Below are 72,089 nucleotides of genomic sequence, written 5' to 3' on the forward strand. Positions count from 1 at the left end.
AGCCCTCTATGTATAAAAGTACTGTAACTCTGCATGTCCTTTTTAATATTCAACATAAGGGTGGGTGGGAGGGCCCAAGGACAATTCCATCTTGAACTACCTTTCATTTCTGCCACTGCTGTGTGGCAATGTGTCATAGATGTGGTTTATACCGTGGTGTCTGTGCCACTGCGTCACTGTTCTGTCGCTTAGTAACCAGTCAGCTCACTGCAACCTTTGGCCAATAATGGTGAAAACTATAATTTAAGCTGTGAGGTGGTCTAAATTGACTGTAAATGACTGGAAATTAATGTTACTGAGGTTAATAACACTCTAGGAGGAAAAAAAAGCCCAATTTATGTCATTTTAGATTTTTTTTGTGAATTTTGTCAAAAAATGCAAATCCAAATCCAAAGCCAGTCACCGCAGTTTGGCAAATCCAAATCCAAAGCCGCATGATGAATTAGAACCAAATCCAAATCCGGCAAAAATGGTCCGGCGCACATCCCTACTGTCAACACAGTTCATTGGGAATGTTGTAGTCACTTAAAAAAAAAATCACAATATGTTCAATGTGCACGCTGGCTGGAGGCAAGCACTAACCTCTATGCGGCATAATTTCCGGGCCATCATGTGTACTGTATCCCCTAATTTCCAGAGTGCACAGTATCAGTGTAAATGGCCACGGTGCACCTTCCGATCTGGCTATATGATATTCTAAAAAATTTTTTGCACTTTAAAACTTGGTGTGCAGGTCTCTATCTAACTCCTGCATGGGTTGGTGTAAGAATGGCGACACTCATCGGCTTCAGAAATACTCTAATTTATTCTGACGTTTCAGATGTGTCGCCATTCTTTCTTGCTGTATGTTGGAGTTGCTATCTTCCAGCACAATTAATGAACTTGTATAAAGTAAGTGCCGTCAATCTGGCATATATGAAGCGCTATTTATAGCCATTTACAGTATTATGTTTGTGATCTCAGCCTTCTGCTGGATCTGGTCACACATTGCAGGCACATGGAAAATAAATGAGATGTATAACAAAAGTAATGTCGTATTTTGTACTCCTTTATATGCATTTTGGAAGAGCATTTGGTGCTATGATGTTCTTGTAAGAACATTTCTTTCTGGAAACCATTGGGTTTGGGACTTTTTGTTTGGGTAGCGGATTACATTGGGACTATATGGAGAGGATGTTTTGTAGTGGTAAAGCTGTATTATCTTATAATTTATTTTTGTGTAAACAATGCTAATGTGTGTGTGGTGTGTGCCTGTGCATATGTATGTATTATATATATATATATATATATATATATATATATACACACACACACACACAATATATATATAAATAATTATAAAAAAAATGCCATTATAATAACATACGTGGCCAGAGAGAAACCCTTTTCTACACTTCAGCAGAACTACCTAACGAGGAGGACTTGGAGTATATTGTGGGGGGAGGGATCTGGGGTGCCACAAGGGGGGGGTCATGGGTGCCGCAGGGGGAGGGGAGAGGGGTATCTGGGGTGCCGCAAGAGAGAGGGGGGGGAGTGGCAGACTGTCAGACATACAAGGGGCAACAAGCTGAAGGGAGAGGAGAGGAACATAAAGCAGGAGGGGTGAGAACGGATTATACATGTAAGAAAAATATACTTACCCCAAAACTGTCTCTGATGCAGTGCGTAACTAGGGTATTTGGAGCCCAGGGCAAATTTGAAAAAGGAGCCCCCCCCCCATGTGCGCAAAAAAATGGGCGTGGTCACTTAAAAATGGGGCGTGTCAACATGACACACCCCTTTATTTTCAAACTGAACATTCCTATCCATATGCACCTTAACCCCAGTAGTACCCCCAGTATGCTGTTGTGGTCCCTCTCATGCAGGCCCATAGTAGTGCCCCTTATACAGTATCCCCAGTAGTGGTCCCTCTTATACAGCCCCCAATTAGTTCCCCTTACTCAGTACCCCCAGTAGTGGCCCCCCCAAATGCAGTGCCCCACGTAGTGTTCCCCCTTATGCAGTGCCCCAGTAGCAGTCCCCACAATGCAGTGCACCCAGTAGCGGTATCCCCTTATGCAGTGCCCTTTTATATAGTGCCCCCAACAGTAGTCCCCCCCCATGCAGTTTTCCCAGTAGTGGTCCCCTTTTGCAGGCCCCCTGTAGTGATCCCCCCTATCTAGTGCCCCCTGTAGTGGTCCCCACAGTGCCCCTAGCAGTAAGCCCCTTATATAGTGCCCCCAGCAGTAGTGTCCCCCCCTCCCATGCAGTGCCCCCAGTAGTGGTCCCCCTGATGCAGGCTCCCAGTAGTGACCCCCCCCTATCCAGTGGTCCCTGTAGTGGCCCTTCCTATTATTGCCCCCATTAGTGGTCCCCCGAGTGCAGTGCCTCTAGTAATACTAGGCCCCTTTTAGAATGCCCCCAGTGGTAGTCCCCCCCCCAAGTAGTAGTCCCCAGTAGAGTAGTCCCCAGTAGAGTAGCCCCCCCAGTAGAGGTCCTCCCAATGGCACCCCCAGTAGATGTCCCCCCCAGTAGATGTCCCCCCCAGTAGTAGCCAACCCCTCCCCCGTTGTGCATATAGGTTTAAAAATAAATAAATATATATATAAAAATATACTTACCTGATTCCACGTTGCTCCTGTCCGCGATGCCGATGCCGCTCCCGCCCTCCAGTCCTCCCGGGCTGGCGCGCTCAGCATTATGGGACTGACGTCATGACGTCAGTCCCATTACCCACTGCAGGAGTCGGACGGAAGTCCGGCTCTTGCAGTGGGTGCTGCAGCAGTCAATGAGAGTCTATCTGACTCTCATTGGCTGCTGTTTAACACACGCATCGCCACCAGCGCTGGCGGCGATGCATGTGTTATGCACAGCCTGAGCCCGCCTCCTGGCGCTATTGGGCAAGCGCTCAGGGGGAGGGAACGGGCTCAGGCGTGCAGCACAGGACCTAGCTGGAAGCCTAGCGCCGGTCCTGTGCAAATGTGTAGCGCTGACTGCACTCATTGCGGTCGGCACTATACTGGCTAACTAGGGCGGGCGGGCCGGTACCGTGGCCGGCGGCGCCCCCCCCGCGCCGCCGGTCCAACGGCGCCCAGGGCACGAACCCCGCTCGCCCTGCCCTAGTTACGCCACTGCTCTGATCCATGCTGACAGTCAGTGTGTAGAACCGTTCGGCGTCTCTTGAAGTTCTTGGTGATTGACTGTGCTGCGGCTGCCTCTGGGCTGGGGAGGGCGTCTGCAGTCATCGGAGCAGGGCGGGCGCCTGCAGACATCGGAGCGGGGAGTGCTTCTTCTTCTAGTGCCGCTTGCCTCCTCCTGCTCTTCCTTGGAAGCCACGGCGGCAGCAAGGGAGGCAGAGATAGAAGGGCCGGCGCGGGCGGAGCATCATACGTAATGACGCTGCGTACGCCAGTCAGGAAAAGGGGTCACCGGGGAAGACTACACTGACGACTTCATTGCTAATGGGCAGCTTAGTCTTTATGTGCTTTAAGTAAAATTTAGCTGCTGCGGCCCCTCCCCGGTTGTCACTGGTATATGCATAGAGCACAGCGGCGGCCCTAGTGTTGTACAATTGTAACGGCCCGGGGGGCAGATGGCACCCTGCCCCCCGGCCCAGCCCGCCACTGCTCTAACCACTATACTTAAGCTGGCCACACAACTAGTTGATTGGTTGGAATGAAAACCTGGTAAGGTATGAAAGCAAACGATGATCAGCAATTTGCTCCCAAACACCGGAAAATGAACAAAAACTGTTGTTTGAAAAAATTGTTTAGATCAAACATTTAACAAACTTGTCTGACGACCATTTTCATCTGTTTCTGGCATTTAGGAGCAAATTGCTGATCATCATTTACTCCCATACGATACCAGATTTTCATTCCAACCAATCAACTAGTTGGCTGGTTGGACAGATAATCTTTAGATGTGTGGCTAGCTTAAGACAGTGTACATCTGCATTCCCTCCAGGAGACGTGCCCAATCATGTTTTATCCTTTACCATGCAGTGCTGCCCTGGCTTGGCTCTCTCAATACAATGTATATTTTGTGTAGGCCCCAGTGCGACCTCCCCGGTAGCCTAGACCATTATTCAGCTCTGTGTATAAAATGGTCATAAAAATAATGTGCAACAGCCTGTTTGGAAATAAGGCAGTCTTTCCTTTAACCTCTTAATGGTCAGAGGGGTTCCAATTTCAAAGAACAGAACAGTGGAAGCATTTTCAGTACCAATAGACCTTTTCTGTGACTGCATTCATAGAGGGCCACTGACAGAGGCTTGATATAAAGCTGTGAATGTTATCATAAACGTCCACCCAGTCATCTCGTTGCAGGTCCTAATCAGCTACTTTTAGCCACCTGTGGCAGAAAATGGCCAACAACAGAAAACAAACACTCAGGGGCAGTTTAGGAGAAGAGGTGGCCCGTGTGGTGACTCCATTCAGGCCTCCTAATCTCAGTGGTGTAGTAGACTCTGGCATTATGCACTTGTGCAGGTCTTCGGTAACATGGCGCCATGGTCCTGGAGATGCATATGGAAATCTCTGGGAAAATGGCTGCAGCACCATTTTCCCAGTGATTTGTGCTGCAACAACTGATGAGGGACTCCAGAGAGGTAAGTATTAAACAGGAGTGCAAGGTGTACGGTGGGGCTCCCTGGACCCATGGGCCCGTGTGCACCGCACACCTTGCGCCCATTATAGGTACACCAATCCTTACACTGTATAATTACCACTAATGCTACCCACTTGTGCTAAACTGAGCAATTGGCACAATATTACCATGTGTGTTGCCACCAAAACCACTGTCGCAACCAATATTGATTCTATTGAATCAGTAGGATAATTATTTAATATGTAATTGGAGTCAGGAGATTACCTTGATTGGTTTGTGTATGCAGTTAACCCCAGTAACAATGGAAGTGATGCTACTGGTTGGACCAAATACAGAACATTCAGATTTTATACTATTTGTCCAACCCTTTGAGTAGCCTAATTGATCAATAAGCCTGATGCTTGGTTTCTGGGCTAAGCAGCAGGAGCAGAAGGGGGTAAGTGAATTGGTTCTATTTTAAGAAAAAAATGTGCATTAATCACGTTAAACCAGCAAATTAGACTTCTCTGTGACTGGTTATCATCACTACCAATAATGGTGCTGCTTTTGCTAAATCTGCTGGCCTCTGCATTCCATGGATAACAGATTGTTCTTGATCTGAGGTGACATAGGCCCTCATTCAGAGCCGTACGCTCTGAGCAGAGCGCACGCTCTGAATGAGGGCCGGGCTCCATTTTCATGGAGCGTCCTCCTGGACGCTCGTATAGCTGTGGGTCACCACCCACAGGCTATACGAGCGTGCATTTTGATGGCCGCGATGGTCGTGACCATCGCGACCATCGAAATTGCGAGCCGGAGCCTGCGGTTGAGGTTTTCAACCGCAAGCTCCGGAGTGATTTTGGCTCTAACAGAGCCAAAATCACTCCCACTGACATCACTAGTGATGTCAGTGGGCCGGCTTCTGACGGGAGGCGTTCCCGTGGGAACGCCCCCGTCAGGGAGGCACGCCCCCGGCACGCCCACCAAAGGGGGCGTGCTGTCAAACAACATTGACAGCACGCCCCCTTTGATCGGACACAACGAGCGAAGGACTTTCCTTCGCTCGTCGCGTCTGGCGCATGCGCACGACGGAGCTCCCTCCGTCGTGCGCATGCTCAGTGCCTAACATCGACCCACTTGCGAGCGGACAGCCGCTCGCGAGTGGGTCTGAATCAGGCCCATAGTTCAGTAAAATTGAAATAATTGATGGCACTATGATAAAGATACAGTGTATCTGTCTTTAGCTAATTACACTTTTTTCTTAATATGACAGAGGAACAGAAAAACAATTTGTGGGATGACAATATCAGATTATATCGCTGTGTAATAAAAAGTACAGGCATGCACAAAACAGGCAAATGAGGCATGTTAGAGTCCAAGAAAAAGACCCCATAAACAAACAATTATTACTAGTTTATAAGTACAGCAGCTATATATACAGAGAGAGAGAAGAGTCTTTTTGATATTTTTTTATAAATTCTTTATTTTCAAAGTTATTTTTGCATGTTTTTCAATAAACATATACAATAGCAGAACAGAGAAAAATAAATATTGAACAAACAAGGTCATTCAATATAATAAACAAAATACACAAAAAGACACCAGCGCGACATCAAATTTGTATATATCCATAAAACTGCAAAAAATAATAATAATACGATCAAAAACATATAAACATAATAGAAGACAAACAACAGGGATACACATGGGAAAAAGGAGGGAGGGGGGCATAAGGAATGATCTAGAGCAGAACACAGATATCTAATATATAATAAAATTAAAAGTAAGTGGCCATTCAAGATCTAGTTGGCAAATATATAACCAAAGCTACATATTATAGCCCAGGCAATCAGTTACTTATACTTTATCTCGGGGTATAAAATCCTTATAGGAAGAAGAAGATTTGAAGTCCATCCAACCAAACCACAGTGTCACATAATCAGAATGCTTTTCAGGGGTCGAATAAAAATTTGTGTCCATTGACACAAATAAATCTATGCATTGGAACCATTTCCAGGGTGAGGGAGGTACAGAAGAACGCCAACGGATCTTTTATAGTCAGTGAAAACTTTCGCACTTTTTCAAAAAAAATAATTTTGTCATTATTGGCACCATTAATATAAAATTTTTACATGTGTTTGGTACATGAATAGTGCCACCTAATGGCAACTTTTTAATAAAAAAAATAATGTAAACCCTTTTAAATACATTTCCTTTCAAACAAGATGGATTAATTTTATTTGACCTCATTTATTTTTAAAATACCAGTCACACATGTTTAAGAAATCCTTTAAATGTGTATGGCCTATGGTTATGTATACATATTTAAGTTCATATCTTCACACTTTAATACTTTTGTCCTATTCATTTGTAAACTCTCCAGGATCTGGGGTCAGTGCTGGCTGTTCTGTCTATAGTCAATGCTCATACTGTATTTTTGGTTTCAGCTGCCATGCATACAGATGTGTCCTGCTACATCTTTGCTCAAAACACGGCATTCTGGATTCCCTGCTGTGGCATGTCGATTTGCGTTATGGCATGGCATACTGTATGCCGCAAAAGACTACATGTCATGCAGTACACAGTTCAACCAGTGGGTGGCGAATGCCAGCGGATGAAAACTACAGTACTGAATACAATACTGTAGCAGTGGACGGTGATATGTGAGAGGCTGTTAACTAAAGGGGGATTGAAGTTTTTTTTTTAGAAACTTGCTATTAACCTACTCTGTCTTTATTTAATACTGGGTGTGTGTCTTCTGGCCATTGCAGATACAATATGTATTTTTATAAATGACAAAATTCACACACCAAATGATTTAATTCTTTCTTTAATCCTGTATTGAAGAATGACCAGTGGTGGGAAGTTGGGAGCAATGTATTGAGTTACAGTAGGCTGAGTTCCTTAAGAATACTGAATTTGCAAAAATCAATGTATTGAACAGTATATTGTCACTTATGAATATTAAAATCCTAAATAGTTAAAAAAAATGTGTATAGTAAAAAAACAAATAAAATCCTGTATTGAAGATTAAAAAAAACCCAAAACCTGATATAGAAAACGACATTGTCTCTCTACGGGCTTCGAACCCAAGGCGCTGGCTCTGTAAGGTGCACACCTTATCCACTCACCCACACATGCCAGCCATATCAGCGGTCACACCTGTTGTGTGTGTGATGTTAAGTGTGCAACTTTACACCAGGTAAAGTGTACAATACAATGTCAAAAGTGGTTTAGAGTGTATTGCAGCTGGGTGACATACAGCAGAGAGTGTTTTAAGAGTATTGAACCTGAAATGATCTGTTTTTATGATAAACTTCCTGTGTAGTTTTTATTCCACATTAAAGGACAGTTTACTGTGCAGTACAGATGGTCCTGTAATGTGTACAATATAATGTCTATTGTAGTTTTCCATAAAATGCAGCTGGGTGGCATACTGTAGCATAAAAATGACCGTTGGTGGAAGTTGGGAACAATGTATTGAATTTGACAGAGTTCCTTAAGAATATTGAACCTGAAATGCTCTGTCTTCATTTAATATTGGGCATGCGTCTTCTGGCCAATGCTGATATGTAACTCACACACCAAATGATTTAATTCTTTATTCATGACAAAACGCAGTTCAGTACTACTGTATAGTGTAGTGAATGACTGATCCCGTCAGCCAATCAGCAGATGGTTCTACAAAAGCTTAGTTGGTTATTTGATGCATGCGCTGTGCAGTTCAGGAAAGGTGACATCTGGTGGACAGAAAGTTGTATTACATGCTCCGGCTTTTCCAATGCTTCAGTGCGTTACGTTGCCCTTTACTGCAGCATGATGCACCAAGCAGTGGCACAGCAGGGCGCGACTAGCATGGCGCGCTACATGGTGTATGGAGCAAAGATGTAGCAGGACACATCTGTATTTCTTCTGCTATTTAAATACTGGCTTTAGGCCTGGTTCAGGGATGTACTCTAATGCTGCCACTGCTGCGCCTGTTTACGCAGCTGCTGAGCGAATATATGCAACTGTCGCAGATGCTGAGAAATCTATTGAAACTCCCACTGGTGGCTTTGCACATCCAGGCATCTGCGTACAAAGAAGCAGCATCGGTCGCAGATCCTTCCATTATCGGCTTTCTGAGTAACCCTATGGTCTTGTAAAATGGCTGCGGCAACTGAGACGATGTAGTCATTATTCTTGTGTGGGAGACAGATGGGACGCGCCCTCGAAACGGTCGTGACACTCCTTCGTTACCTCCCCCAAACTCTTCCTGACTGTCAATCGCACTGTGAGTAAATAGACCCTGCGAGCGACTACGGTAATCTACCTTGACGCCTGCTCAGTGCTACTTATTTTACCAATAATGGTTCAACTGCAAAAATATCGACATTGCGCATATCTCTGAATCAGGGTCTATGTAAACCAGAAGAGCTGACAGGATGAAAATGTTGGATATTCCTGCTGGTAGGTGCTTAATCGATAATAATTAAATAATAGATAGAATGATTTAAAAAAACATGTGCGTCCATCACTGTTAATGGCTAGCCACTGAATTTCCAAAGGGAGTTGTTATAGCTTTTGTGCTTAAGGCATGTAATTGGATGTTCTGTGGCTCGTTATATGCCCAAGACACATCATCACGCTATCAGCTAGAAATGTGCAACTTTTCCTATTTCTACAATTAATTATATTTTGTTCTCGACCATTTTTAAAACTACGTTTAAATGAATTGGGATCTACAACATGGTTTTATGATATTTTTATTATTTTTTTTTTACATATGTTACAAAATGGCAAATATTGCTAACTACATAATTAATTGTTCTTGTAATCTAAAAAAATAAAAAGGTATGTACAGTACTTCTATATTTACAGGAGCAAGATGTGACTGTCACGTCTGTCAGCTCTAATATCTGTAATTCACATATACTTAAAGATATAGCAAAAAGCCCCCATCAAATGTATTGATTGAACACATTCAAGGCTTTAATTCCCCTCGGCTCCTGTCACTCGTCAAAGACGGTTTGGATTCTGCCTAGAATATATTGCAAATAAAATGTAGTTACGCTTCGGGATTTCTGTGAACCCCAATGTAAGAAATTACAAATCGTATCCATAAATAGGCTGACACAAAGGATAACACAAAGATTGATTATTTAATAATTTATAGCTAGGAGAAAATGATTCTCCCAAAGGCAAGGCTAGACCAACATTTCTGTTATCTCGCAGCTGAGCAATCGGTCTTGTGAATCTATGTTGTCAGTTGCAGCAAACTAACAGAAGCGCATAAAGAGACATCTCTCACTGTCACGTCCCCAGCAGCAGCAAACCTCCAGCAACATACATGGATGAGAAGGTATATATGTTAAAAAAAGGTTTTCCACTTTCAGATTACTTTAGAGTAATGGATTTATTTGTCTTCATGCAACGTTTAAATTTGTTTGCAAATGACCAATGTTTGTTGTCTGCGGATGAGCCACATTGCGCGTGTGACGCGATGGTCTTGCGATGGCAGTCTCAGTGTGGATTATGAATACACAAGGAATGGGCGCTAGCATCGCTAATAATCTTGAACATACAAACTATTCACAGACTGCGGCTACCTAAGGAATGAGGAGCTGACCCTCATAGAAAACAATCTAACAAATAAAAACAGGGAAGAAGTGCTGTCCAGGAACAGTCAATATAAAAATGTATTTACAACCAATAATATATAAAAAATATTTATTCATAAAAAACAGTTAGTTGAATCTGCATACATCAAACAGATAAACACTTACTGATTCACATAGATCTGCAGGATAAGGACTTCAGAACAAATATTGTATTATACTAATGGATATTAAATAGCCTTTAAAATGATCAGAAACAATATACAGGTGCTCTTAGCAATCATGGCTGGTTCGAGTCATCATATCTACGGTCAACATATAATAGCTGCCTTCGACACTGTTGACCACCCTCTACTGCTGCAAATCCTTCACTCCCTTGGTCTATGTGACACTGCCCTCTCCTGGCTGTCCTCCTACCTCTTAGACCGGTCCATCTCTGTCTCTTCTCATGACTCCTCTTCCCCACCACAGCCTCTTACAGTAGGTGTTCCCCAAGGTTCCGTTCTTGGACCTCTACTATTCTCCATCTATACGTGCTCTCTAGGTGAACTCATCAGCTCTTTTGACCTCCATTATCATCTCTATGCTGATGATACTCAGATCTACCTTTTCTCTCCTGACCTCCCCCCCCTCTCTCCTCACTCGTATCTCCAAATGTCTCTCTGCTATTTCTTCCTGGATGTCCCAGCGATTTCTTAAACTTAATATGTCTAAGACTGAGCTGATCATTTTCCCACCCTCCAACATAACCTCACTTCCCACTACTTCTTTAACAATTGATGGCACAACTATCTCTTCTAGCCCCAAAGTGCGCTGTCTTGGAGTTATCCTGGACTCCTCCCTCTCCTACAAACCACAAATCCAGAGCCTCTCAGTCCTGCCGTTTCCATAAAAAAAAAAGATTAGACCCTTTCTCACCCAGGATGCCACCAAAACCCTCATACACTCACTGTTCATATCCAGATTAGACTACTGTATCCTCCTCCTATCTGGCCTTCCCAACTCCAATCTCTCTCCTCTCCAGTCTGTCCTCAGTGCTGCTGCTCGACTCATCTTCCTCTCCAAATGCTCTACATCTGCCTCCCCTCTCCTACAAGCCCTCCACTGGCTCCCCTTCCCTTTTAGAACCCATATCAAGGTTCTCACACTTGCTTACAAAGCCCTCACCCACTCCTCTCGCATTTACATCTCTGACCTCATCTCCCTCCACTCTCCTCTCCACCCCCTTCGCTCAACTAATGCACGCCGCCTCTCATGCCAACTGATTACTTCCTCCCACTCCCGCCTCCAAGATTTTGCCCGAGCTGCTCCCCACCTTTGGAACTCTCTCCCTCTCCCTATCAGACTCTCCACCTCTTTACAATCCTTCAAATGGGCTCTCAACACCCACTATTTCATCAAAGCCTTCCAGCTCCCATCCTAACTTACTGCAACATGCTCCTTCCTACCTGTTTACCCCATCTGTGTCACACCTGTTTGTCTGCCCCTCCCCTTTAGAATGTAAGCTCTTACTAGCAGGGCCTCCACCCTCTTGTGCTTCTCCTTACTTTACTTTCATCTACTTCTTACCCCCCACTGGTCACTAATGTAGCAATGTATATTATCCATGTCCTTGTCCTATATTGTACTGTAAGTCACTTGTCAAATAATTTGTTTATGTACTTTGTAAGGCACTGCAGAACACTTGTGGCACCATATAAATAAAGGATAATAATAATAATAATAATAGCTGTATATCCGTGGTTTGTGCTGAAGTCAACTTATCTGCAGTCTCATTATGTAGGTTCAAAAGGCAAGTCACTATACAGTATCAGAGGTGTCATCTGGTGACACCCGGTGCGCACTTTAATTCCCCCCTGCGCAGCGGAGCTAGAGATGACCATTGACCATCAATGCTTCATAATCATTGATGGTTTATGGCTGATGTCAAATGTTTTTCCCATGAATGGGGGAGAACCAGATGGTTGCCCTCCATCGATGGAAAAGCGTAACCGAATAGTTTTTTTTTTACATGGTGTCGAGTTATGGAGCATAGCTCCGCCCCTTGACACCCTCGAAGCCATGCACCCCGGTTCTGATTGGTCCACGGGCCAATCAGTCATAGAACAGGGATGACCATTGGTTGATGGTCATCCATTGCATAGTTGGTTACCATCGATGGCCACTTGCTATTTAGCCATCGTTGGTAACCATACCTGCCGAAAAAGGTGGAGTGTCCGAAGATAAAGGTGTGTGGCCTCATGGAAATTCCGATTGCATCACCCCAGGGGGCATGACCATCAACCCCAGGGATGCTGAGCTGCCCCCAGAGACTAGTGCCTGCACTGTCTGCTCCTCCTCTGTGACAGGAACCGAGTGCTGCAGGAGAATGTCACACACTGCAGGACCCATCTCCTGTCACTGAGGATGAGCCTGCACCCCCCACACTGCCATAGTGACACCACTGGACAGTATAGGTTAATTCCTGCAGAAAAGAGACTATCTCCATATAAGTAAGAGTCAGTCTCCAGGAAATGGGATTAATTGCATGCAAAAGTCCCCAGCCGTGTTAGTATAAGCAGTGTCTGTTTAGTATAAGTCAGCAGCTACTTGGTCTTAAGAGCAGTCACATCCCTCACTGTTATAATCAGTATAATTAGTGCCATGCACGCTGTTAAGGAAATTCCTGGTATCTTTGACTGCTACTGTTGGTAAGGGATGTCAGGTGCCGGAAAAATTACCTCTTACTGTACCACTGTTGTGTCTGGGATCCCAGGACTAGCTGAAATAAGTCCCCTCTATTACCGCTATCACTGGAGCCCAGCAGGGGCTTGAATCGGCAGCCTTACTGCGCTGCTGATGCCGGCTTGTCTGCACGCCGGGCAGGAAGTCCATTGCTGGGTATGCTGGGAAGGGTACGCTTCCTAGAATCGTCACTCAGGAAGGCGGAGCTTGACACATTTCACAGCCTCAGGAGAGAAGTATAGTATATGTGCCTTGTACCTCAGACAGCTGCTCACAGATGCATCTCTCAGTGTGGATTAGGACGCAGGATGATTGACAGACAGTGACTATTTGGGGGAGTGGCAACAAGAGCACAGGTATATCGCAACTGTTTTATGAGCATGTTTCAGCCAGCGACTGCGTCTTTGGATGTAGCATCACTGGCTCTGGCGTCTTACTTGCGACGGGCAATCTGTGCAACCATAGGGTAGCTTAGAGTCCAATGGTGCGACCGATGTTTCTGATGTTCGTCCGATGCTCCTTCTTCAAACACAAGCGGTGGATCGAAGAAGCTTGTGGTGTGCGTCTTTATACAAAAGACGGTGGCTGCCACAGTTTCATAATTTATCAGATCTGCTACATAAGAAAAAGCACAGTAGCATCGATGGACCTTGCATCCACCACTGAAACGGGCGTTTACTTCCTTCAGTCCTGGGGACTTCAATACCGGGCATAAACTGGTTACCTGGGCACAGCAGCCTGCTGGCTTATGGAGCAATCTATTTTTCTTTACTCTACCCAAACAAATGTTATTGTGTTTTTCAGGACAAATACATTTTCTCTTCTGGAACCATGGTCAAGTAAATGATGACTGTAGTACTCCTGCGTGGCACAGGTGAGCCGTAGAAAGCAGCAATGATAGAACCACAGCAGAGGATCCAATTGAGGTATAAGTATTGGCAATACATGATACAAGCAGAGAGACAAACGCACAGTCTGGAGATAGACCAGGTAGCAGGCCAGTTCAGGCCAGGCAGCCTAAACTTCAGGCCAGGCAGCAGGCCAGTTCAGGCCAGGCAGCAAATAATAGCAGAGATGGGTCACAAGCAATGGTCAGGACAATAGACACAACAACGGCATAATGTTTGCTACGTTTTGGAAGGGGAATCCTGTGTACTATAAAACAGTAAAATGTTATATTATTTGCATCTTGTTCAATTTTAATTCAACAGGCTCCAAGCAACTTGGGTACTTATTGTTTAAACTTTACTGCAATGTACTGTATATGAATTGTATACTTTGTTTTTCAGCATCCTTAGTGCTCACAGTGAAGCCACACCTCCTGTCATTATCCCGCCGTATCTGCTTCTGCTCCTTGAATTGGGGAGGGAAGAGCTTTTGCTACCTATGCAAGTCTGGAGGAGGCATGTCTAGTTCAAATACAGCAATGCATTCCTTATCCATAGCAAAAACAACGTTCCATGGACACACGGGATGCAGTCAGGAAGCCGATGGTCGAAATGCCGACTGCTGGCTTCCCGACTGTGCAATCCTGACAGGGGTCTAATGATAGGTGTCGAAATCCCAATGCCTATCATTATCCCTAAGCCGGGAGCCCGACGCCCGCCATACCGAACGAAGGTAAGCCGGGAGGCGGGCGCGGTCAGCTGCGGGGGGGAGAGGGATAGGTTAGGGGCTCCCGGGGGGGACTTAGGGTTAGGCACCCCCCGGGGCAGTTAGGGTTAGGCTAGGGGGAGGGGGGGGTTAAGGTTAGGCACCCCTGGGGGAAGTTAGGGTTAGGTTTAGGCTGTGGGGACTGGGGGGATTGGGTTCAGGCACTTACAGGGGGAGGTTAGGGTTAGGCACCCCTAAGGGAGGGTTAGGGGGGGGAGACGGTTAGGTATACTTACTTTACTTCCCAAACGGGATCTTTACTGGTGCCGGTTTTCCGGCGTCGGGATTTGAACCGCCGGATGTAGGTCCGGCAGTAATTCATACCGATCCCGGATGCACTGATCTAGCCCCTGATCCCTACAATACTATCAGTTAGTTCTGCACATTGCATTAAGGCATTCTGGGTGGCATATTTGCTGCCAAGCTGGTCCTATAGTGGATGGGCCAAGGAACAAGTAGCTTTACACTTGCAAACAGGTGAAGTAAAGCGCAATGAGCATATTAGGTTAAATATAAAAACTTCAGCTATTGGATATGTTATTCAGCTCTGTAATGCACATCCTTTGACATAATGGATATTAATTGTCAAACATTGGAGTTTTATACCTATTATATTTATGCTGTTCGAAATATGTACTGAGAAACACTGACAACTAAAGCCTAATCTGTCTCTTCTAAAACAATCTGCTTGTGTTTCCTTATTTGTTCTTAGTTATCAAAGCAATTATTGTTTATTTCATGTTACAGTGGATATAGTTTCAAAATTGCTGTCAAGTCATTTTAAAATGTGCTGAGATCAGTGGTAAAATATAAATAAATAATATAGCTTGCAGCAGCTGATTTTTACTAAGCACAGATATTTCTCTCTGCTTGGCTGCCTTTCAGATTGTGACCTGTGCGTTCTTGGTATATTTCCAGTCTTGAAAGAAGAATACTGTCTACACAGTATTGTGATAGGTTATTAAATAATAATGCTGCTTTTCACAGGAGACCCATTCTGATCACATAATAAAAATAATAATAATAATAAACCAAATTGCCTACTGTCCCAGAACGGCCAGGAGGTTCCCAAAAATCGTGAGGCAATCTCGGCCGCCTGGAAGAGTATGCAAGTCTCCAGGAGCTGCCTGCATCTTCCCGGTGCCTACGTGAAATTGGAGGTCCGGTCAACCGATGGCTCGATTCTCATTATTGTAGCCCTACTCTTACTTTACAGTGCCGGTAATCTCAGGCCTCCCCTCCCTGCTTACGCCACTGTTCACATTACATCACAGGATAGTATCCCTTATTCACGTTACATCACACAGTACTGTCCCTCATTCACATTCCATGTCATGTAGTGTCCCTCATTCACATAACACCACACAGTAGTACCCCTTTACCTTATACACGTTACACCTCACAGTAGTGCCCCTTTTTGTTACTTCACACACTAGTATCCGTTATTCACACTACACCACAAAGCATTGCTCCTTATTCACATTACACCATGCAGTAGTGCCCTTTATACACATTACCCCACACAGTAGTGCACCTTGTACACATAATGCCACACATTAGTAATGCCCTCATACACATAATGCCACACAGTAATCCCCATTACACATTATGCCACACATTATTACACCCCAACGTCTCTGCACAGCACTCACCCGGCCAAAACAACTGCAATGCTTGTGCTCCTCACTCAGCTCGGCACTGTGTGTCTCCTTGCAGATAGGCTCAGCCTGCTGGACTCCGCAAAGGCCCATGGGAGGAGGAACTGTTGTGGTTGGGAATGTGCAGCAGCCCTCCTTCAGCGGCCATTTTTGTCACTGCCCGCTGCCCCCAATGTCTCTGCTTCCCACTCCCGCTGCTGCCGGTTGTTTGAGCTGACGCTGGCCCAAGACTTGGGGTGCATGTACCTAGGCATTTGATAATGCCTAGTTTGACTATGCCTAGGGCCAGCTCTGTGGTGGCTTATCACTACAATTGACAATGTATTATTATGATCACAAACATATAATATACTGTATATAATTGAATGTATTGGTATATAGTGAAATCACTCTATTAAAATTTAAATACATACACCTATAAACCTACAATTTACTGTGCATATAGCTGAAACAGCCAAGGCAATTCTCAATTAAGAAAATCAATTGGATGTCTGTGTTCTCAAAGGACGCCAATTGTGTGTTGTCAATTAGTGAAGGTTATTGGACTTATTACACATAAATAGATATTTGCATAGTAAGTTGTGTTTATAACTTAAAATTGTTAAATATAGTAACAATTTTAGCTTGTTTGTACTGGAAAAAGGTAATTTTTTGTGCTGCAGAGCAAATGGTTGTATTCAACTCTTTTCTTGTCTCATCATCTAAACATAAACATATGTATTGGAATTATAGTAAATGTGTTACTTCATTCACATGAGTGAGCTTTGTTATATATAGCACATACCTTCCATAAGGCAGGCAAATAGTAAAAGTGTTTATTGTGCAAACAGCAACGTTTCCAATTAGTGTCATTCTTTTTCAAGCTCAACAAACGATGAGCTTGAAAAAAAATCACACCGATTCGAAACCATTGATGTTTGCACAATAAACACATTGGTTTATTGCATCTAATCCTGACAGCCGTTTTTTCATTCCGTACTAACAATACTGGACTTTATTTATTTATTTATTTATTTCCTGGACATTAGATATATTGGTCTCCACTTGCAGTTCTAAAACTGTTATGTTCATCAGGCTAACTGTATTTTCTTTAAAGTAAAGTTTTGGAATCTCACATAAGCCTTGTTTCTGATTTCAGTTAGTCCAATTATTGGAAACATTTTGATTTCTGAGATGGGGGTCATATGTTTTTTTTTTATGATTCCAATCTGTTTAAATCATATAGAAGATGCACCAGCAATCACTGATTGTGTAACTGTTACGAGCTGCCATCGTGGCTCTCCTCCATCGCTAGTCCCGATCATTGCTAGGTGACTGGGACTTCGCGTCATGTAAGCTGCATTATCTGGTGGTCCCAGGGGTTGCTAGGCTACCAGGACTCTTTGCAGTCACAGTACCTTCTGGTCCTGGCTTTTTTTACTGCTACATGCAGCAAAGCAGCTGCATTTCATATGTTTAATTAAAGTGCTGATTGGCTTTCATTGCTGTTAAAAGGCAGTCAGTTCCACACTTCCATGCTGGTGATAGTTCTTCTTGGACACTTGTCATTCGGTCCCTGTTCTTGGTTGCTGTTCCTGATATTCTAGCTGTCCTCCTAAAGTATTTCCTCAGCTAAGTGTTTCACTACTGTGCATTACCTCTGCTGCTATATACTCCTTAGTATACTGCTGTGTGACCGGTGCATTCATTATCTTCTGAGCAATCCATCTGTGCCTTGCTGGAATCACTGTTTAATAACACTTCTTTTCTATATTGGGTTGCTGTTCTACACTGCTGCTGCAATAATAGTGGCTGTGTTTAACCATTGCTACAGCATTAAGAACTGTGGTGCAGATCTGTGTGTACTATTACTTGCATTCGACCTGTGGCTAAGTACTGTGCTGCATTTCTCTAATTGCATTATTCTATATGACAGTAGCGCACGCAGGGGGGGTTTCTGAGTACCTAGAAACCCCCCCTGCCAGGCCAATCCATCCCCGCAGTGCACAAATATTACTTGTTTTTTAAAGTGAGACAGAGAGCTTTGACTCTCTCATCAGGCTGGTGAGGTCTGTGAGCTCCGAATGGGCAGCTTCCGCATAACTATGGAGATGACTGAACAGTACAGGGGAGCTGCTGCGGTTGCAGCTCCTCCCTGACAGCTCCCATGTGCCTTTGAGTGCCAGTGATGTCACTCACTGCACTCCTCCCCATCTGCTCAAGTCCGGACAGCATGCCATGTAATTTAGCATTGCCACAAACAACATCACAGGTACCTGCAAGTTCTATTTATACCATGGGTGTGGGGGGAGATCGTCTGTAGTCAGAGTGTGTGTAAGTTCCAGTGCTAGGTGTCAGTGTGTAATCTGCTCTGAGTGTCTGTGTGTATGTAATGTGCAGTGTAAGTGTCTGTGTGTAATGTGCAGTGTAAGTATCTTTGTGTAATGTGCAGTGTAAGTGTCTAATCTGCTCTGAGTGTCAGTGTGCAGGAGGGGAGGGGAGGGCAGGCGGGGGGGGGGGGGGGGAGTCCAAATTGGGAATACAACTATACTTACACAATACATTGTGAAAATGTAACTATCCATGTGTGAGAGACATGTGGGTGGCCATGGTAAATATATATATTATATTATATATATATATATATATATATAAAAATGGTATACACATACATACATATGCAGAAGCCCCCTTTACAAATCCTGCATTTGCCCCTGCATATGATGTCCATATCATTTGTCTGCAGATTATTCCCTTGCTACTAACTGTTCCAGTGTACTGGACAAAACTAGTGGCTGTCATCAGTACTTCAGTTAACTGTGTCGTTGCCATATTACTGTTGCTTATATACTGCTACTCCAGATATTACCTAGTGATCTCCTGTCTGTTGCATAAGCCCTTATTGTTCGGAGGTACAAGACCTGGCAGCCGCCTAAGTACCAGTATGTGCATCTAACACTAAGGGAACCATGGGTGGCTGTTAAAGGCAGAAGACCCTTCATAGAGAGACTCTAGGGGTCTTATGTAATAGTGCAGGAGTTTCATAACAGTAACTTGCATAGCCGCATCCACTACATTGCAGATTTAATATATATGTATTTATAATAAAAGGCGGCCCCTACAGAGTGCATTAAAAACAATAGTACAATGTACAATGCAGCTATACCTGCAGCCGACTTGTGAGCAAATTTAAACTAGCCCCTGAATGTGCATCATCAGACTAAGAGAACAGCACTTATCTACAATAAGAAGCTCCAGCAGAGTTACACCAGGACATGTATTTATCTGAAATTACAGCAGAGTAGGGTACAATATCGCAGAGCTTCACTAAATTACTCAAAATATGAAAGGCCATGACCCCACGCGTTTCAACCCCAGGACTTCAGCAGAGGGCTATAGGATTAAAGTCTGCAGTAAAGGCAGGCTATATATGTTTCAAAGTTCCCAGTAGCTGGCCATTTTTAACCACAAGCATCAATGTATCTGTGGACCCTTCAGCCATGACGATCCACCCAAAATACCCAAAGCTTTGTCTTCTAAAAAAAAATCCATCCATGACAGGAGATTAGCCTGTGAAGGAATCTAAAATCTAAGGCTAGCCCACTTCCAATGCTAGAGAAGCATCGACCCAAAAGAATACTTTCCAGCCCAGACTCTGCCTATGTGACACATGAACATGGCACAAGGTGATATTATAAGGATAGCTCACACGCAATATATTGCTGTATTATTATAATTATACATTGCAAAGCTCAGCTACTACAGCCTAACACCCAGTGACCTCCTACAATCCCGAATTTACCAGAAAAGTTGGAGAAGGGGTGAGTACTCCATGATGTTTATGCTGTTATGTAATTTAGAATGTGTGAGTTCTAATATAAGAGTGTATACAAAAGAGATTATAAAGCTAAGTACGACAATAATACATCTAAAGTGGGCATAATAAAGCATTATTTGAGGCTAAATGGTGGTATTATAAGTATGGGAAGCAGAAGAAGTGTTGGCACATTACCCCAGTTATGGCACCCTCAGAAATGGTACTACCTCCAACCCCAACCACAGCACCCACACACTCAAACTACTTTATACCTTAGCAGACAAGAGGAGTGGGGGCAGCATCTCCTGTTCCCTTCAGTCCTTCTGAGTGGCGCTGGGCAGTGACATCATAGTGTCACTCACCCAGCCCATCATTGACATTGAGGGGCACCAACCAATAGCATCACAGATAAGAAGTTGCCGGTTGTTTCTTCTCTATGTTGGGTCACCGCAGGAACATTGAAGACATTGAATGAGTGACATTATAATCATTGGGTCCTAGGCTACCACTTAGGTGTATCTGATGTCAATGCCAGCACTGATTATGAGTCTATACAGTGGGTGTACTCTATGGGGCATATTCAATAGGCTGCGAGAAAAGCAAAAAACCCGCACCTGCGCGGTTTTCCCTGCAGGTGTATTTTTCTTGCTATTCTATTAGGTGCGTGTTTTGTTTTAAAACACGCGCCGGGAGGTTTTGTTTTTTTGCGCAACTCCTGAGCAAGCGTGATTTTTCCTAAAATCGATGATTTCAGGAGAAATCACCGGGACTTGCTCTGATACCCCCGCGGCACCCCCCCCTGAGGACTAATTAAGCAATTGGAAGTATCCAATTAACTTAATTAGTCCTTAATTACTTACCTTCGGCAGCGCTGTCTTCTTCATCCTGCGACGGGAGCCGACACTTCTGCAGCAGGGGTGAGTATGTGAGCGTGTGTGGTGTTTGTGTGTAGCAGTGTGTGTGTGCATGAGTGTGTGTGTGTGTCCCAGTGTCAGTGTGCCCCCCCCCCAGTGTCACTGTGGCCGTGTAATGGGCGCTGGGAGAACTACATCTCCCAGCAGCCCTTGCTCCTCACACCAGCCCCTGGGACTCCCAGCATCCCCCTCTCCAGTAAGAAGAGCGAGGGGAGGCCGCCGGGAGCTGCGGAGACTACTGGAGACCCCCGGTAAGGTAAGTGGTGTTTTTTTTTTTCATCAAAAAATACGCGCCTCAGGGTTTTCAGAACTGAAAACTCCGCGACCAGTATTTTGGAAATGGAATACCGCAGGTATCGGGAGCGCACATATCCACAGTATTTCTAAATTGGGCGCGAGATTTTTGACTCGCTAAATCTCACGCCCAATTGGATATGCCCCTATGTGTTGTACAATAGGATGCATGGGATACACAGCTGAATCTGATACACATTGTTTACTTTATAAATTGCCAACTTTTTATATTCTACTCCCTGGAGAGGGGTCACTGTGGGGAGAAGAATGGAGGAATTGTGTCTCACCCAGGGTGACCTTCTCTCCCCATAGTCCCTGTACCCTCCAGGAGTGTAGGCAAGTATAGTTTACTTTTTTGGTCATTACACACATTTAAAATGTATGTTTTTGCATATTGTATACTGTGAACTAAATTATTTATACAGCGATAAATATATCAGTTCTCACAATGCTGTGAATTTCACATTTGTATTTTTCCACGGTACTGCTAATTATACCTATTGGCAGCTTGTACCATTCCATGCTTAGTGCAGTGTGCTCATGTACGTCTCCTGTAGCATTGCTTTACACAGTGTCCCGATTTAGTCTTTTATTTCTAAGGCGCCCACTGTGCTTACATGCTTACAAGGATCACGCCGAAAAAATATCTCTGCACTCCTGTACACAGGGTTGAATATAAGATAAATATGAATGTGCATTACCTAACAGGTTTCTCACTATTTCCCATGACCTCTAATAGCCCACTTCAACGGATCACCTAATGGGACACCTAAGGGGAAAAATAAACACTGGCATGCAATGGATGAGCTACAGTGACATTTATTTGCTGATATTCTCCGTGAATATGTCTCCAGTACCCCCTGAGGGCGCACGTAACACAGCAGGCTGAGAAATCATGATTTGCTGCATAATACTTCTCCTTTGTCCTGTAATTCTATAGCGTTATGTAACAAGCTTACAGTCTATTTCCCCTGTGCGCATTCTCTGGAGCCAATCCAAGAAAATAATAAAGTGTCGGTGAAAATAAAACCTCATTATTGTTTGATATTCTTTAGAGTAAATGTTTCCTGTGGCATGATTATTTACCTTGAATAAAATACATATTTAATCATAATAGTATGCCAATTATCTCAGTTAACTGTGCTCTAAAAGGCCATAAGAAATCATTATGTAAATCTCCAGTAAAAGATCAGGTAGGCTACTGTGAATGTAGGGGTCCATCACAAGCAGGAGCACCCCCATCTCATACCTATGATAAACTAGCAAAAACTTAGGAAGGGGATTCATAACACTGCTAACCCCAATATGCCTGAAAATAACTCTCGGCTGGCGGCTTAGGTGTTCCCAGGGTGGGCAACAGAAATCTTGGGGTCCGGTAAAATTACTTGTCTGCCCCCCCCCCACACCCTTTGACCCCAGACTGACCGCGTTGGGCTATCTTCCCCACTATTACTTTACCAACAGCAGCCTGGCAGTAGCGCCACTAACCTCAACCTGTCCTGTACAGGATGGTTCTTGCTGGCTGCGGCTGTTCCTCCTGCTCCGTCGGCTGCTCCTCTCTTAGAACAGGGTATAGGGAGGAAAGGAAGGGAGCGCGCACAGCATTGTGTGAGTCACGTTGCGTTACATTATTTATGCACAGTACGGGCTGCGGATCAGGACAGCAGGGAGAGGTGACCAGTGGGGTTACCGGAGAGTGGTGCGAGATATTAACTATCCCTTCTGGGCGGGCAGACAGGCGGCGCAATCTATTTAATTTATAATCCACTATTAGGCACCGCACTGCCGCAGCCATCCTTACTGCCCCTCAAATTCTTGGGGCCCCTCACAATTTCGGAGCCCGGTACAGGTGTCCCCTTTGACCCCCCCGTGTTGCCAGGCCAGGGGCCCTCCTGCTATTTCACTTCTGCCAACAGTTCGCTTCACACTATCTATATGGGATCTCTGTACTCGAGTCTATCACCTTTGCTCCTCTCAAACCCTCTTGATTCCTTTTAGGAATAACCCAGCATTCCCTCCTGGCATGAACCATCGCTCACTCCATCATTAGACATGCTCTAATATACTTTTCCTTCTAGATATCGCCCGTCTCTGCTATTTTCACGAATTCACTGATCTCCAATCCCAATTCTCTCTCCATCACAAAATATTATTTAGATTTCTTCAAATCCGGAACTTCTATCGTACTCTTAAAAAATTGTCATCAATCACTGACAAAACACCCATAGAGTCATTATGTCAATACCAACACTCTACTAAAGGTCTTATCTCCACTATATATCAACTACTGCTCTCCCTTGACCAACCTCAAAAGGAAGCGCACAGGATGGCTTGGTAGCGGGAGGTGGGCGAGACTTTGACCCCCGAGGAGTGGTCCACAATTAGGTTGGAAATTGGCAAAGTTTGCTTTCGATACGAATTAAAGAAAACTCCTACAAACTATATTATAGATGGTATCTAATTCCCTCTCATTTGCACTCAATATATCCCACCTCTCCTGAGTTGTGCTGGAGACTGTGTGGACACCGGGGAACCCTTCCGCATATTTGGTGGTCATGTCCCCATATCCAACAATTCTGGTTAGATGTTCACAAACTGATCAGAGATATACTGTAGTTGGTATACAGATCCCAAACACCTCTTTTTATCCTTTACTTTCTTGTCCCATCCCTAATGCTATGCGGCCTCAACATAAACTTATTAGGCATATCCTAAACAGAGTCAAAACCTCTAGACTAGAGCTAGAAAAGAAATTCCCTTTCTGGGGCACTCTTTGAAAAAAGTGTATGTTATATGAAAGGTTAATATATTAAAACGTAACCTTTATTGTTTGTATTACTTAAAACAAAAGGGATATAATGTAGACTCCAAAAATTATGACACAATGGTGAGTCTCCCTAAATTCAATATATATATTGGGACTGGGCGCGCGTTTTGCCCTAAGGGCTTGATCACCGACTCCCTGGTACAGCGGGGAGCGGCACATGGCAGTCTTACCGGCAGGATTGGTCTGATTCCCTCCATCACTGGTATTTCCTTTCTAGTGGGTAGCGACTTCTCCCGGTGGGGCATCCGGTCCTTGCTCTGCACAGACAACAAGGATCGCCTAGCAACACACATGAGACAGTGGGCCTCATTCAGAGGCGATCGTTAGATGCAAGCGGTCTCTCTGAATCAGGGCGGCCGCTTGCATCCTGAACGGCCGCCTCTTTGTCGATCGTTAAGCTGTGGGTTAACACCCACAGCTCTAACGACCGACATGGGTGATGGTCGCGATGGTCAAGACTATCGCGACCATCTGGGCTTACGACCAGACCCTAGGGTAGGGTTTGGGCACTCGTAAGCCCCAGAGAGCTTCCTGCTCTGTTTGTGCAGGAAGTTCCCCACTGACATCAGCAATGATGTCAGTGGAGCCGCCCCCAAACGGCAAGCGTTCCGACTGGAACGCCTCCGTTTGGCCGGGCACGCCCCTGGCCCGCCCAGCAAACGGGGCGAGCTGTCATTCAACATCGACAGCTCGCCCCGTCTGCTACGAGACACCTAACGACGGAGCGCCCGTCGTTAGCTGGGTCTCGCGCATGCACATGACGGAGCCGGCTCCGTCGTGCGCATGCGCTGTGGGCCAACATCGAGTCGGTTGTGAGCGCTCAGAGCTCACAACCGACTCTGAATGAGCTCCAGTGTCCTCCCACCTACTGTTCTTTCCATCGGCACTGCCCAGGGTTCCTCTCTTCTCTTGGGTCCACTCAGTGAAGACCACAGACAGCAGAAGGTGACCTGGACATAGGTGCTGTACTTTACCTACACTTTTTCCTTTTTGATCTTGGGATCAGACTGTAGACAAGACTCAGTGGTGGATCTAGACTTTTCTTTTAGGGGGGGCGATTTACTGTTTAGCACAGAGTCCTCCCCTTTTCAGTCATGACTCTTAATTTAAACAACACCTTGCCTTGCCAGCCAATGAGGTGGGTGTGATAGCGGTACAGTGCCCGATATATCTGTGTCCTAGTTTGAAGCCATGAGAAAGTAATACTCACCATTTCCAACAAACCTTTATATATTACAAACAGGACATATGATAAGACTTTGTCAAAGCATACACACACACACGCTCACACACATAGCCACATATGTGCACACAGATAGCCAAATATATATACACAATCACATATGCACACACAGATAACCACATTTATACACATACACCCACATATGCACACACAGATAGCCAAATATATACACATACACCCACATATGCACACACAGATAACCAAGCATATACACATACACCCACATATAATGCACACACAGATAACCACATATATACACCCTCACCCACTTATGCACACACAGATAACCACATATACACACATATATGCACACACAGATAACCACATATACACACATGCACACACAGATAACCACATATACACCCACACCCACATATGCACACACAGATAACCACATATACACACACACACAGATAACCACATATATACACATACACCCACATATGCACACACAGATAACCACATATACACACACATATATACACACATATATGCACACACAGATGGCCACATATACACACATGCACACACAGATAACCACATATGCACACACACCCACATATGCACACACAGATAACCACATATATACACACACACACACACACACACAGATAACCACATATACACACACAGCCACATATGCACACATAGATAACCACATATACACACACACACACACGCACACACAGATAACCACATATATACACACACACACATATGCACACACAGATAACCACATATACACACACATATATACACACATATATGCACACACAGATGGCCACATATACACACATGCACACACAGATAACCACATATGCACACACACCCACATATGCACACACAGATAACCACATATACACACACACACACACACACACACACACACACACACACACACACACACACACACACAGATAACCACATATACACACACAGCCACATATGCACACATAGATAACCACATATACACACATATGCACACACAGATAACCACATATATACACATACACCCACATATGCACACACAGATAACCACATATACACACACACATATGCACACACAGATAGCCACATATACACACACATATATGCACACACAGATAGCCACATATACACACATGCATACACAGATAACCACATATACACACTCATATATGCACACACAGATAACCACATATACACACACAGCCACATATGCACGCACACACACATATATATGCACACACAGATAACCACATATACACACAAATATATGCACACACAGATAGCCACATATACACACATGCACACACAGATAACCACATATACACACACATATATGCACACACAGATAGCCACATATACACACATGCATACACAGATAACCACATATACACACACATATATGCACACACATATAGCCACATATACACACATGCACACACAGATAACCACATATACACACACAAGCACATATGCACACATAGATAACCACATATACACACACAGCCACATATGCACACAGAGCCACATATACACACACAGATAGCCACATATATACACACAGCCACATATGCACACATAGCCACATATACACACACAGATAGCCACATATATACACATAGCCACACATGCACACACAGCCAAATATGCACACATAGATAACCACATATACACACACATGCACACTGCCACATACACATACACACAGGGCCGGCTCTAGGGGTGTTCAACCAGTGCGGTCGCACAGGGGCGCCACCCATAGAGGTCGCACCCCTCCCCAAAATCCCAATTTCAGCGGGACAGTCCTGTCCCGCTGATCCATCCGTGGGCCGAAGTGCCCGCGGGTGGTCAAATCGGATGGTTGGGGATGGTTGTGCGGCGGTGCCGGACCCCCGGAGTGTATGTGGATGCCGCACGCATGCGCACGGCATTCATTCACTGACGGGAGAGTGCTGGGCTTTACCCCCAGCCTGACGTTATTTGGAGGCGTGCCATGCACTTAGGGGGTATGGCCTATGGTAATGAGGCTACGCCCCCAATTTCAGTCACGCGATTCTAGGGTGCTGTTTACCGGCCCGGCACAGGGTGCTCAGACCCCTGGAGCCGGCCCTGCATACACACACACACACACAAATGCACACACAGATAGCCACATATGCACACACAGATAACCACATATATACAAACACTGAAATATAAGGAACATATGTCCTGTTATTACCTTGTTATGGTACCACTTCATGCCTGAGCTGGGTGCTGTCCTGTCATGTTCTACATCTACAGCCTGAACTCTGCTTGTCTCCGCCCTGTCACTCTCCCCCATCAGTCCGCTCTTCCAGTCTCACCAGTTCCTTGCTCCCCACAGCTCCTGGACATAACCTATAGCAGAGATGAAGGAAGGAGGGAGAGTTGGTTGATTTGGCATGCGGGACTCGTGAGCCAAGCATGCTACCCTGATGGGGGCTGGTCCTCCGGAAAATGGCCGTCTCTCCTTATATCTTCCAACCAGACACATACACACATAGCCACAGCATTGTCCTGCGGCAGCGGATTCTGACTTCTAGGGGGGGGGGGTGATCACCACAATCGCCACCTCCCCTGGATCCGCCAGTGGCAAGGCCGGTATATGATATTACAATGCGATAACTCATGTACATTGTTTTAACTTGATCTTCTCTACCAGCAGCTGGGTAAAATTAGAGGTATAGACACAGCAGTCCAGATCTTCAGGATCTACCCATATTAGCATTGTTTTATAGGCTGCATTGGAGGTTACTTATTAGCACAATGTTGTGCAAAGTGCAATTATTTTCCTGTATACAATACAGTTTGTACATCTATGATAGTATCTAAACATACGTAGTGCATAGATACTGTAGTGCTCACGAGTTTGATGTAGGTATTATTGTTTTGATTTATTGATTTAATACGCAATAATGGGCCAAGTGCAATAACAGTCTGATTACGGCATTTATTGTCTCATATAAGACAATTTGTTAATACAATGTTGGGCAAAGTGCAATAATTTTCTTGTATACAATATAGTCTGTACATTTATCTATGACATTACCAATACGTACATAGGGCATAGACACTATTCTGCAGTGCTCAAGAGTTTGAGGGATGTCATATTTTGACTTTTTGATTTAATACCCATTAACGGGCCAAGTGCAATAACAGTTTGATTACAACATTTATTTTATTAAAAGACTATTTGCTTGGCTTAGAAATACGGATTAATGGGAATATCTGACCTAGTGCCTTATTACAGGTATCTATACAACAATTAGGAAGTGCTAATTCCTTAGGTACAATTGCCACAGCGCTCTTTTGGGGGGCAGTTTAGTTCCTAGATACTGTTTCTGTTATTCATTAACCATAGTGAGTGCGGACAATCATTATCACCAAACTTTTACATCTCTGCGGATTACTAAGCAATATATGTTATCTGGCCTCCACTGAAGCTACCCCTCAGGTTGCAGCCCTCAGGACAACCGCCAAACGTGACTATGGGGACGATCTTCCATTAGGCACTGCTGAGGTATGGGGCACAAAAGAACTGCTGTAAGAAGGACTGGACTTCACCAAAAGAGAGCCAGGAAGTAAAAGGACAGAGATTTTAGACTTCAGAGGATAGCAGCAGCTTCCTCGGTATGGTATATACTGGAAGTGGGACTCAGGCGCTCTGAATACTCTAAGGCACACTGTGACAGGAGACGGAACTCTGGAGCACAGAATGTAGTAATATGCGCAGTAATTAGGACGGAGTGCATTTCATATGCAAGGAGTTACAGTAAACACCTGAGCCTGTGGGTGTCGGCCTCTAGACAAGAAGGGGCTAGTTGTTTAGTGAGGTAGTGTTGTTGGGTTGGGTTAGGTTTGGTTAGCCTATAGGACTGGCAGAGGGTGGGTCAGTGCTATTTCAGAGTTGCTGCTTGGCAGCCATTTTATAGAAATTTCTCTGGTCGGCTGTTTCCCGCCCTCCCTCCCTTATTCATTGAGTTGTTTGGTGTCGGCTTTTCTTGTAGCGGGAAAGAACGGTAGCAGTCGCCATCTGTCTTTGGAGCTTGAGGTGCTCTCCCTTCCAATACATGGCTTAGGCTGATTTTACCCTACTGGGGTCAGCGGCAACCACCTAACCAGGTGGGCCTCACGTCGTGTCATTGGGGTGGGAGGTGGATACCTTGGGCGTGGTAATGGGCTGGCTGCTCGCCTCCCATTTAGACGATCAATGTGAGTATGCAGTTGGTAATCTTGCATTGTGGGGCCGTTCTTTCTGCGCCACCATACTTTGTCTGTCTTTCTTTCTTATTCTATTAGTTAGTTCAGTTATACATTAAATAGTTTAATTAGTTTAAAATTAAATAAAGCTGACCTTCCTTTCCCCTTATATAAGTCTCTGTGTCATTATTTCATTATGACTATGGTTGATGATTTACCCTGCACTGTTAGGAGAGACCACTCATCAGGCGATGGGGAGTTTATAGGCCTGGACCACTGAAGTCTAATACATGAGGAGACAAGTGGAGGAAGTGTAGAACTGGAACTCAGTGGACACACAGTACTATAAAGAACTCGGGGAGATGGGATCCAGGGATTCCTGCTGGAGTATATCCCGTCACCAGGGATCTGTATCCTAGAGACCTCACATGAAGTACATAGTGGTGATGTTTAGAGCACTTGAGCACTGCACACAGGAATATTCAGCATATGTTGATAGAATTTAGAATGCTGGAGCTCGGCACACAGGAGTATCATACTTCCCAATATTTTGGATGGGGATATTCGGGACTACGTGCATCCATTCACTACTGTGCTGCTATGAAGCACACGGGAATAAGGTTAGAACACTAGCACAGCAGATGGAAGTACGGGAGCCAATCAAATGAGTCTGCCTGTCTGCTCCACTTTGTCACTGTCTCAGAAAAGAAAAATCAGTCTATCAGGGGGCTTTCTGATTACTCAGAAACCCCCCCCTGCGTGTGCCACTGTCCCCTGAAATTCTGTAAACCCAGCGTCACTGTGCTGGCTCCTGCTCACTCTTCAAGACAAGATGTTGTCTTTGGACAACACAGCTCACAGGACATTCCTTAAAAGGGCATCACAATATTTTAAAGTAAAAATTAAAATAACATACATTAAAAATATTATTGTACTGCTTTTTAAGCCCTTTTCTCAGCCAAACAAACATAATTATTCCACTCCAACAGGGCTGCATTTCTGAGAGCTTGAAACACATTTTGCAGGAGCATAACACAGTTACAATATAAATCTCTCCCTTAGCTGTAAAAGTACACAGACAAATCTATCATAGTTCCAGAACTAGTGCATAGAGGGTGGTTAATCTACACTCATAGTAGAGGCCCTAAAATGAATATATACTTGAAATATGCAGATCAACCGGTAATATTGAAGGTAAGAATTCTACCATCTACATAAAGTGACATCACATGCAGAATGGCATGAAGTTATTGGCATAACTTAAACTTCTTGCTAAATATTCAAAATGGCTAATCCAGTATTAATTAATTACATAAATGAGAAATAAAATCCCAACTATGACATGCCAACCACTAAACTATTTTGGGCAACTCTTTGATATATGTAGATCTAAAAAGCTATTACAGGTTGAGTCTCCCATATCCAAATATTCTGAAATACGGAATATTCCGAAATACGGAATTATTTTGGCATGATTCAGATAATGAAACCTTTGATTTTTGATGGTTCAATATACCCATACTTTGTCTGAGGCACAAATTATTAAAACTATTGTATAAAATGACCTTCAGGCTGTGTGTATAAGGTGTTTATGAAACATTAATGAATTTAATTTCTGTACACAAACTTTGTTTGAGCCACAAAATTGTTGAAAATACTGTATAAAAGTACCTGCAGGCTGTGTGTATAAAGGTGTATATAACACATAAATGCAGTCTATGTGTATATTTGGGTCCTATTCCCAAGATATTTCATTATGATATGCAATTATTCCAAAATACGGATTATTCCGTTATCCAAAATACCCCTGGTCCCAAGCATTTTGGATATGGGAGACTCAACCTATAATTGTACATATACAGATGATACACCTATCTTCAAATCAAGCCAAATATCCCCATTCACCAGCAAAGGAATTTTGCTGGTGAATGGGGCTATTTGGCTTGCACCATGAGCTCCACACAGTTTTGCACCAAATATGCATCTAATTGCATCACTAATGCGACAAAAGTACAATGGATATTGGTGCCGGCATTACATGCAGTTTCTGTGAGCGACTCGGGGGATGTAGTCGGCATCCTGGCACGCGGGATGACGACGGTCTAAATACCGGTGCCAAAATCCCGACAGGTCGGGATCCCGGCACCAGTATCCCGACCGTCGGCATCCCGAAGGTATCGGGGTGTTAGGGGGAGGTTATGGTGCGGGGTTAGGGCTAGGCACTAGAGTTAGGGTTAGGCACCGGGGAGGGAGTGTTAGGATTAGGGTGCAGGAAGGGGGAGGTTAGGTTTAGGCACCAGGGGGAGAGTTTAGATTTAGGCATCGAGGAGGGGGTGTTAAGTTTAGGGTGCGTGGAAGGGGAGGTTAGGCTTAGGCACTAGGGGGGCAGGTTAGGGTTAGGCACGAAGGAGGGCTAGGGTAGGGGTTAGGAAAACACTTACCGTTAGTTCCTATGGGTGTCGGGATTCTTGCTGTCAGGATGCCGCTGTCGGTATTCTGACAAGCGGCATCCAGACAGCCGGGATTTCATACCCAACCCCGACTCGGACACTCACCTGGGTATAAAGGCAAAAGACTGATGACTGATAAGGGTGAGCAGCGCCATGCATTGTGCCACGCATCACTGTGCTTAATATGTCACTTTATACAAATTCTATTGCGACAAAACTAAAAATCCTAGGTGCCCAGGACATTATAAATGACTTTGATTGCAGCCACAATGTGAAGGAGGCGCTAAATCAGAAATAAATACGAAAGTTTGAGAATCGATACATATGGAAGAGCGTCTAAGTTGTTCCATACGTCACCTGCCATGCAGGAAAGGTGTAGAACATTTTTATTAAAATAAAAACTAAGTAAAAGAGAAAAAACATTATTATTATTATTATTAATAATAGTAATAATAATAATAATAATAATAATAATAATTTGTGTTGCCAGTTAATGCAGTGTGATAGTTTCTTTACTTCGCTATTTATAAAGTAGAATATATAAGGAATACAGTATAATTAATGGATCAATATAAAAGTAAAGCCAGGCCTTTCTTTCTCAGTATAGAGCACAGCAATTTTTCAACAAAGACTTACTGCAGACATACTTCAGGCTGAAGCACAGCGTAGGATGTGGGAAGAGTTAGATTTTAACTATGTAATTTTGTTTAGTATAATGCTCAGTGATTGTTCTAAATTGCTTTTTATCTTTTCCTGAGGGTAAAAAAAAAATTGCAATTACAACACAATATTTTTCAAATCCATTTGTTTCATAAGACTTTGTTTTTAAAACCATGAAACTAAAGATAAAAACAGTGCTTTCCATTTCAATTGCTACATTATATAACACTCAAAAAATATTTCTGGTGTGTACAATAACGTCGACATTTTCACAGTAGTAAACCGTCTAGTTGAAATGAAAATTATAATACTGATATATATTTTTTGGTTATAAGACAGACTGTGTGTTTCCTCTCTCGTATACTGTATATAATTGTGAATTGTAGAAAATCAATTATCTATATTATAAAGTCTAGATATAGGGAGAGGATAGACAATTGTTGCAATTGTTGTAGAACACGGCAGAAATATTATAATTATATTATAAGCCTTGATTAGACACATTAATCATTAATACAGGACAGAAATGCAGAAATACACTTTACATACTAAAGAAAAACTAATCACAATAGAAAAATCTTTGTGTGCTTTGTAAGTTCATATCTGAGGTCCTCAGGGCACATTTAAATGGCTATTTAGGGGTAAATTTACTAAGCTCGAATGACTTAGAATGGGGCAAAATCAGCCATGAACTGTATATTCAAAATTTACTAAAGACTAAACTCTGCCGACTTTGCTCCATTCGAAACGTAAAAATCGTCTAAGAACGCCTGAAACTCGGACAGTAACATGTTTTCGGACACATACACCATTGGTCCAACTTGGCATCCTTTTGCCATAGACATCAATAGGACCTGGAAATTTACTAAGGATTTGTATTTGTTATAATGACCTAAATATAGTGCAAATCGGCCGCAAAAGACGCCAAATAGAAATCTCAAATAAAACACCTTTTTCAATTCGAGTTTCACATCTCAACATACTTAACCATCTCTGACAACTCAATTCTGTGGCTAATAAAAGTGGTCTGATGGCCAACACAGATGCACGGATGGATCAGTGAGATCCGTCTGTGCTTCTGTGTTTCAAAAAATGAAAACCTGTGTAAAAAAAATGGTGTGCCCCCCACCCCAAAGAATAACCAGCACCGGGCTTTGGAGACCCAGTACTGCTTGTGCTACATACAGGGGACAAATGATGTAGGGGTCCCCTGTATTATGCACAACCAGCACCAGGCTATTCAGGGCCATCCCTGGTTGCCAAAATACAGGGGATGAATGACGTAGGGTTCCCCTGTATTTGGCACAACCAGCACTGGGCTCTGATCCAGTCCTGGTTCTGGAAAGCCAGTGGACAAAAAGTGTAAGGGTCCCCTGTAATATCCATAACCAGCACCAACTTTTTCTAGCTGGGGGGTAATTCTACAGCGAGGGGATCCCTTACACCAGGTCCCCCAGCCAAAGCATTACCCCTGACCACTAGCCGGCCCAGGCCAAGGATCCCTGGGGAGGTGGGGACCTCTCACCAGAGCAACCCATGCCTAGGCTGATAGCCTGGGCTATCCCCAGCACCCCTGGAGCGGTGTGTGCCAGGTTAATATGTAAAGAGTGGTGCAATTGAAAGAGTTAAAATATTATCTTTTGCAGGGGAACTACAGGTGCCAACAAGCCTCTCCCGCATGACGGTACTTGGAGAACCACAAGTACCAGCATGCGGGACTTTATGGGTCTGCTGGTACCTGTAGTTCCACTGCAAAAGAAATGCTTAAAAAAAACACAGAACATTCACTATCTCATACTCACCTTTGCATCCTCTTCTCCAGTAGGAATCCATAGGTGGCTGTGACAAAAAATCCATACTCACCTCCTCCTATGCATGGATCACGTCCTCTTCATTCCAAAGTAGGCATCCATAGGGCTTGGCAAAACATCAAACTGAAAATACGTGGACCAACGGACATTAGTACTGTCCTCTAAGGGCAGTACACCTGAACGAGGGCTCCGCCGCGTGATTTCACTATGGAAATCTCGGTGCTGAGCACTCATTGGCTGAGAGAGGCGAGCCTTCCACCTCTCAGCCAATGAAAGGTTCCCAACATTGACTTCAATGGTGAGAACTGCAAAGGTAACTGAAGGTTCCCCTGGCTGTAGCATTAACCCCCCCACACCAAAAAAGTTTGGTGCTGGTTATGGAAATTTCAGTTGACCACTACGTTTTTTGTCCCCTGTATATCCAGAACCAGGTCCATAATAAAGACCAGTGCTGGTTGTGCTAAATACAGGGGATCCCTATGTCGTTTGTCCCCTGTATTTTGGCAACCAGGGCTGGCCCTGAATAGTCTGGTGCTGGTTGTGCTTAATACAGGGGACCCTTATGTCGTTTGTCCTCTGTATTTAGCACAGGGTCTTCAAAGCCCGGTGCTGGATGTTCTTTTGGGGGTGGGGCATGCCTTTTTTTATATTTTTACACAGGTTTTAATTTTTTCAAACACAGAACTACAGACGGATCTCCCTGATCCATTCGTGCATCTGTTCATTGGAGTTAGTAAAAACTGAATGCTAAATACAAATGAATTACGAATGATATTGAATGAATACACCATCAAACAACATGAATGACAGCAACTCGGCAGCTTAGTAAATTTAGTAACCTATTCTAAAAATTAAACACATGAATATGCACGATGTCATCCAAGATTGATCTAGGGATTGCATCGAATAGAAATCGGCAGCTTAGTAAATTTACAATTTAGAATTTGATAAAAAGTGACTAAATTATTTAAGATTAGCATGTCAGTCAGTCAGGAATTTCACTGACAGTGGTAATGATCGGGAAAGTACACATCAATACTCAACAAATAATTTAAAACCACAAACCGAACCACACATTCTGGTGGTGCTTTATAAATAAAAGATAATAATAATAAATTAATAAAAATAATAAATAAATTGTTCTGCTCTAGGAATAATTGCTGATTTTTTTTTTCTTTTTACAATCTGCAACCTTGTCCTGAGGTTTTATTTGTAAATTTCCTGTACTTGCTCCACAGCTGCCCACTGTCCAATAGAAGGACATGGACAAATTTAACTAATAAGATATAAAAAAATGCCCCTTCTCCCCCATTCTTTGTTTTGAAAGTTGTTTGAACAAAATCAGCTTTTCCTTCAGATTCAGATGATATTGGCTCAAAAGTATATTGTGGCTTATTTGAAAATGGCTTAGCAGCCGAGAGCAGTCTCCCACTGTAGCCCATCAGTACTGGGACCCTCTAGCAAGCCAGAGGAAATTAGTATCAGCTCCCCCTACTCTCGGCGCCTCCGAGTGTGAGGAGTTTGAATTGGACTCTGTAGAGGAAGGAGAGCCAATGTAGTGTCTTGCAGAGAGAGGAGGCACATACAGAGGAGTTGGAGAGCAAAATAAGCCAATCAGCGGTATGTAGGATGGAGATGCGGAAGTTGGGAAGACCAGACAAGAGGATGTTGCAGTAGTCGATGACCAATGAGTTGATGAGGGTCTTAGGTGCATAAAGGAAGAGATTTTATAATCTATTATACTTGGTTAACCTAGAAAAACTGATAAACAGTCTTGTATAAGTATTATTGATATCCAGATTATTAAATTTAATTTGAACTATCATTTTTTCAAGACCACTGAGAGTAATGTTTTGAGGAAAAAAAAACAACTTTAGCAAAATATTACACACACCCGGATCAATTGCCACTACACACCTTCATAAAATAAATCCCCCTACACACTTGCACAAGGCACTGGATATGTGGTATAAATCTAAGGCCAGATTTGAGGATGACCACAAGGCAGCTGTCTATGGGAATTGGTGTGATAGTGATATTGTCATGATGTCATGTTGTCATATTGTTGGTGATGAAGACTGGATGAGGGATGGAATGGAATTGAGGGCACAGGTTTAGGAGGAAAAGTAACTGACCTTGTGCTCAGTACCAGGAGAAAAGAACTGAGAATGGGTAGGTGAGCGAAGGAAAGGGTGAGAGATGGGTAGTGGAGCTGGCAACAACATATTTATTGATGAATGGTGTTGATGTTTAGGAAAGTCATGTTTAGTGAGCAAAAAAGCAGAGGGTAGTGGGGGTGGGTAGGCAAAGAGCTGACAGGGGTTGGTCTCCTGGGTGGAAATTAGGGGGTAAATTTACTAAGCTTCGTGTTTGTCCGATTTTGGAATCACATGAGTATTTTGCCATTTTTACAAACACAGAAATTTACTATGCCAAAAATGGGTGTATTTTCTGTATTTTGAGGGGTGAACATGACCGAATCAGAAGTTAAAATGCACCCGTAAATACAACTAGAAGTGAATACACCATCGTCTGAACATGACAGTACTTTCCATAGACAGGAATACAACATGGTAATTTAACAAGTATCGTGATTATAATCATGGGTGTACTCTAAGCAATCTCAGTTAAATAATAGAAGTTTTAAATAGACTCCCTCCTAAGCAGCGTGTCTTGCAGAAACATATATAGATCAGTGTGATCGGTGTATGTTTCTGCCTGTAATTATTAAAATAAAGGATTGATTTAAAAAAAAAAAATATGACATGGCGTTCCCCCCCAAAAGCACAACCAGCCCTGGGCTCCAGGAGTCAGTCCTGGTTCTAAAAATACGGGGGACAAAATGTGTAAGAGTCCCCTGTATTTTATGAACCAGCACTGGGCTCTGTAAGCCCGTTCTGGTTTTAAAAATATAGGGGAAAAATGGTGTGGGGTTCCCCGTATTTTTAAAACCAGCACTGGACTCAAACTAGCCGGAGTGTAATGCCACAGCAAGGGAACCCTTTCACCAAGTCACCCCGGGCAAAGCATTAACACCCCAAGCTAGTCAGCCCAGGCCAGGAATCCCAGGGGAGGTCGGGACCCCCCAATAAAGTGCTCCCCCTTCCCCTGAGTACCCCAGGCCTGGGCTGAAGCCTGGAGCTCTTCCCTGGCTAGTGGGTGCAGGGGTAATAGTGTTAATAATAGATGTATACTACTGTTTTTTACAGTGGGACTACAAGTGCTAGTGTGCCTGCCCTTTGGCACTTGTGGAACTACATGTGCCAGCAGGCGGCTGGCACCTGTTGTCCCACTGTAAAGAGGACTGAAACATTACTATTCTACAAAGTATATTCTGTGTTGCAAAATGTATGAGCAATCTAGGTATAGACTCTATAGAATGTACTTTGCAAATGGAAACCATGTTTTCTGTATTTGTAATAAGATAAATGTTTTATGAATAACTGTCAGAATGACACTGGAATGTGGAACATTTGTACAGTCAGTTCTGATTTGACATTGTTTACCAAAGACTCTGGGGTCTATTTACTAAGCCTTGGATGGAGATAGTGAAAGGCGATAAAGTTCCAGCCAATTAGCTCCCAAATGCCATGTCAAAGCTTGTGTTTGAAAAATGACAGGAGCTAGCTGGTTGGTACTTTATCTCCATCCAAGGCCTAGTAAATAGACCCCTCAGAGTCTACCGGGGCACTGGTCTTTACCTGGGAGCCCTGCATGGAGGTTTGGACTCCTCTACAGATACCACGCAGGTCTCGTGTACCCCTGGCGAGCACCAGCACATGATTTTAGGGAGATTGGAAGAGAAGCACTCGGGAGGTATGAGGTTCTGCAGAACAGCTGGATAGCCTGAGTATGCAGCACAGAATTCTGGAGCACTGCACACTGGTGTTTAGCAAAGTCTGAGGAGCGATGCTGGAGTGCAGTACAGTACATGGAGGGACTACAGGAATGCTGGAGCATTAGACAGAGATGTTTGATTAGAACTCTGGAACTCAGCTCAGAGGATTGAAATAAAGATTGTAATACAGTGCACAGTGATATATAGAGCAATGGAGCACAGCACACAGACGTGAGAAATGAACTCTGTTGAGCAGCACACAGTGAAATTCAGAACACTGGAGCCCAGAACACTGGAGCCCAGAACACTGGGGCACAAAACACTGGGGCACAGAACACTGGGGCACAGAACACTGGAGCACAGAGTACTGGAGCACAGAACACTGGAGCACAGAACACTGGAGCCCAGAACACTGGAGCCCAGAACACTGGAGCCCAGAACACTGGAGCATAGAACACTGGAGCACAGAACACTGGAGCACAGAACACTGGAGCACAGAACACTGGAGCACAGAACACTGGAGCACAGAACACTGGAGCACAGAACACTGGAGCACAGAACACTGGCGCAGAGAACACTGGAGCATAGAACACTGGCGCACAGAACACTGGAGCATAGAACACTGGAGCATAGAACACTGGAGCCCAGAACACTGGAGCCCAGAACACTGGAGCCCAGAACACTGGAGCCCAGAACACTGGAGCCCAGAACACTGGAGCCCAGAACACTGGAGCACAGAACACTGGCGCCCAGAATACTGGCGCCCAGAACACTGGAGCCCAGAACACTGGAGCCCAGAACACTGGAGCCCAGAACACTGGAATGTGAGTTATACAATGCAGTCAGAGAGTAAGCAGCCCAGAAAGGTGAGACAAACATCTGATACTGAACTGTCAGCATAGCATGTTTAAATAACTCACCTGCTAGAGTGAGAAGATGTCAGTGACTGGGCTGATCAGCTAAATGGCATTTACAAAGGGGAGACCTGGTCTTACCTAGAAGAACACTAGTACCTTGCACCCAGTAACTGCCTCTTGTGAGCTGATTCATGGAAATAGCTGTGTCCACATAATATCATGGTGGCCTCACCTTGGTTCATCTTACTTGTCCACTGACAGGTCTTACCTTCCGTGGAGCAGTTGAGGACTCCAGCAGACAGTTGGGTGGAATGTGGAAAAGGGAAAAATTGCTGCAAGCAAACGGCAAGATGTATATATTATTTTTATATGTTATCTGCCGTAATCTATACGCCACCATCTCATGTGACTTTTCTCTTCTCAGGTGCACAATATAATTTATGAATTCACAGGTGTTAACTGACAGCCCGCCTTCCAGTGATGAGCAGGAGGTGGGCCAGTGGGTGCCAGGACAGTTTTCCCTAGGTGAGTGAAACACCCGTGTGCAAGTTGCTGCTGAGTAAAAAGTGATACGTCTGTGATAAGGTGCCAGCCAATCAGCTCCCAACTGCCATCTCACAGGCTGTGTTTGAAAAATAATAGTTGGGAGCTGATTGGCTGGTACCTTATCACTTTCTTATCACTTTTCACTCTGTCTCCTAACACTGCTTAGTAAATAGACCCCTGAGTCTTGCCTTGTAGCAGAACCTTTATTTCCACACCAACAACAGGCATTGTCCTGAAAGCTAGCAAAGACCCTGGAAACCAGAGTGAACATTAGATGATTTTTGTTCATTTATACAGTAGGTGCGAGGAATAAGTAGAGCAGGGAAAAGCGAAAGTCTGTGAAAACTGTCAATAATTCTAGGTATAACAGATTATATCTGGAATTTGGGAGCAGTCCACAACCTCAATGGTTTCTGTCAGCAGTGGATCACAGGTAAAAGATTACTATGGCAATTGTGTATTGCTATAAATAAGCTACTCTAAAATATCTAAAATGTAGAGCCCTCTAAATCCACTTTGAGGAGAACACAAGCGCCCTGCATCACTGTCAGGCAATTGTTCTTCAGTAGCCAACACTACCTACTTCTATGTCTAAATAGTATTTCTTACTTCCATATATGGCCAACTGCGACAAAGTGATTCCAAATTTCACTGATCCATAGTCCATACACCAAACAGAAAATGAGTTATAAATAAACCCAGCATTCATATTGCTATAATTTCACAATGGCAGCATTCAGTCTGTCTGAATTTCTCTCTACTACAACGGTGAGTGAACTCCCCAAGCACTGCACTGTCCAATTAATACATGAAAGCATGGCATGAAAGCAGGTATCACATACCATAGTAGGTACCGTATATACTCGAGTATAAGTCGGCCAGAATATAAGCCGAGGTACCTACTTTTACCACAAAAAACTGGGAAAATGTATTGACTCGAGTATAAGCCTAGGGTGGGAAATGCAGCAGCTGGTAGTGCCCCCAGTAGTAATTCCCCCTGGTTGTGCCCCCAGTGGTAATCCCCACTTTCAGTGCCCCCAGTAGTATTCCCCCCCTGGTAGTGCCCCCAGTGGTAATCCCCCCCTTTTAGTGCCCCCAGTAGTAATCCCCCCTGGTAGTTCCCCCAGTGGTAATCCCCCATTTTAGCATCCCCTGTAGTAAACCCCCATGGTAGTGCCCCCTGTAGTAATCGCCCCCTGGTAGTGCCCCCTGTAGTAATCGCCCCCTGGCAGTGCCCCCAGTAGTCCCCCCCCCAGTAGAGAGACTTAATCAAAATAAAAAAATAAACACTTACCTGAAACCCCCGCTCCTGGCTTTGTCAGTGTGTGTGTCTGTGACATTGTATGTGTGTAGGCTTTGTCAGTGTGTGTGTCTGTGACATTGTATGTGTGTAGGCTTTGTCAGTGTGTGGGTGTGTCTGTGTAGGCTTTGTCAGTGTGTGCATCTGTGTCATTGTATGTGTGTAGGCTTTGTCTGTGTGTGTGTCTGTGTGTGTCTCTGTGTGTAGGCTTTGTCAGTGTGTGTTTGTCTGTGTGCGTTTCTATGTCATTGTGTATGTTTGTAGTGGAGGACTCAGTGCCGCCTTTTTATTTCTTGGAGGGGCTGAAAAGCTAAATATGGTATATTCCATATAATTAAACTACAGGAAGGCACCCCTGAACTTTATTCAATTCATCCTGAGTGCCGGACTATACGACAGTCTATATATACATAAGAACTAAGCAGACCACTCAGTCTTGAACATACAAGAAAACACAATCAGATACAGGCAGCACTACTCAGGTACTCAGTAATCCAAGCTTGTTAATCCATTACTGTGCAACGTTTCAGATGCATTGACGAAAGATGTCAATGAGTCCTGCCTGTATGTGGTTAGATTTTTTTTTGTCATTAGTTTTGTAACCAAGTATTGGAAACCTCCCTTTCAAAATCCTGCGTTTGCCACTGAGACCAACCTTTGTGAGGGCGAGTGTTCTTAAGACTAAAAGTAATGATGCCAAGGGAGTAGTAAGTACATTAGTGTAGTGTATCTTGTATGAAATCTTGCTGCCAATGGGCAGAAAAGTACATGCATACATATACGCCCATGCAGAGCTCCCTGATTCTGTCGCTGATGCTAACACTATAGAGGAGGAACAGGGTAGAGAAGGGTCATGCCAGTGAAGGCTGAGTACAGTAAAGGTATGTTAATATAATTGAGATATAATCAGCAGTAGATCCAGCCAAGAATACCCCTGTCAGGTGGCATATCGGGTGCAAATATATGTGCTGCTGCTGATGATTGTCACTATGGACACGTTTCCTTTTTTGTTTGAAAAAAAAAACTTAAAACATTAAGGGGTCTAGTTACTAAGCAATGTTAGGAGACAGAGTGAAAAGTGATAAGGTACCAGCCAATCAGCTCCTAACTGCCATCTCACAGGCTGTTTGAAAAATGACAGTTGGGAGCTGACTGGCTCGTACCTTATCACTTTTCACTCTGTCCTCTAACACTGCTTAGTAAATAGACCCCTAAACATTTGTGCCTGTACCTTTCTAACTAAGCAGCAGAACTAATACCCTGTGCTGGAATAGCATGGGTTTCCCCCTCAGAAGCCGCAATGAGCGCCGTGATGGGCTGGACACATTGTAACAAGGAAACCTGCAGCATGGAGTACCCTCCCGATTTGGGTGGGAGCCTCCCGAACATCGGGTGCTGCTCCTGGCCCCCCGGAAAGGCAGGCAAACCTCCCGGCATCCACCAATCCTCCCAACCTCTCCCCAGAATAAACTAGAAATTCCCGTAGTGGGGAGCGGTGACACGATTTGAGATGAATCGCGTCATCGTTTACCAAGATAAGAGTTTTTTGAAGCAGAGATGTTGCCCATAGCAACCAATCAGATTCTACTTAACATTTAACTAGCACCTTCTAGAAGATAATAGCTAGAATCTGATTGGTTGCTATGGGCAACATCTCCACTTCTAAAAACTCTCATCTTAGTTAATTTACCCACTAGCCTCAGCAAGCCAGCAAACCATGGTAGTACTACAGAAGACCTGTTTGCAACTAACCAATCAAGAGCCACCTTTGCTGTGAGTGTTTATAAGCAGCTAGAGCCCGCTTGGAGCCTGAATGACCTGCATTGTAACAATAACGTTCATTGATAAATTATTACTACTTATACACCAGCATATCTAAGCAGTTTAGTGCTACCATACCTTGTTGGGATCAGTAGCGCCACATAAAATGTCCAATTTGTGCAACTTATAATGAAAACTACATGAATGCACCATTTTAAGACATGCATTTTACATGTACATTTTGGATGCAAATGTGTCCTGCTCTAACTAACCCACTCCTCAGTGCTGAGAATGGTGAGGTGGGCAGTACTGGGAGCCCTGCAGTAGCTATATTGCATAAACCTGTATAAGTGTGTGAAAGTGGAGCAGACTAATGTGGCAAGTCACGCTGCAGAGAACAAAAGCCCATGGGCACCTTCAGATGGCACCACAAGTATTCTTTAGAATCTTGATGGTGCACTGCCCTCTGGTGGTGCCAGGGAGTAAAGCACTACGCCTGAGATTAGCTATATGACTGCAGCAACAGAATTTGGCTGCCAATCCTTAGAGCCAAATTTGTCTTAAAGAGATTTAAAGAATACGAGTTGGAGCAAATACAGGTAAAGAGTACAAATTTGCACTTGGGTGAACTAGGGGAGTCATGAAAAGTTGGTCACATTGGTCACATGGAAGATATGTTAGAGAGACGCAAGTCATCACCATGAATTAGATTACGATGATAGGTGGAAACATGTTAGATCCCGTAGTGCTCATAGCCTAGGCTGGAAGAGCCAGGAATCATTATGGCAAACAGTAGTGAGATCAGGGGTGCCTAGTTGTGAGTTGTTATGTGTACTATCACAGCTTTTGTGTCTATGATTATAGCTGTATGTGTATGTATTGTAGTGTATTCTAACATTTTATCTATTCTTACATGTTGTCAAGATGGGTGGCAACACAATTTGTTGTGGTGCTCCTTTATATATATCTATGTAATTAAAGTTTGCATTTTTCACCCATTATTTATCTTATTTAGTCCATATTATGAGATCGTGAATGCACGACCTGCATGCAAACCAGTCGACGGGAAGGGAAAATAAAAGTGCTAAACATTTCCCCAGTATTCTCTAACAAACAGTGTAGGGCCCCACAACAAAGGTGCAACCAGCGCCATGTTATAGCTTATTACAGGCTGGGATGGTGACAGTGTTATAGAGAAGCCCACTGTGTGCAGCCTAGGAATGCATAGGGCTCTTCAAACACCCCTGGAGGGAGGGAAGGGGGGTAATGATAATTAATTGATGTAATGTATTTTATTGCTTGTGCAATACTGGTGTCAGAAAGCCCTGGCCATCATAAGCTCTGGCAGGTATTACATATTTGGGTATTCTGGCACTTTTCTAACCAGTTCTAAACTTAAAAAAAATATGATGGATTTTTCATCTCTTCAATCAACCATTTCTGTGACCAGTTTTATCATTTCTACTTATAAAATATAAGGAAATCTGCTGTACTGGTTGATGGGAGATCCATATTTGCACAACCTGTCATCATATTTTGTACAAATGGATATAAGAAATGGGGGTCACAGCCCAAAAAGTCTGTGCCATCTTTGCTACATTTAAGTGCTGATTTGTGTGCAACATCTCTTTTCTGTGCTTTTTTCTGAACAAATAAACATCTCTATTACTAAGACTACTAACTACTATTACTTATACTACTACTAAAGCTACTAACTACCACTGCTGCTAACTACTACTCTACTGCCGAGGAATTGGTATAATTTACCACTGGACCCATGCCCTCCGGTTGGAATCCCGACAGTCCCCCGGGGGGGTGCCTAACCCCAACCTCCCCCTGTGTGTGCCTAACCCTAATCCCCCCTTCCCCTAGCCTAAACCTAACCTCCCGGGGGGGGGGGGTGAATAACCCTAAAGCTGGCCACACATCTAAAGATTATCTGTCCAACCAGCCAACTAGCTGATTGGTTGGAATGAAAATCTGGTAAAGTATGAAAGCAAATGACAATCAGCAATTTGCCCTCAAATTCCAGAAAATGGACAAAAACTGTTGTTTGAACAAACTTGTCTGACGACCATTTTCATCTGTTTTCTGGCATTTAGGAGCAATTTGCTGATCATCAGTTACTCCCATACGTTACCAGATTTTCATTACAACCAATCAACAAGTTGGCTGGTTGGATGTAAAGTGGTCTAGTGTGTGGCCAGCTTAAGTCCCCCCCCAAGAACCCTAAACCTAACCCTCCCCCCAGTGGCTATCCGCGCTCGGCACCTGGCGTCCCTTCAACCAGGATGCCGGGCGCCGGTCTCCTGGCGTCGGTAAAATGACAGGCGTCTGGATTTAGAAGCCTGTCATTTAACCCTCGCCGGGATTAAGCAGTTCGGGAAGCCGGCTGTCGGGATTAGGTTCGCCGGCTTCCCGACTGCATACCACTGCCACTACTACTAATACTACTAACTACTACTAATACTACTAACTACTGCTGCTGCTACTACTAATACTACTAACTACTACTAATACTACTAACTACTACTAATACTACTAACTACTGCTGCTGCTACTACTACAACTACTAACTACTACTAATACTACTAACTACTACTAATACTACTAACTACTACTAATACTACTAACTACTGCTGCTGCTACTACTACAACTACTAACTACTACTATTACTAAGTACTACAACTACTATTACTAACTACTACAACTACTACTACTAACTACTACAACTACTATTACTAACTACTACAACTACTAACTACTATTACTAACTACTACAACTACTACTACTAACTACTACAACTACTATTACTAACTACTACAACTACTACTACTAACTACTACAACTACTATTACTAACTACTACAACTACTACTACTAACTACTACAACTACTGTTACTAACTACTTCAACTACTAACTACTGCTTCTACTACTTGTACTACTAGCTACTACTACCACCTACTAAAACTACTAACTACAACTTCTACATCTACTACTAGAACTACCACAACTACAATTACTACAACTGCTACTTCTACTACTAACTACAACTACTACTAACTACAACTACTACTAACTACAACTACTACTACTGATCCTGCTCTGTTCTATTGAGGACCCTATACCTGATGCATTCCTATGCATTTTCTATAGGTAAGATCAACACCTGGCTGTCCTGTATTGAGCCCAGTACTTGAGTCAAAGCTCTGAACACTACCCAGCAATCTTAATCTAAAGTAGCACCAGCAACATGGCAGCAGGGGGAATCTCCCCCATACATAGCTACATTGGTAGCATGGGGGCACTGGGGTCACTACAGTGTGTTTAACACGTGTGGTCCTGGGAGTATGTGCACATTATACTGTTAATAACAACGCCAGCATATCATATGCCTCCACAAACCTTAATCCAGCCCTAAGTCCCCCACTTAAAAATGATTTATTATTACGCCCTGGATTCACTAGGAAAGCTGCTCGGGATGGGACAGCGATTGACACGTCTGACTGCAAATCACATCAATAGGACCCACCCCCTGCTGCGTGATGCCGCTATTCATAGTAGTTCCTACTTGGACTTCCCCCCTGGGATCTCCCAGATGCAAGGTCTCAAAAGTTGGCAAGTATGGGTGGGGTGTGTGCGTGTATGTGTTTGCGAACGCACGCCCGTGTTTCAGCTTTTGCAATTATGTTTTTATTAGATATTGCTAAATGCATATTAAAGTATGCTCATATATCACTTCCCTGTGCATAATTGCTGCTGTAAATGTGTCAACAATTGGTTTCAGTACATAAATCCAATAACATACATACATTAGCCTTTCCATATTTGATGCATGACATAAATCACCTCTTAATAATACTAAGCACGTCGGCTGAGCCTAAAATGTGCCTAGCAGGATATCACTTTCCATCCGTCTATTTTGAACAAGCGTCAGGAAACGATTCCTGTTATGATTCTGTTATTTTTGCTACAATCCCTTCAGGAACCATCTGTTATTCTATTCAGTCCCATATATTTCTGTTCTCTCTCCAGAACAGCGGTGAATGCGGTTCACGCGGAGAGACTGTCCTCGTTTATCCATTTACTGCGCAAAACAGCTGATACTGTACATGACAGAGATGTCCTGTGTGGCTGGAATGACTTTCTCAAGTACATGTTGCATAACACAGACATAAATGACTCAGGATGCTCCTATGCTTTCTTTCTAGGTTGGTTGCAATCCATTATGTCAGCCGGCTCATTTTGCGTGGATGTACTACAAGCCTGCTTGACCTGAAACAAACAATTGCAGTGTTCCTGCGTTATCTATATGTTATTTTCTCCCTAGGCTTTTGCAGCTAAGTGTTATTTTTCTGGGTGTTGTTTGCAGCAATGTTTATTGACCCCTTTGTGTTGTCTGGTATTTCGTTGCATCTAACCATTACTGTGCAAATTAAATTACAGCGTTTTGCTTGTGTCACCTTTACATTATAGAGCTTTTTATTCCTGTCATCTAAGATACATTTCGTTTTCCGTTTCATTTTGTCTGAGAAGATAATCCCACTGATTGAGGCTGTCAGGATGTACTGCAGTGGAATGGATGGCAAGGCCTATTTCCATCCTTGTCTTTGCTGCAGAAATACTGTGGATATATGTAATTAGTGTTCACTCACTGTCACCTCCTTATCGCCTTTTATCCTAACATCTCCTTGTAACCTTTGTTTCCTTAAAAGAATGTAAGACATTCCGCCTACAGCTTTTTATGTGGCCTATTCTGCTTTTTAGTATTCTTCTTTTTTTCATCTTTAGATTAATCTTAAGAGCAATATCCCCCTTTCTTATCTGGCTCCAGACATTCTGAAAGAGAAAAATAAAGCAACAGGCACATAAAAGAGATTCATACAGGCAAGCGTATAAAGGGACTTATAGTAGGTTTGTTATAGCAAATCCCTTTTTTGTCTTTTAACGGAATAGTATCACTCACCTTGTGCACAAGGTGACTGAGACCAATTATAAATGATTGAATCATGTCTGTAAACAAAGTGAAACTTACTGGAACTGTGTGTTCAATTATACTTTATTGGTCCAACTGGAATCTTGCAATCCAAAAGACCTTTGTAACAAGGAGACCGTTCCTGAGGAGCAGGCAACAGGACATGAGTGACGCTCCAGTGACTCTCGGTAGTTAATAGCTGAGCAGCCAATCAGGGGCACTCTCTAAACATTTAAATATAAAGGATAAAATAACTAAAACATCTATAATTTCTGATGTCATTGAAAAACTTGTTTCCTTACCTTCATCCAAAGCTTAGTGACTGTAGTTACTGTATACTTGGGAATAATGGTAAACTTTTATGTCAATTCCAGTCCCATCTCTCATGCTGAAGACCACTCACTTTACTGGTTTACCCAGGAAACATCTGCTGGAGAAAAAATGGAGTTTCAATCTTCAGAGTAGACCAACTATAGTTCCCAACATGATGCTGAGAGAATAAAGTTCCCCTTGCCCATACCCAGCACTAAGATTGAGTGTAGGACCCCCAGCAGTAAGCTGAGATCTATTACTTTCGCAGTTTCTCTTGCCTTGAACTGGGGGCAGGAGGTGGGTAATGCAGTGGCAGCTCCAGAGGTGGAGCTACAGCACAGTCCAAAATTCAAATAGGGGAGACACAACAACTGCCCTTTCAAACGCTGCCAAACATTGCTGGCCAGGACTCACTGGCAGTTTGTATTGCCTCCTATTTGAATTTTGGACTGCTCTGCAGCCTCAACCACTGAAGCCTCCACTGGTGAGTAGATAATGTCTCAACAAATATCCATGTGTGGCCAACAAGACAGGTGGAGAATTAATACTAAAATCATGGGGCTAGCTAGGGCTGATTGCACAAAGATGGAGGTATTTTGCTCTTCCCTACCACAAACTGGGAGGACCGCGAGGCAAACTGTGAAATACACACTATACCAGGGATACAAGAGATTAGAATTCCCAGGACTAAGTTTGGGACTATTTATTTCTGTATTTTATTTTCACTTTCAAGCATGCTATCACATTATCACAGGAGATGTACTAAGCTCTGGAAAGTGATAAACGACCAGCCACTCAGCTCCTAACTGTCATGTTACAGGCTATGTTAAAAAAATGACAGGAGCTGATTGGTTAGTACTTTATCTCTCTCCAACTTATCACTTTCCAGAGCTTAGTACATCTGCCCCAATAAGAGGTTCTCCTGTGCGGGGTTTCCACAGTGGCAGGTCATCGTTCCTTACTGCTTATTGCTGGATTAAAAATGACCCATGAACGAATATTACAAGGCTGTCTTTTATGTGTGCAACAATTTGACAGGCATTATTTATAGAGTAATTGCTAGACTAAAAGCTGACAAATTGTGAATGATGATTTATATATCAAAGCATTAAGAAGAGACAGAGAGCCCTAAATTATGAAATCATACTACTGCAAGCAAAATACTTCAGATGTCCCGGGCAGGGACGACCCAACTGCTGATGTTTAATACTGCAAATGAATGCGAGATGTTGGACTCACAATTCTATTTCTGGCAATGATTTGCTATTTTTTTTAATTTTTACTGACAAGCACTATTCGCAAACCCATGGAGTACTGTTCTGCATATTAATTAGATACCAAGTACTTGAATCAAATTCCAAGAGTTAAGATAATTAAGCAATAGTTTTGCAGTTTTCTAGTCAGCCTGGGACTATAGTCATAAGTTAGTAGCATTACTCAGAATTTTATTTACTAAAATTTAACTTTGTAACTCCAAGAAGTGATAATAACAGGTATATTTACTAAAGTGAAGGCAGGGGCATTTTAAGAGAGGAGGGGGCCCGTGTGCAGCCCTCATTTGGGCCCATTCCTCTCTGACGGCGGCTCAGTGGCACTGAGCGCTGTAGATAATGGCTTCATGGATGCAGGGTGTGCGGTGTGGGCCCCCCTAGACCCGGGGGGCCCGTGTGCACCCATTATAGAAACGGCCCTGAGTGAAGGGTTTATAGAAGTGGAGGTGTTGTCCATAGCAACCAATCAGATTCTAGTTATCATTTATCTAGAACCTTCTAGAACACAGGTTCTCAAGCTCGGTCCTCAGGAACCCAAACAGTGTATGTTTTACAGGTCTCCTCACAGAATCACAAGTGAGATAATTAGCTGTGGATCTTTTAAAATATTGTCAGTGAGTAATGAATACACCTGCTGGGTGACCTGGAAAATGTGACCTGTGTGGGATCCGGAGGACCAAGTTTGAGAACCCCTGTTCTAGAAGATAATAGCTAGAACCTGATTGGTTGCTATGGGCAACATACTGCACTTTAGTAAATATACCCCTAAGGGTGATAAATCAGATCTTGCCCAAGACATTTTAACCACTTGCCTGGCACGGTCGTATCAGATACGACCACACCAGGCTGGGCTTTCCCTGACATGGTCGTATCTGATACGACCAGTCAGAAGTGCCCACTAGGCGGCTGCTGGAAGCTAATCTTCCCACAGCCGCCTATGTCAGAGGGACCTGCTGGTCCCTCTGCTCCCTCAGATTCCCCACCAGTGTGTCCCAATCACTGCCGGCCACAGTGATCGGGCACCCAGTGGGACCCTCTCCCGGCAGCCTGCCTTGAATAGAAGAAACAGCAGCTGCGGCTCCCGATAACCACAGCTGCTGCCGGCGTGAACCCCCTCAGGGCGAAGCTTCCCTACCTGACAGCCGCTCCCACCCCTTACATCACGGGGAGGCTGCTACGCTATGTGCCCGGCCACTCCCACCCTTTCCTTCCCGGCGCGGCATACAAGTACTGTAGAGAAACAGCAGCTACGCCAGGATGGGAGCGGCCAGGGACATAGCGTGGCTGCTGCTTCTCTATAATACTTGTATGCCATGCTGGGATGTAAGGGGTGGAAGCACTAGGAACATAGTGCAGCAGCCGCTCCGGCATGTAAGGGGTGGGAGCGCCGGGGACTTAGAGCAGCAGCCGCTCCGGGTTGGAAGTGGTGAGAGAGCGGCCATGGACACTTGTTCCCCTGCGCGGCTGCCAGTGTTCAGTCCCCGGCCCCTGCTTCCGACTAAAACTCCGCCCCTGCCCGTCCCCCATGTCCTGATCACAATGATCGGACATTGTATTTTGTATAAAAACAAGAAAATCACACTATATATATATATATATATATATATATATATATATGTGTGTGTATATGTGTGTATATAAATATAGATATATTTATATACACACACATATATACTAGGGGTGTGCACCGGCCACTTTTCGTGTTTTGTGTTTTGGTTTTGGATCTGGATCTTTCTTCGTGTTTTGGATCTGGATTGGTTTTGCCAAAACCACCCTTGCGTGTTTTGGGTTCTGGGTTTTGTGTTTTGGATCTGTATTTTTTTTAAAAAAAGCATAAAAACAGCTAAAATCACAGAATTTGTAGGTTTTTCTGCTCCTATGCTATTATTAACCTCAATAACCTTAATTTCCACTCATTTCCAGTCTATTCTGAATACCTCACACCTCACAATAGTGTTTTTATGTCCAAAAGGTTGCACCGAGGTAGCTGGATGACTATGCTAAGCGACACAAGTGGGCGGCACAAACACGTGACCCATTTAGGCGTGAAACTGCAGTGGCAGACAGGATGGCATTGAAAAACTAGGCCCCAAACTGTACATAATGCAAAGAAAAAAAAGAGGTGCAAGATGGAATTGTCCTTGGGCCCTCCCACCCACCCTTATGTTGTATAAACAGGACATGCACACTTTAACAAACCAATCATTTCAGCGTCAGGGTCTGCCACACAACTGTGGCTGAAATGATTGGTTCGTTTGGGCCCCCACAAAACAAGCTGGCAATTTATCTGTCCCTGCACAAACTGGCTCTACGGAGGCAAGATGTCATCCTCATCCTCCTCATCCACCGATTCCTCACCCTCTTCAGTGTGTACATCCTCATCCTCACAGAGTATTAATTCGTCCCTGCTGGAACCACAGGTCCCTCTGTACGTTCTGGAGGCTGGTCTCCCTGGAAGAGTTGATAATTCATTTTATGAACATCATCTTCTCCACATTTTGTGGAAGCAACCTCCTACGCCTTTCGCTGACAAGGTTCCCGGCTGCACTAAACACTCTTTCGGAGTACACACTGGAGGGGGGGCAACTCAGGTAAAATAGAGCCAGTTTGTACAGGGACCTCCAAATTGCTTCTTTTTCCTGCCAGTACAGGTACGGACTGTCTGACATGCCTACTTGGATGCTGTCACCGATGTAATCCTTTAACAGACAGATGCACGCTTGTCGCTGCTGCTTTGAGGATTCAAGTGCGGCTACAGCCCACACAATTCACAAAGACAGAAAAAAAAAAGAATATTTTTATTGTTTGTGGAGCACACTTTGAGGGTTACACCACCCTTTAACAGACAGACGCACGCTTGTCGCTGCTGCTTTGAGGATGCAAGTGCGGCTACAGCCCACACAATTCACAAAGACAGAAAAAAGAAGAAGAATATTTTAATTGTTTGTGTAGAACACTTTGAGGTGTCACCACCCTTTAACAGACAGACGCACGCTTGTCGCTGCTGCTTTAAGGATGCAGGTGCGGCTACAGCCCACACATTTCACAAAGACCAAAAAAAAAAGAACAATATTTTAATTGTTTGTGTAGAACACTTTGAGGTGTCACCACCCTTTAACAGACAGACGCACGCTTGTCGCTGCTGCTTTAAGGATGCAGGTGCGGCTACAGCCCACACAATTCACATAGACAGAAAAAAAAAGAACAATATTTTAATTGTTTGTGTAGCACACTTTGAGGGTGTCACCACCCTTTAACAGACAGACGCACGCTTGTCGCTGCTGCTTTGAGGATGCAAGTGTGGCTACATCGCACACAAGTCACAAACACATTAAAAAAATAGTTTTTTATTTTTTGGAACACTTTGAGAGTTACACCACCCTTTAACAGACAGACGCACGCTTGTCGCTGCTGCTTTAAGGATGCAGGTGCAGCTACAGCCCACACATTTCACAAAGACCGAAAAAAAAAGAACAATATTTTAATTGTTTGTGTAGAACACTTTGAGGGTGTCACCACCCTTTAACAGACAGACGCACGCTTGTCGCTGCTGCTTTAAGGATGCAGGTGCGGATACAGCCCACACAATTCACATAGACAGAAAAAAGAAGAATATTTTTATTGTTTGTGTAGCACACTTTGAGGGTGTCACCACCCTTTAACAGACAGACGCACGCTTGTCGCTGCTGCTTTAAGGATGCAGGTGCGGCTACATCGCACACAAGTCACAAACACATTAAAAAAATAGTTTTTTATTTTTTGGAGCACTTTGAGAGTTACACCACCCTTTAACAGACGCACGCTTGTCGCTGCTGCTTTAAGGATGCAGGTGCGGCTACAGCCCACACATTTCACAAAGACAGAAAAAAGAAGAAGAATATTTTAATTGTTTGTGTAGAACACTTTGAGGTGTCACCACCCTTTAACAGACAGACGCACGCTTGTCGCTGCTGCTTTAAGGATGCAGCTGCGGCTACAGCCCACACATTTCACAAAGACCAAAGAAAAAAGAACAATATTTTAATTGTTTGTGTAGAACACTTTGAGGTGTCACCACCCTTTAACAGACAGACGCACGCTTGTCGCTGCTGCTTTAAGGATGCAGGTGCGGCTACAGCCCACACAATTCACATAGACAGAAAAAAAAAGAACAATATTTTAATTGTTTGTGTAGCACACTTTGAGGGTGTCACCACCCTTTAACAGACAGACGCACGCTTGTCGCTGCTGCTTTGAGGATGCAAGTGTGGCTACATCGCACACAAGTCACAAACACATTTAAAAAATAGTTTTTTATTTTTTGGAACACTTTGAGAGTTACACCACCCTTTAACAGACAGACGCACGCTTGTCGCTGCTGCTTTAAGGATGCAGGTGCGGCTACAGCCCACACATTTCACAAAGACCGAAAAAAGAACAATATTTTAATTGTTTGTGTAGCACACTTTGAGGGTGTCACCACCCTTTAACAGACAGACGCACGCTTGTCGCTGCTGCTTTAAGGATGCAGGTGCGGCTACAGCCCACACAATTCACAAAGACAGAAAAAAAAAAACAATATTTTAATTGTTTGTGTAGCACACTTTGAGGGTGTCACCACCCTTTAACAGACAGACGCACGCTTGTCGCTGCTGCTTTAAGGATGCAGGTGCGGCTACATCGCACACAAGTCACAAACACATTAAAAAAATAGTTTTTTATTTTTTGGAGCACTTTGAGAGTTACACCACCCTTTAACAGACAGACGCACGCTTGTCGCTGCTGCTTTAAGGATGCAGGTGCGGCTACAGCCCACACATTTCACAAAGACAGAAAAAAGAAGAAGAATATTTTAATTGTTTGTGTAGAACACTTTGAGGTGTCACCACCCTTTAACAGACAGACGCACGCTTGTCGCTGCTGCTTTAAGGATGCAGGTGCGGCTACAGCCCACACATTTCACAAAGACCAAAAAAAAAAGAACAATATTTTAATTGTTTGTGTAGAACACTTTGAGGTGTCACCACCCTTTAACAGACAGACGCACGCTTGTCGCTGCTGCTTTAAGGATGCAGGTGCGGCTACAGCCCACACAATTCACATAGACAGAAAAAAAAAGAACAATATTTTAATTGTTTGTGTAGCACACTTTGAGGGTGTCACCACCCTTTAACAGACAGACGCACGCTTGTCGCTGCTGCTTTGAGGATGCAAGTGTGGCTACATCGCACACAAGTCACAAACACATTAAAAAAATAGTTTTTTATTTTTTGGAACACTTTGAGAGTTACACCACCCTTTAACAGACAGACGCACGCTTGTCGCTGCTGCTTTAAGGATGCAGGTGCGGCTACAGCCCACACATTTCACAAAGACCGAAAAAAAAAGAACAATATTTTAATTGTTTGTGTAGAACACTTTGAGGGTGTCACCACCCTTTAACAGACAGACGCACGCTTGTCGCTGCTGCTTTAATGATGCAGGTGCGGCTACAGCCCACACAATTCACATAGACAGAAAAAAGAAGAATATTTTTATTGTTTGTGTAGCACACTTTGAGGGTGTCACCACCCTTTAACAGACAGACGCACGCTTGTCGCTGCTGCTTTAAGGATGCAGGTGCGGCTACATCGCACACAAGTCACAAACACATAAAAAAATAGTTTTTTAATTTTTGGAGCACTTTGAGAGTTACACCACCCTTTAACAGACAGACGCACGCTTGTCGCTGCTGCTTTAAGGATGCAGGTGCGGCTACAGCCCACACATTTCACAAAGACCAAAAAAAAAAGAACAATATTTTAATTGTTTGTGTAGCACACTTTGAGGGTGTCACCACCCTTTAACAGACAGACGCACGCTTGTCGCTGCTGCTTTAAGGATGCAGGTGCGGCTACAGCCCACACAATTCACAAAGACAGAAAAAAAAGAACAATATTTTAATTGTTTGTGTAGCACACTTTGAGGGTGTCACCACCCTTTAACAGACAGACGCACGCTTGTCGCTGCTGCTTTAAGGATGCAGGTGCGGCTACAGCCCACACAATTCACAAAGACAGAACAAAAAAGAACAATATTTTAATTGTTTGTGTAGCACACTTTGAGGGTGTCACCACCCTTTAACAGATAGACGCACGCTTCTCGCTGCTGCTTTGAGGATGCAGGTGGAATCTAGACGGGATTTGGAACCGAGGACACACTACCTCCATCAATTGTCTAAATCCCACTGCACTAATGTTGGATACCGGACGCACGTCTAACACCAACATAGCAGTCAAGGCCTCAGTTATACGTTTTGCTTCAGGATGACTGCTGTCGTACTTCATCCTCATCGCTAGGGACTGTTGGAGGGTCAATTGTTTAGTAAAAGTAGTGATGTTCCTACTTCCTCTCTGGGATGATGAACAACTCCCAGCAGCAGCAACAGCACTAGGAGGAAGTGGTTCTTGATCTTTCCCTATTTTATTTTTATCGGAGAAAGTTTGGTCCTCCATTTATGTTATATTGATATATATACGTGCGGCTAAAGCGCACACAAACACAGAAAATATTATTTTATTTTTGCTGGAGAGTAGTGCACTTTGTGGGTTACACCACCCTTTAAGAAATGAGCCAGCCGGCTCTTTACTTATGGGACACAGGCGCATGCTTGGCGCTGCTCCTTTGTTGATGCACGTGCAGCCACAGTGCACACAATTCACAAACACAGAAAATAATTTTTTTTTTGGTTTGGACTGGAGTGTACTTTCGGGGGTTACAGCACCCTTAACGGTCAAGCCAGCCGGCCCTTTACTTATGACACAGGCGCACGCTTGGCACTACTTTGTTGATGCACGTGCGGCTACTGCGCACACAATTCACAAACACAGAAAATAATTTTTTTTTTGGTTTGGACTGGAGTGTACTTTCGGGGGTTACAGCACCCTTAACGGTCAAGCCAGCCGGCCCTTTACTTATGACACAGGTGCACGCTTGGCACTACTTTGTTGATGCACGTGCGGCTACTGCGCACACAATTCACAAACACAGAAAATAATTTTTTTTTTGGTTTGGACTGGAGTGTACTTTCGGGGGTTACAGCACCCTTAACGGTCAAGCCAGCCGGCCCTTTACTTATGACACAGGCGCACGCTTGGCACTACTTTGTTGATGCACGTGCGGCTACTGCGCACACAATTCACAAACACAGAAAATAATTTTTTTTTTGGTTTGGACTGGAGTGTACTTTCGGGGGTTACAGCACCCTTAACGGTCAAGCCAGCCGGCCCTTTACTTATGACACAGGCGCACGCTTGGCACTACTTTGTTGATGCACGTGCGGCTACTGCGCACACAATTCACAAACACAGAAAATAATTTTTTTTTTGGTTTGGACTGGAGTGTACTTTCGGGGGTTACAGCACCCTTAACGGTCAAGCCAGCCGGCCCTTTACTTATGACACAGGCGCACGCTTGGCACTACTTTGTTGATGCACGTGCGGCTACTGCGCACACAATTCACAAACACAGAAAATAATTTTTTTTTTGGTTTGGACTGGAGTGTACTTTCGGGGGTTACAGCACCCTTAACGGTCAAGCCAGCCGGCCCTTTACTTATGACACAGGCGCACGCTTGGCACTACTTTGTTGATGCACGTGCGGCTACTGCGCACACAATTCACAAACACAGAAAATATATTATTTTTTTAGCACTTGGGGGGAGCACCCCTGATGGACAGAGCACCCCCTGGACAACACTGCAGCACTCCTTTAGGACTGGGACACTGCACAGGACTTTGGAGTGGACACAGCCCCTATGGAGAACTGACTGCACAACACAGTCCAGCCAGCCCCTATGGACTTTGAAGTAGTGGACACAGCCCCTATTAACAACAGCAGCACAGCACAACACAGCCAGCCCCTATGGACTTTGAAGTAGTGGACAACAGCAGCACTACACTACACTACACTACACAGCCCTAACTCCCACCCTCCCTCTTCACTGTCCACAGCCGAGTGAGAAAATGGCGCCGACGTGGGTACCTTATATAGGATCCAAAACCCGCGAGACTCGGAAGGCGGGATGATGACGTTTTGCCTCGATTTCAGATCCGAGTCAGGCGGGAAAAGTCGAGCCTGATTCGGATCGGACTCGGATCGGGGGGGTTCGGATTTCAGAAATCCGAACCCGCTCACCCCTATTATATACACACACACATATATATATATATATATATATATATATATATATTACACATACCGGTAGAGAATTTCCCGTATCCTAAATGCTCTGAACCAGGAGCATGTCGGATATGGAATGTTTTCAGCATTTAGAATACCTCGGAGTACGGCAGCGTAGGTGGGTGTCCGGTGTCCAGCTTGCGTTGTGGGGATTCAGCTGCGTCCATGACAGAGTGTGGGGGTTCAGCGGCATCCATGGAAGGGTGCCTGGGTCCAGCGGTGTTCGCGACGGGGTACAAAGGGGTTCGGCAGGGATGTGGGAGGGTCCAGTGGCATCAACAGCTATTACATTACAGTATACCATAAAAATTGCTATTTTTATGGTATATGGTGTTTAAAATAAAAAAATTGTGTTGGAATAGTTTTAAAAAGTTGTTCTTGACCTAATTCAATCATAAAAAAAAGCGACAATTTCGGAGCGGTTTTTGGAAAAAAAAATTGTCAGTTAAGTGGTTAATGGACTGTGATGTAGATACTGTAATATAGAAAATAATACATTACAATTAAAATTGACAGAGTAAAAACATTGTACTATAAAATTCTTATTTCGATAACTTGAATGTTTTCTATCCTCTCAATAATGCAAATTGGAAACACATTACATTAAGTTTGCATATCTTGATTGTACTTAATCCAGAAGGGGGAAATATTTCAATTATGTTTTTTCATATTCAGGGGCCTATTCATTAAACCTAAAAATTCTCTAGAGATAATTAGGTTTAGAACTCGCATGGAGTTCTACCTAATTATAGGTGGAATTCATCATTCCACCTCTCCATAAGTATCTATTCCGAAAAGCTGTCATTTTTGCGATGACAGCTTTTCGGGAAATAGATACTTTTCCCTGCCTACACTACCTTATCGCATCTGGAAACAGTGCTGCGCATGCGCTGTTACATCTGTAAAACCAGCGCATGCGCAGCACTGCCTACAGATGCGTTAAGTTTGTGTACCCCCCCAAACCCCTCCACCCCCATCCCCCATCCGCTCACCTCCCCCCCCCGACTAACCTGTCCGTGCAGCAGCCTCCGGCTCCGTCCTGCTGGTCTGTCATGTGGTTTCCCAGCAGACCACATGACAGATTGGAAAAAAAAAAAACTTTTTTTTTTTTCTCTAAACTTTGTTGTGCTCTGCTGGGGAGCACACATGTCCGACCAGCCTCCGAAGCCTGAGGACTGAGCAGAGCGCCGGAGGGACTCGTCGGGGGACCTGCACACGTGGATACAGGTAAGTCGATTCTGTTATTCGCCACCTCACAGTGGCGAATAGTAACTGTATCAAATTCCGAAAATTCATAATTTTCGGAATTTGATGAATACCACAATTTCCACATCCCCATACTAATGTATGGGGAGTGTGGAAATTAACGCAGGGGAACTTAGCAATGAGATATCTGTGATATCTCCTGTGCTAAGTCTGTTCATGAATACCAAAATAACGTTATTTAAGGAAAATGTCCTTAAAAACGTTATTTTAGTGTTGATGAATAGGCCCCTCAATCTGGCAGCTTTAATTTATACTACAGTAGCTGTGATACCCGGGTTGTAGACTGAACCCTGTAGTACACATGCAGCCTTTATTTGTTTACATTGGGCCTGATATAGAGATGGACACTAATGTGAGCGCAGCTGTATTTTCGTACACAACGCAGCTTTGAAAATATGCTAATGTTTGCAAAGATCATCCGAGCATAGGAACACCCACTGCTGCCTTCTTACCTGCGTGCGATGACGCATACTAGCATAAATATCGGTAACATCGATGTAGATCGAGCGGCCATCTTGCCCTTGCAGCAGCTCTGACCAGCCGCAGATTCGGCAGCACTCCTCCCACGCAGAGGGCTCTGAAGCTGCGTAGGAGATTGATGGGGCTAATTTAGGCACGCCCATGTAACGGCGTTTAAACGGTCAGACATGCCTGCGTTGTTCTGACCACCCCAAAATGCTCACAACCTGTCAATCACTGTGCGATGTATTCCCATGTACGTCCAGAATTGCAATGTGATCGCAGTGCACGTGTAGTGTGGCTTACACGCATGCACGATGGCAAACAATCGCTCGGTCTGCAACGGAATCGCCATTGCCTTCATTTATGAATCAGGCCCATTGTCCTCGCCTATAACCCCATTCCATTGATCCTGAAAAGGACCCCACTGTTTGCTAACATGCATGCAAACAGTGGCGTAACTACCGTGGGTGCAAGGGGTGCGGCTGCTATGGTGCCCGAGCTGCCTCTTTGGCCCACCACTCACCCTACACCCAGTCATGCACACAAGGTGGGCCGGCCCAGTCAGGGCTGCAGAGTTGAGCCTGGGTGGTAGCAGTGTTGATTTGGTGCCAGCCCACCGGCTGATGGATAGGGAAGCTAACATGGAGAGACAGCACCACTGGTTGCGAGGCAATCAGTGCTCACAGAATGGCACCCAATCAGCAGTGACAGCTGCTTATTGGCTGCCAGTCTGTGAGCTCCGATTGGCTCGTGACCGGCGCCAGATTCAAATTGTGTCAGCGCTGTCTGTCCATGTCTGCTGCTGCCTACCGATGCACTAGCTGGAATTAACTAGCAGCCCGGCACCAAATGCTGCTGATGGCACACGGGGAGACGAGAGGCTACTGGAGGGACTTGGGGAGGTGAGTTGCTGGGGGGGGACATAATGTGTAGGGGGCATCACTGTGTTGCATAATGTGTAAGGGGCACTACTATTGTGTGGAATAATGTTTTATATGGGGCACTACTACTATGTGGCATAATCTGAAAGAGCATGGTAGTGTGGTATAATGTGTAATGGGCATAACTGGTTGTTATGGACAACTTCTCTACTGGTTCACTTCTCCATGCTTTTCACTGCTTGAAACATAAAGCCCATAGGGTCATTTGCAACAAGCTGGCATACCCAGCGTTGCCCAGTTCAAGAATGGACCTTGAAGTACATCTGCAGTCTTTATTTTTTTTATACAGCAGACCAACATTGGAGAGCATGGCATATGAAAATGTGCTTGGATGAAATTAGTGATGGTCAGTGCAGGTGCAGATTGACAGTTGTTTCTCCGACTCACTGTTCTTCCGTTGGAGCTCTGTCTGCCCCCCACTGGTACATATCAGCCTGTGCCTTTAAATTAGTGCCGTTTTAGGCACTGGAAGACATCATGAGTGAAATTGCTTATACCAAAATTTAAAATCAGAGACTCCACGGCCTACTTGGTAGGCACTATATAGACTTCCGTGGTCCTAATGATCTTCAGACATAGCCAAAAACTGAATCCTTGTCAAACTACACCACCATGCCAAATTTGGAGAAGCTAGGTACAAAACTCTGGCCCTGCATAAAGGACAGACAGACAGACACACAAACACACTTTTAATTTTTCTATAGATAAGTGCAGTTTCTGGTATTTTTCCTACAGTGCTTATGTTACATAAAAACATAGAATTTGACGGCAGATAAGAACCACTTGGCCCATCTAGTCTGCCATTTTTCATTTATCCTTTTGGTATTTGCGCCTTAGGATATGGATATGGATATTCTTATGCTTATCCCAAGCATGTTTAAATTGTTCCACCGTCTTAGCTTCAACCACCTCTAATGGGAGGCTATTCCACTCATCCACTACCCTTTCTGTGAAGTAATTTTTCCTCAAATTTCCTCTGAGCCTACGTCCCTCCAGTGTCAGTGCATGTCCTCGTGTTCTTGTGCCTCTGTTCCCTTGAAGAATGCTTCCCTCCTGTACCTTGTTAAAACCCTTGATGTATATCATGTCCCCCCTTTCCTTCTCTCTGTTCCAAACTATACATATTAAGGTATTTTAGTCTTTCCGGGTAAGTTCTGTGATGTAGGCCACACACCATTTTAGTTGCCCTTCTTTGTACAGTCTCTAATGTGTCTATATCCTTCTGGAGATATGCCTCCAGAACTGAACACAGTATTCTAGATGAGGCTGCACCAAAGACCTATACAGTGGAATTATTACTTCTTTTTTCCTGCTACTGATTCCTCTCCCTATGCAACCAAGCATCTGACTTGCCTTCCTCAATGCTTTGGTGCATTGCTTGCCTGCCTTCAAGTCATCTAAAATGGAGACTCCAAAATCCCTTTCCTCCTCTGTATTATCCAATATTGGGCCATATTCAATTGCTGGCGAAAAGCCGTCCTCGGCAAAAAGTTCTCACCGGTGACGTCATTTCGCCAGGCGAGAACTTATCCCCGTATTCAATTGCAAAGACTTTCCGCCCGTGCGAAAAGTCTGCGCCTTGTAGCAAGCGGAAAAGATTCGGCTCTGAATGGAGGTGGAAAAAAGTGCAGAATTGGGGGTTTGGGGTGCAAAGCTGTCCCAAGGCTGCACCCCTGCAGCCTTGGGACAGTCCCCCAAAGATCAACTGCGTCAAAAAAAGTTTAAAAAATGCTTTCCCTTTAATACCATTTGCAATATCACCAACATAGATATTAAAAAGCACTGATATAAATATAGTATATATCTCACCCTAGAACAATTGGAAAAGCAGCCCAGGTTAAAAATCACTGGTCCAAGTACAGATCCCTGGGGTACTCCACTGGTAACCTTTACCTCCTGTGAATACACTCCATTTACTACAACTCTCTGTTTCCTATCCTGCAACCAAGATCTTATCCATTCAACAGTCATAGAATCCAATCCCAAGCTTTCCAGTTTGTTTGTCTGTCTGCGATGTGGGTGTCAAAAGCCTTACTAAAGTCTAGATAAGCTACATCTATGGCCCCCTCTTTAACTATTACTTTTGTCACCCAGTCAATAAGTCAATAAGATATGTTTGGCATGATCTCCCCTGAGTAAATCCATGCTGTTTGGGATCCTGCAAATTGTTGGATTTGAGATATTCCACCACTCTTTTTTGTTTCCATTATTTTCCCCACTACTGATGTAAGGCTTACTGGTCTGTAGTTACTTACTTCTTCTTTGCTGCCACTTTTGTACAGTGGTATTACATTTGCTCTTTTCCAGTCCTCTGGAATCACTCCTGATACTAGCGACTGGTCGAATAATTCTGTTAATGGTGTTACCAGCACCCCTTTAAGCTCTTTTAGTATCATTGGGTGTATCCCATCCGGCCCCATTGATTTATCCATTTTCAGTTTTGAGAGTTCTGTTAGGACCCTCTCCTCTGTTAGTTTCTCCCATAATTTTGGTAATGTACCCATTTTTATGGAGCATTACCTATTGCAGGGCAATTAGGTGGCAACTGCAGTGTTGCAAAATGATATATCTTCTGATTGATTGGGGATGTTTAATTTTGTGGTACAAGATTATTTAAAGGATATACAAAAGTACATTGTATCAGGGTGCAGTGCAGTATCTACTGAACTACAAGAACAAGCAGCAAACGGGAGTCATCCTATACTCTCACTGGGATATCTATTGCTCCCTCAATTCTTTATAAGAACAATCTAGGCCCTTTTTGACTATTATACTGTAGAAAAATAAGAATGTAACTATAATATTAAAACACACAAAAGTCACTTTACAATAAAGATAATCCAGATGCCCCCTTTCGTGATTAGATTAAGTTATATATTAGTCTCAGCTAACAAGTTAAAATTCATGAAGGGGGTTGTCCTAAAACAGGATGACAGCTTCACTCTTTCCACCGTGGACATCAGATCTGCAGCCCATTATAAGTAAGGGCTAATTGGTTTAGTTGAGCACTCAAATTTCATGAGTGTTTTGAAGTTTCGTATACAGGTTGAGTCTCCCATATCGGAATATTCCGAAATACGGAATTATTTTGGCATGACTGAGATAATGAAACCTTTGATTTTTGATGCTTCAATGTACACAAACTTTGTCTAAGGCACAAATTATTAAAACTATTGTATAACATTACCTGTATAAGGTGTATATAACACATAAATGCATTCTGTGTGTATATTTGGGTCCCATTCCCAAGATATTGCATTATGATATGCAAATATTCCAAAATATGGAATATTCTGTTATCCAAAATACCCCTGGTCCCAAGCATTTTGGATACGGGAGACTCAACCTGTAGGATGACCTGATGAGAACATTATTAGTGGAACCATTTCACTGCTAGCAGTCGAAGCTGGCTCACAGCAAAGAGATAATGGTGTTTGCAGTGAGACCCTGATAGGTCATGGCCACAAATTAAACCCAATAGACAGTGGATGACACAGTGCAAAGCAGGAGACAATGGGACAAGACACAAGATGTAGTCAGAGACAGGCAGCACAGATCCACACGGACATGGACGTCAGAGTGATCACCAGAATGAGATGGTTAGATATAAGCAGGTCACAAATGTATGATCAGTCAGAATCAGATAATGTAAAAACACAGTTCTCAGTGCATTTTTGGTCTCAGGAAAAACCACTGCTGCTTGAACAACTCAGTCAGTAATAGAGACACGCTATACGGTGTAACTTAATTCATCTGACACTGATGTGCACAAGACCTTATTTAGCAACTGCAGCTCAGCAATCCCGGAATTCTACTTATATGCCACAGTGTAGTACTTCACTAATATAGCCCTATTCCGGCATACAGGACACTATTTTCGGGGGTCTATTTACTAAGCTGTGTTAGGAGATAAAGTGAACAGAGGTAAGGTACCAGCCAATCAGCTCCTAACTGCCATCTCACAGGCTGTATTTGAAAAATGACAGTTAGGAGCTGATTGGCTGGTACATTATCACCGTTCACTTTATCTCCTAACACAGCTTAGTAAATAGACCCCTCAGTCTCTTTTCTATGCAGAGGCGGAAGTCACAGAGGCAAAGGAAGTATTTGCCTCCGGGCACCAGGTGTGTGTTTGTGGGACACAGAGAGGGGAGGAATAGCGGCATCTTCTGTATTTGAGGCATGGGAGAGGTTAGGGAAATAGAAAATTAAGGGACCCCTCTGTCTTTTATTTGTACTAAGCCCCATCATTTCTGATGGCAGCCTTGACTATAAACATAAGTGTGGTCGTGGGGTGTGTGCCCTCTCACTCCTTAGGTGGCCCCAACCCGTGCTGATCGTAACTAAGTGTCAGCTGATCCCGGCAGAGTACCTGGGGGCAAGGCTGTGCAGCAGCGACATCGACGGCGTTCCATTTCAGCGCTGCCACATCATCAGTCAGCACCAGGAAGAGATGAGCAGCAGACGCCAATGGAGCAGTTGGGCTTCCCAGTGCCCATCACTTGGGTGAGCAGCCACTGTGCCAGGGGAGGACATCTTGGGGTGAACTTTTTATATCCCAGGAGGGTGGAGGGTTAGGGTGAGTAGTCTATGACGTCCCAAGGATGGGTGGGTGGGGTGGGGGATGTGGCCACAGCCTGTCTATGAATATAAGCATATAGGTGTACTAGATCAGATTTTCTCAGCCGTTATCCCCAGGCGTACTTCAGACAGATTGAGCAAGTTAAAGTAACATCCAAATACCAATTTAATATATAAGTAATGAACAAATATTTTGAAAAGCAAATGTTTAAATGTAGACCCTTTACATTCTAACACATAAAGGGCTAACTGACAAACATTTAAATAAATTAAAGATTTGCGGGTCCACATTTCTGAAACCCAAACACACCCGAATTTAGGAATTCTGAGTAGAACTGGGTCAAGGTTCGGATTCACTTTTGTGACCCGGTTTGAACCGAGTCTCGGTTGGATTTGGTGCCGGTTCGGAACTAGGATTTAAAAACCAAACTCAGCTTTTGGATTCTGACATTTTAGCTGTTTATGTCGATTTTTGTCTGAATCCAAAACCGAAACTTGAGGGTGAATATGCAAAACCAAAACACGTAGATGAATCCAGATCCAACACCAAAACATGGGGGTCCGCACACATCTCTAATATAAATACGGGGGTTCTTGGAATAAATATAAATGCTTTAAAGGGTACATACACACTAGAGTGCACTTGGTAAACATTAAGAGGCGCATGACTCAAAAAGGTTTACAAACACTGTTCTAAATAAAGATGAGAGAAGTCTCTTGCTAGTCATCAGCCTGTGAGTTGTGTTGACATAATTATTGTAGCTTGGAAAAGATCCCTGTTATTTTGCTGCTGCTGATCCTGCTGCTGACTTTGGCAAGTGTTCAGGGGCAAGTAGCAGTTCCATCACTATTATTACTTTGGATGATTATCAAGAACAGCTTAAAGTTATTGTCATAAGTAGATTAAAATCAGCTGGGATTGTTTTATTAAAATCATGTGCAATGCGCTTCAGTTATACATAAAGTAACTGCAATTGAATAAAGGCTTCTCATGTCGGTATTTCAGCCAGACAAATATTACTTAAAGACAGGGGCGCTGAGAGCAGGGGGGAGTGGGTACAATTTACCCGGGCCCGGGCTTCCAGAGGGGCCCGGTGGGGGCCCGGGTCCGATGCTGCTCCCTCCTCCCTCGCAGCAGCCCAGCACACGGAGATTTCTCGCAGCTGCTAAGCAGCAGCCACAGCAATCTCCTATGCCTGAGGGGGGGAGCGGTCACACTGATTGCGCCCCCTCCCTCTGGCTTTGCACCAGGCTGAGGGGCTCACAGCGCCCCCTCCCCGGCGCACAGTGCTGCCTTGCCGCGCTGAAAAAGTATGTTTTTTGGGGGGTTTTGCCCTTTCTTTTGTCAAGGGGGCATTGCCACGCCTCCCGCGGTTAGGCCACGCCCTCTCTTTACCGGGGCCCGGTTGCGCTCTCTACGCCCCTTCTTATAGACAGCTGCAGCTTGTATGAAGGGCCGTAACTAGGGTAGTGCAAAAGTGCCATGGCACAGGGCACCGCAGGGCAGGGGGCGCTGCTTGGACCTGTCAATTTCCTGTTTATTATCATTCTCACTTGTAGCTTCCTCTTCTTTTATCCCCAGCATCTCCTGGCCGCCTCTATCTCTTCCCTGGCCCTTCCCCATGAGGCCATATACCTTTTTCAGGTGCACTATCTTATGTCCCTATTTAAAAAATAGGGAGGGGGGCACCAATGCTCTCCCTGGCACAGGGCACCAAAAAGTCTAGTTACAGCTCTGCTTGTATGTAGGTAATTGTGTTTTCTGTATTATACAAACAAGACTCCTCTACAAAGCTGTAACGTTTTGCTTTCAATACACGCTATTGCAGATGACAGATGAGAAGGAAGAACCCATATCACATTTTGTGGTAACAGAAACATTTTTATAGCAGCACAGACAGAACAGGTCTTGAGCGATTGGTGCCAGCAGCAATAACTATTTTGCTGGTGCTGTTAATGTAAAGGTTGGTATAGGTACATGAATAATATGAGCTGTGATAGTAACAGCTACTGCATGCCTAGCTCCGATAACATTTGTGACCCGTCAAAACTTTTGAAGGAAACAGGACAGACTGGGAAAGACACTGAAGATGGAGCTATACAGGAACTGAGCTGGCAAAAGATGCATTTGTTAATTTTGTGGACACCAGAGCTTTTGCATGCATTATGAAAGTGACCACAGCTTGTCTCATCCTACTGACCTTAGTTGGGTACCTACCATGTGCCTGCATGGGCATATTTATAATGGGTGCAGGGTGCGCGGTGGACATGGGCCCCTGGGACACCCTGCACCCATATGTTTTAATACTTACCCCTCCTAAGTCCTATATGTGAATGCTTGTTAGATGCGCTGTCTCACAGAGTATATATAATATATACCTCTCTCCCTCTTCTTACAACTTTAGGGGTGCTCAAAAACATGCAGCTGCAACTGAAACAAATAAGTGTGATGTACAACAGTCATTTGAAAGATGTACTAATACCGAAATGATCTTCCATTCTCAATTTATCTGAGCGGCGAAACGCGCATATGCATATTATCGCCTACATACAGAAGTTAAAGAGAATATCCACCATTGGGTAACATCTATTATTGATACGCTCCTTTCATGCACTCATTCAGTAAACCTCCTCTTGGGCAGTTGTTATCTGCTGAAATACAGCAATGGTCTATAGACTCTATATACAAGAAGGCATAGGTTACAATTCATAATAGATATTTATACTTGAGTATTTTGCAGCAGATTAAAAAAGTAACTTGCAATAATGAAATTACATTTTGGCGTTTATATGACGTCCATGTTTGTCTTGTCTCTCTCTGCACACTTGGCTGGGTGGCTATAAATTAAATAATGCTTAATGATTTATTTAATAACATTGCTAAAATAGCATAATTACCTAATGCTGCTACACAGTTGTGGTACAGTATGTACCCCACCAAAATAAATATGCAACTATTAACATGCAGATTAACATTTCATAAAAGCACATGACTCAAAACAATTGAGAATTTCAGAGTATAAACAGGTCACACATCAGCTACTAATAGAACATAGCCTGGCCATTAGTTTATGTGCAGTTTGTAAGATTATAATAACTTTAGCTGAGTCTGTAAATCCTACAGGATAAAGGCCCTCATTCAGAGCCGTTCGCTATTTGCGGTCGTTCGTTCAAAAACAAGGGGTGGCTATTCAAATGATCCGTTCGCAAATTGCAGTCTGTTCACACCTCTAAGTCTGAACGAGCGAGCAAAACATACGCTCGTTTATTTGTTAAAAACGCCCCCTGGCCGCTCGCACCATACGTCATGTCCGCTATTTATTAGATTAATCGAGTACATCGACCAGCGTATGAACTGCTCGCTATTCTTGTGGTTGGTGTTTGCTACCACAAATTTGCGAGCAGTTCTGGCTATAAAATAACCCAGTGACGTGGTCAATGACGCTGCTGTATTAATTATGCACACCAATAAAACGCCCGTTTTGACCTTTAAGCACGCCTGCGTTCGGATCTCCACTCCCCATTTTCAAGCACCTTCCCCTGTTACCACCCACATACGCCTCATTCTGTCACTCAAAATAGCAGGCACTCGCTATATAGCGTACAAACGATTTTTGGCCGCACTGACTGGTTCGCGCATGCGTACTAAAAACCGTACGCATGCGCAGATGTGCAAACATCGCTCGGAACGAGCGTACTGCCGCTAACGAGCGGCTCTGAATGAGGGCCAAAGTCTCATTTCCAAATGTGCATTCTGACATCTGAGTCCAATACTGCTATAAATGATTATTTCATTTTGCAAGCTGATCCTGCTTATCTTGGTGGATGTGAACACAAGTATAAACACCAATACAGTATATACAATTACAGCAAGATGCAAACATATGGATGCAAAATGCTTGAAATGAGTTATCAAACGCAAACAGCCACATTATTAAAACTCCCTCCCTTAGCGCACAAACACTGTCATTATTATGATTCAGAAAAATGGTTGGAAAGAAAATCGTATTCTTAATACTCTCAGAGGGAAAGTAGATACATTAATAATACAATAAATTTGATGTCACACATTCTATGAACATTCAGCACGAAATAAAAATAACCCACAGACGACTTCTGAACATTTATAGGAATCTATATGTGGATACTGGTTGGTAAAGAGTCAAGACCCACGGGTTTCAAGGTGCATCCAATTGTTCAAATTGTTCTAAATCATAAAATCATAAGTGGCTACAAAATAAATGCGCAGATGAAAATTTACATATTTTTGTGTATTTCTCTCTTATTCGTAACTTGTCTGGATCTGTGTTTCTGTGAAATTGGGCATTTCGGGGTGGTGACAATGCGAGTGCACAGAATCACCCATACTTGCGGGAATGCCGCGGGCGTGCATATAATGCTTTATGTGATTATGTGAGTCATGCGTACGGGGAAGGGAAGCCTATCTCTGATGCAGGGCCGTAACTAGCTATGGGCGAATGGTGCCATCGCACAGAGGGCCTGATTCAGAGCTGCTCGCAAAGAGCGAGCGCTCGCTCTGAATCAGGGCGGCCGCTTGTTTTTTTTAGTTGCGGCCTCCTGGACGCTCGCATAGCTGTGGGTTACCACCCACAGCTTATGCGAGCGGCCAGGTGATGGTCGCGATGGTCAAGACCATCGCAACCACCGGGCTTGCGACGAGACCCTTGTGGTAGGGTCTCGTTGCCGCAAGCCGCCGTGAACTTCCTGCTCTAATAGAGGAGGAAGTCCACCTACTGAGTAGGGCCTGCAGGAACACCTCCGTTTGCCCAGCCACCCCCCCTCCCCACCTACAAAACGGGGCGAGCTGTCTATCAACATCGACAGCCGCCCCGTTTGTTGCGAACACCGGAGTAAGTGCTTTTTGCGCTCACTCCTTGGCGAGCGAAAGCGCAGTGTGCACGCCGTGCCTGCGCACTGGCCCACAATCGACTTGCTTGCGAGCGCATTGCGCTTGCAAGCGGGTCTGAATCAGGCCACCCAATGGCTGTTGCTCCTGGCTAGCAGGGTGCCCCGAATGGTGCCCTGCGGCCAGGATTGCAGATGCAGCACCCATTCTGTGAACGCTCCAGACGGGAACCCTGCACACTATATGCAGCCAATCATGCGCCCTGTCAGCGCTGCATTCACCAGAGCTGTCGGGCATGCCCCCTTTGCGCAACGCCATCACATCATGTGTGCGACGTCATGCTGTAGCATTCTCAGTGGGCGGGGCTGGTACAGGGCGCTGATTCGCCCAGTTACGGCTCTACTCTTACCTAGCATGGGGCTGGCGCAAGTAGTCATAATAAAGATGGCGGCTGGCGTGATATCAATGGGCGGCGTGGGTTCTCCGCTTGCAGATGCACAAACCCCCACAATACCCCTATGGATTTTGGCATTAGCATAAGGTAGTAAATTATGCTCCCCTGGCCGCACTATGCAAGAATATGACCCCTTTGACAGTAGACTCTACTGGATACTTTTACTCTGTTCTCTGTTTTCTCCTCACCTCCTCTATTTTCTGCAATTTAATTTATCAGTGGCAGAGTCTGGCAGAACTAGCATAGGCTTCACCAACAATACAATACACTTTATTGTCATCAACAACAAAACAGAACATGTTAAATTGTCAACGAAATGTCAATTTACAAACACTTCAGCATATAAAACAAACCAGTAAAACATTTCCATAATACTCAGGTCAGTGCATTTTAACGGTTCAAACGACGAACAGCTACAGGAAAGAAGCTATTATGTAACCTCTTTGTATGTGCGCGCACACTCCCAAAATGTATATTTGATGGTAATCTTTTGAACGCCATATAATTGGGATGACTAGGATCAGCTAAGATGCTTCTAGTCCGCTTTAATACTCTACTCTCATAGAGAACTTGAATTTGGGGTAGTTTTACACCTATTATTTTGCTTGCAGTCTTAACCACCCGGCCAAGAGCACCCCGATCCGCAGCAGTACAATTCCCAAACCATATAATAATCCCATAAGTCAGGACACTCTCTATTATACAACGATAAAAACGTAGAAGCGTCTTCGTACTCAGACAAACTGACTTCAATCTCCGCAGGAAGAAAAGGCGTTGCTGCGCCTTTTTTACCACAGCTGAAGAATTCAAAGACCAGGACAGATCCTTTGAGATATGAACTCCTAGAAATTGAAAGGAATCCAGTTCCTCAATGACCATATCATCTAAACCCACCGGTAATTTTAGTTTTCGTAGTATTTAGGAGTAAACAGTTTTCCTTGCTCCATTCAAGCAGTCTTTGCACCTCATACAAATAGGCTTCCTCCCCCTCTTTCCCTATTAGGCCCACAATGGCAATGTCGTTAGCAAACTTCACAATCTTAACAGTCTGTGAAGTTGAAATACAATCATAAGTAAATAAAGAATATAATAGAGGGCTCAAAACGCACCCCTGTGGGGCACCAGTTTTCAACAAAATTGCGAATGAATTGCTACATTACAGTGTCAGCGACTGTGAATGGGGGTGGGGGGCAACAAATTATAACTTGCCTGCGGGCGTCTGGGATGAACTTACGCCACTGGTCTGACTAAGGGCTTATACAAAGGTATCATAAACAAGGAGACATGGTCCGATTTCCCAATATGGGGACACACAACAGCCTCATAGGCCATTTTAAGATTTGAATAAACTTGATCCAAAGTATTTGCCCCCCGAGTCGGAACCATAAAATTTTGAAAAAACTTTGGCAGTACCACTTTTAAATCAGCCTGGTTAAAATCGCCTACCACAATGAATATGCCATTCACATACGTAGATTGCGATTTGCTTAAAACATCATATAAAATATCCAGTGCACAACCCACATAGGCCTGTGGGGCAATATAGACAGCTATCACGATAACAATTGCAAATTCCCTGGGCAGATAAAACGGCCTGGATTTAATCAACAGGTATCAATCAGCCCTGGGACTACAGACGCACTTACTCGCGCTGCAAGGAACTTGCTCCTAATTGGGTCAAGCTCACTGTGGTGTGTAGGCAGCCTTCATAGTGAAGCATGACTTAGGGGTGTATTTACTAAGCCTTGGATGGAGATGAAGTGAACGAAGTTAAAGTACCAGCCAATCAGCTCCTAAATGCCATGTCACAGGCTGTATTTAAGCACCTTCCCGTTTCCACCCACAAACGCCTCATTCTATCACTCAAACTACCGACCTGGCTGTGTTAAAGGAGAGAGAAATTTCTGATCATAGCAGCTAGTTTGCGCACGCGCATTGCGAACTTTACGCATGTGCAGTTTAGCGAACATCGGTGGCGTACGACCGTGCGGCCGCAACGACCGACTCTGAATGAGGTCCTCTATGTACTAAGCCTTGGGCAGAGACAAAGTGGACTA

This window comes from Taudactylus pleione, unplaced genomic scaffold (assembly GCF_031769625.1).
Source record: "Taudactylus pleione unplaced genomic scaffold, aTauple2 ptg000188l, whole genome shotgun sequence".
Classification (NCBI taxonomy): Eukaryota; Metazoa; Chordata; class Amphibia; order Anura; family Myobatrachidae; genus Taudactylus; species Taudactylus pleione.